Source organism: Meles meles, chromosome X (assembly GCF_922984935.1).
Source record: "Meles meles chromosome X, mMelMel3.1 paternal haplotype, whole genome shotgun sequence".
In the NCBI taxonomy this organism is placed as follows: domain Eukaryota; kingdom Metazoa; phylum Chordata; class Mammalia; order Carnivora; family Mustelidae; genus Meles; species Meles meles.
Genome location: NC_060087.1, coordinates 50,967,568 through 51,039,656, shown reverse-complemented (window position 1 = coordinate 51,039,656; position 72,089 = coordinate 50,967,568).

Below are 72,089 nucleotides of genomic sequence, written 5' to 3'. Positions count from 1 at the left end.
ATTTTTTTTTCTTTTTTCAATTTTTTTTCTTTTTTCTTTTTTCTTCTTCTGCTAAATTTTTTTTAACCTTTTACCCTTTTCTTTTTTAACATTTTTTGACTAGTTCATCTAAATTTATATATTTTTTCTTTCTTTTTTATATTTTTTATTTGTTTTATTTTTTAAATTTTTTTCTTTCTTTTTTTTTTTCTTTTTTTTTCAGAAGCTGTTTTTATCCCCTTTCTCCCCCCCACAATTTGGGGTCTCTTCTGATTTGGTTACAGCGCATTTTTCCGGGGTCTTTGCCACCCTTTTAGTAGTTTATTTGCTCTTTCATATTCTCTTATCTGGACAAAATGACAAGGCGGAAAAAATCACCACAAACAAAAGAACAAGAGACAGTACCGAAGGCTAGGGACCTAATCAACAGAGACATGGGTACTATGTCAGATCAAGAGTTCAGAATGACGATTCTGAACATTCTAGCCGGGCTCGAAAAAGGCATGGAAGATATTAGAGAAACCCTCTCTGGAGATATTAAAGCCCTTTCTGGAGAAATTAAAGAACTAAAATCTAACCAAGTTGAAATCAAAAAAGCTATTAATGAGGTGCAATCAAAAATGGAGGCTCTCACTGCTAGGATCAATGAGGCAGAAGAAAGAATTAGTGATATAGAAGACCAAATGACAGAGAATAAGGAAGCCGAGCAAAAGAGGGACAAACAGCTACTGGACCATGAGGGGAGAATTCGAGAGATAAGTGACACCATAAGACGAAACAACATTAGAATAATTGGGATTCCAGAAGAAGAAGAAACAGAGAGGGGAGCAGAAGGTCTATTGGAGAGAATCATTGGAGAGAATTTCCCTAACATGGCAAAGGGAACAAGCATCAAAATCAAGGAGATGCAAAGAACCCCCCTCAAAGTCAACAAGAATAGGTCCACACCCCGTCACCTAATAGTAAAATTTACAAGTCTTAGTGACAAAGAGAAAATCCTGAAAGAAGCCCGAGAAAAGAAGTCTGTAACATACAATGGTAAAAATATTAGATTGGCGGCAGACTTATCCACAGAGACCTGGCAGGCCAGAAAGAGCTGGCATGATATATTCAGAGCACTCAACGAGAAAAACATGCAGCCAAGAATACTCTATCCAGCTAGGCTATCATTGAAAATAGAAGGAGAGATCAAAAGCTTCCAGGACAAACAAAAACTGAAAGAATTTGCAAACACCAAACCAGCTCTACAGGAAATATTGAAAGGGGTCCTCTAAGCAAAGAGAGAGGCTAAAAGTAGTAGATCAGAAAGGTACAGAGACAATATACAGTAACAGTCACCTTACAGGCTAAAAATGGCACTAAATTCATATCTCTCAATAGTTACCCTGAATGTTAATGGGCTAAATGCCCCAATCAAAAGACACAGGGTATCAGAATGGATAAAAAAACAAAACCCATCAGTATGTTGCCTACAAGAAACTCATTTTAGACGCGAAGACACCTCCAGATTTAAAGTGAGGGGGTGGAAAACAATTTACCATGCTAATGGGCATCAGAAGAAAGCTGGGGTGGCAATCCTTATATCAGATCAATTAGATTTTAAGCCAAAGACTATAATAAGAGATGAGGAAGGACACTATATCCTACTCAAAGGGTCTGTCCAACAAGAAGATCTAACAATTTTAAATATCTATGCCCCTAACGTGGGAGCAGCCAACTATATCAACCAATTAATAACAAAATCAAAGAAACACATCAATAATAATACAATAATAGTAGGGGACTTTAACACTCCCCTCACCGAAATGGACAGATCATCCAAGCAAAAGATCAACAAGGAAATAAAGGCCTTAAATGACACACTGGACCAGATGGACATCACAGATATATTCAGAACATTTCATCCCAAAGCAACAGAATACACATTCTTCTCTAGTGCACATGGAACCTTCTCCAGAATAGATCACATCCTGGGTCACAAATCAGGTCTCAACCGGTATCAAAAGATTAGGATCATTCCCTGCATATTTTCAGACCACAATGCTCTGAAGCTAGAACTCAATCACAAGAGGAAAGCTGGAAAGAACCCAAATACATGGAGACTAAACAGCATCCTTCTAAAGAATGAATGGGTTAACCAGGAAATTAAAGAAGAATTGAAAAAATTCATGGAAACAAATGATAATGCAAACACAACAGTTCAAAATCTGTGGGACACAGCAAAGGCAGTCCTGAGAGGAAAATATATAGCGGTACAAGCCTTTCTCAAGAAACAAGAAAGGTCTCAAGTACACAACCTAACCCTACACGTAAAGGAGCTGGAGAAAGAACAAGAAAGAAACCCTAAACCCAGCAGGAGAAGAGAAATCATAAAGATCAGAGCAGAAATCAATGAAATAGAAACCAAAAAAACAATAGAAAAAATCAATGAAACTAGGAGCTGGTTCTTTGAAAGAATCAATAAGATTGATAAACCCCTGGCCAGACTCATCAAAAAGAAAAGAGAAAGGACCCAAATCAATAAAATCATGAATGAAAGAGGAGAGATCACAATTAACACCAAAGAAATACAGACAATTATAAGAACATACTATGAGCAACTCTACGCCAACAAATTGGCCAATCTGGAAGAAATGGATGCATTCCTAGAGACATATAAACTACCACAACTGAACCAGGAAGAAATAGAAAACCTGAACAGGCCCATAACCAGTAAGGAGATTGAAACAGTCATCAAAAATCTCCAAACAAACAAAAGCCCAGGGCCAGACGGCTTCCCAGGGGAATTCTACCAAACATTTAAAGAAGAACTCATTCCTATTCTCCTGAAACGGTTCCAAAAAATAGAAACGGAAGGAAAACTTCCAAACTCATTTTATGAGGCCAGCATCACCTTGATCCCAAAACCAGACAAGGATCCCACCAAAAAAGAGAACTACAGACCAATATCCTTGATGAACACAGACGCAAAAATTCTCGCCAAAATACTAGCCAATAGGATTCAACAGTACATTAAAAGGATTATTCACCACGATCAAGTGGGATTTATTCCAAGGCTGCAGGGTTGGTTCAACATCCGCAAATCAATCAATGCGATAGAACACATTAATAAAAGAAAGAACAAGAACCATATGATACTCTCAATAGATGCTGAAAAAGCATTTGACAAAGTACAGCATCCCTTCCTGATCAAAACTCTTCAAAGTGTGGGGATAGAGGGCACATACCTCAATATTATCAAAGCAATCTATGAAAAACCCACCGCAAATATCATTCTCAATGGAGAAAAACTGAAAGCTTTTCCATTAAGGTCAGGAACACGGCAAGGATGTCCATTATCACCACTGCTATTCAACATAGTACTAGAAGTCCTAGCCTCAGCAATCAGACAACAAAAAGAAATTAAAGGCATCCAAATTGGTAAAGAAGAAGTCAAACTATCACTCTTCGCAGATGATATGATACTATATGTGGAAAACCCAAAAGACTCCACTCCAAAACTGCTAGAACTTGTACAGGAATTCAGTAAAGTGTCAGGATATAAAATCAATGCACAGAAATCAGTTGCATTTCTGTACACCAACAACAAGACTGAAGAAAGAGAAGTTAAGGAGTCAATCCCATTTACAATTGTACCCAAAACTATAAGATACCTAGGAATAAACCTAACCAAAGAGACTAAGAATCTATACACAGAAAATTATAAAGTACTCATGAAAGAAATTGAGGAAGACACAAAAAAATGGAAAAATGTTCCATGCTCCTGGATTGGAAGAATAAATATTGTGAAAATGTCTATGCTACCTAAAGCAATCTACACATTTAATGCAATCCCTATCAAAATACCATCCATTTTTTTCAAAGAAATGGAACAAATAATCCTAAAATTTATATGGAACCAGAAAAGACCTCGAATAGCCAAAGGAATATTGAAGAACAAAGCCAAAGTTGGTGGCATCACAATTCCGGACTTCAAGCTCTATTACAAAGCTGTCATCATCAAGACAGCATGGTACTGGCACAAAAACAGACACATAGATCAGTGGAACAGAATAGAGAGCCCAGAAATCGACCCTCAACTCTATGGTCAACTCATCTTCGACAAAGCAGGAAAGAATGTCCAATGGAAAAAAGACAGCCTCTTCAATAAATGGTGCTGGGAAAATTGGACAGCCACATGCAGAAAAATGAAATTGGACCACTTCCTTACACCACACACGAAAATAGACTCCAAATGGATGAAGGACCTCAATGTGAGAAAGGAATCCATCCAAATCCTTGAGGAGAATGCAGGCAGCAACCTCTTCGACCTCAGCCGTAGCAACATCTTCCTAGGAACAATGGCAAAGGCAAGGGAAGCAAGGGAAAAAATGAACTATTGGGATTTCATCAAGATCAAAAGCTTTTGCACAGCAAAGGAAACAGTTAACAAAACCCAAAGACAACTGACAGAATGGGAGAAGATATTTGCAAACGACATATCAGATAAAGGGCTAGTATCCAAAATCTATAAGGAACTTAGCAAACTCAACACCCAAAGAACAAACAATCCAATCAAGAAATGGGCAGAGGACATGAACAGACATTTCTGCAAAGAAGACATCCAGATGGCCAACAGACACATGAAAAAGTGCTCCATATCACTCGGCATCACGGAAATACAAATCAAAACCACAATGAGATATCACCTCACACCAGTCAGAATGGCTAAAATTAACAAGTCAGGAAATGACAGATGCTGGCGAGGATGTGGAGAAAGGGGAACCCTCCTCCACTGTTGGTGGGAATGCAAGCTGGTGCAACCACTCTGGAAAACAGCATGGAGGTTCCTCAAAATGTTGAAAATAGAACTACCCTATCACCCAGCAATTGCACTACTGGGTATTTACCCTAAAGATACAAACATAGTGATCCGAAGGGGCACGTGTATCCCAATGTTTATAACAGCAATGTCTACAATAGCCAAACTATGGAAAGAACCTAGATGTCCATCAACAGATGAATGGATAAAGAAGAAGTGGTATATATACACAATGGAATACTACGCAGCCATCAAAAGAAATGAAATCTTGCCATTTGCGACGACGTGGATGGAACTAGAGCGTATCATGCTTAGTGAAATAAGTCAATCGGAGAAAGACAACTATCATATGATCTCCCTGATATGAGGACATGGAGAAGCAACATGGGGGGGTAGGGGGATAGGAGAAGAATAAATGAAACAAGATGGGATTGGGAGGGAGACAAACCATAAATGACTCTTAATCTCACAAAACAAACTGGGGGTTGCTGGGGGGAGGTGGGATTGGGAGAGGGGGAGCGGGCTATGGACATTGGGGAGGGGAGGCGAACCATAAGAGACTATGGACTCTGAAAAACAACCTGAGGGTTTTGAAGGGTCAGGGGTGGGAGGTTGGGGCAACCTGAGGGTTTTGAAGGGTCAGGGGTGGGAGGTTGGGGGAACAGGTGGTGGGTAATGGGGAGGGCACGTTTTGCATGGAGCACTGGGTGTTGTGCAAAAAGAATGAATACTGTTACACTGAAAAAAATAAATAAAATGAAAAAAAAAAAAAGAAAATACAACTCCAAAAAAAAAAAAAAAAAAAACTGGTCAGCTGTAGAGTAGGCCCAAGCTACGTGTGGATATTAGCACCTGAATTGTGGCTATGGTGACAGAAGTGTGAAATTTTAGAAGTCTAATTAAATTTAAATCAGCATACATGACTAGCACCTAATATATTAGACAGTAAATATCTAGAGAAAGAAAACATTATTGTTTTATTGTGCAATCAGGAAAAAATAATTAAAGTGTATAGAATAAGACCAAGGACAACATGGATATGATTTTGAATCGAGAATATCAATAGGAAATATAAATCCACCAGATACAGCATAGTATTTTATAAAATGTTTTATTATCTTTATGTTTTTCTTTAATGGCTTCCAGGACCGTGAAATGGGTTTCTCAAATTTAAGAATGGTTTTGTGTGAATGATTGCCAGTTTTTTCTAGTGGTTTCCTTTGAAACTTAAAACAAATTTTAGATAAGCAGATGTCTGTCTGATATCACTTCACTTATTCTAAACAAAAAATAAAAATATTAAAAAATTCTTAAGCGTCTTCCTCAATTTCTTTCATGAGTACTTTATAATTTTCTGTGTATAGATTCTTAGTCTCTTTGGTTAGGTTTATTCCTAGGTATCTTATAGTTTTGGGTACAATTGTGAATGGGATTGACTCCTTAATTTCTCTTTCTTCAGTCTTGTTGTTGGTGTACAGAAATGCAACTGATTTCTGTGCATTGATTTTATATCCTGACACTTTACTGAATTCCTGTACAAGTTCTAGCAGTTTTGGAGTGGAGTCTTTTGGGTTTTCCACATATAGTATCATATCATCTGTGAAGAGTGATAGTTTGACTTCTTCTTTACCAATTTGGATGCCTTTAATTTCTTTTTGTTGTCTGATTGCTGAGGCTAGGACTTCTAGTACTATGTTGAATAGCAGTGGTGATAATGGACATCCCTGCCGTGTTCCTGACCTTAATGGAAAAGCTTTCAGTTTTTCTCCATTGAGAATGATATTTGCGGTGGGTTTTTCATAGATGGCTTTGATAATATTGAGGTATGTGCCCTCTATCCCTACACTTTGAAGAGTTTTGATCAGGAAGGGATGCTGTACTTTGTCAAATGCTTTTTCAGCATCTATTGAGAGTATCATATGGTTCTTGTTCTTTCTTTTATTAATGTGTTCTATCACATTGATTGATTTGCGGATGTTGAACCAACCCTGCAGCCCTGGAATAAATCCCACTTGATCGTGGTGAATAATCCTTTTAATGTACTGTTGAATCCTATTGGCTAGTATTTTGGCGAGAATTTTTGCGTCTGTGTTCATCAAGGATATTGGTCTGTAGTTCTCTTTTTTGGTGGGATCCTTGTCTGGTTTTGGGATCAAGGTGATGCTGGCCTCATAGAATGAGTTTGGAAGTTTTCCTTCCATTTCTATTTTTTGGAACCGTTTCAGGAGAATAGGAATGAGTTCTTCTTTAAATGTTTGGTAGAATTCCCCTGGGAAGCCGTCTGGCCCTGGGCTTTTGTTTGTTTGGAGATTTTTGATGACTGTTTCAATCTCCTTACTGGTTATGGGCCTGTTCAGGTTTTCTATTTCTTCCTGGTTCAGTTGTGGTAGTTTATATGTCTCTAGGAATGCATCCATTTCTTCCAGATTGTCCAATTTGTTGGCGTAGAGTTGCTCATAGTATGTTCTTATAATTGTCTGTATTTCTTTGGTGTTAGTTGTGATCTCTCCTCTTTCATTCATGATTTTATTGATTTGGGTCCTTTCTCTTTTCTTTTTGATGAGTCTGGCCAGGGGTTTATCAATCCTATTGATTCTTTCAAAGAACCAGCTCCTAGTTTCATTGATTTTTTCTATTGTTTTTTTGGTTTCTATTTCATTGATTTCTGCTCTGATCTTTATGATTTCTCTTCTCCTGCTGGGTTTAGGGTTTCTTTCTTGTTCTTTCTCCAGCTCCTTTACGCGTAGGGTTAGGTTGTGTACTTGAGACCTTTCTTGTTTCTTGAGAAAGGCTTGTACCGCTATATATTTTCCTCTCAGGACTGCCTTTGCTGTGTCCCACAGATTTTGAACTGTTGTGTTTTCATTATCATTTGTTTCCATGAATTTTTTCAATTCTTCTTTAATTTCCTGGTTGACCCATTCATTCTTTAGAAGGATGCTGTTTAGTCTCCATGTATTTGGGTTCTTTCCAGCCTTCCTCTTGTGATTGAGTTCTAGCTTCAGAGCATTGTGGTCTGAAAATATGCAGGGAATAATCCTAATCTTTTGATACCAGTTGAGACCTGATTTGTGACCCAGGATGTGATCTATTCTGGAGAAGGTTCCATGTGCACTAGAGAAGAATGTGTATTCTGTTGCTTTGGGATGAAATGTTCTGAATATATCTGTGATGTCCATCTGGTCCAGTGTGTCATTTAAGGCCTTTATTTCCTTGTTGATCTTTTGCTTGGATGATCTGTCCATTTCGGTGAGGGGAGTGTTAAAGTCCCCTACTATTATTGTATTATTATTGATGTGTTTCTTTGATTTTGTTATTAATTGGTTGATATAGTTGGCTGCTCCCACGTTAGGGGCATAGATATTTAAAATTGTTAGATCTTCTTGTTGGACAGACCCTTTGAGTAGGATATAGTGTCCTTCCTCATCTCTTATTATAGTCTTTGGCTTAAAATCTAATTGATCTGATATAAGGATTGCCACCCCAGCTTTCTTCTGATGCCCATTAGCACGGTAAATTGTTTTCCACCCCCTCACTTTAAATCTGGAGGTGTCTTCGCGTCTAAAATGAGTTTCTTGTAGGCAACATACTGATGGGTTTTGTTTTTTTATTCATTCTGATACCCTGTGTCTTTTGATTGGGGCATTTAGCCCATTAACATTCAGGGTAACTATTGAGAGATATGAAGACACAAAAAAATGGAAAAATGTTCCATGCTCCTGGATTGGAAGAATAAATATTGTGAAAATGTCTATGCTACCTAAAGCAATCTACACATTTAATGCAATCCCTATCAAAATACCATCCATTTTTTTCAAAGAAATGGAACAAATAATCCTAAAATTTATATGGAACCAGAAAAGACCTCGAATAGCCAAAGGAATATTGAAGAACAAAGCCAAAGTTGGTGGCATCACAATTCCGGACTTCAAGCTCTATTACAAAGCTGTCATCATCAAGACAGCATGGTACTGGCACAAAAACAGACACATAGATCAGTGGAACAGAATAGAGAGCCCAGAAATCGACCCTCAACTCTATGGTCAACTCATCTTCGACAAAGCAGGAAAGAATGTCCAATGGAAAAAAGACAGCCTCTTCAATAAATGGTGCTGGGAAAATTGGACAGCCACATGCAGAAAAATGAAATTGGACCACTTCCTTACACCACACACGAAAATAGACTCCAAATGGATGAAGGACCTCAATGTGAGAAAGGAATCCATCAAAATCCTTGAGGAGAACGCAGGCAGCAACCTCTTCGACCTCAGCCGCAGCAACATCTTCCTAGGAACAACGGCAAAGGCAAGGGAAGCAAGGGAAAAAATGAACTATTGGGATTTCATCAAGATCAAAAGCTTTTGCACAGCAAAGGAAACAGTTAACAAAACCAAAAGACAGCTGACAGAATGGGAGAAGATATTTGCAAATGACATATCAGATAAAGGGCTAGTATCCAAAATCTATAAGGAACTTAGCAAACTCAACACCCAAAGAACAAACAATCCAATCAAGAAATGGGCAGAGGACATGAACAGACATTTCTGCAAAGAAGACATCCAGATGGCCAACAGACACATGAAAAAGTGCTCCACGTCACTCGGCATCAGGGAAATACAAATCAAAACCACAATGAGATATCACCTCACACCAGTCAGAATGGCTAAAATTAACAAGTCAGGAAATGACAGATGCTGGAGAGGATGTGGAGAAAGGGGAACCCTCCTCCACTGTTGGTGGGAATGCAAGCTGGTGCAACCACTCTGGAAAACAGCATGGAGGTTCCTCAAAATGTTGAAAATAGAACTACCCTATGACCCAGCAATTGCACTACTGGGTATTTACCCTAAAGATACAAACGTAGTGATCCGAAGGGGCACGTGTACCCGATTGTTTATAGCAGCAATGTCTACAATAGCCAGACTATGGAAAGAACCTAGATGTCCATCAACAGATGAATGGATAAAGAAGAAGTGGTATATATACACAATGGAATACTATGCAGCCATCAAAAGAAATGAAATCTTGCCATTTGCGACGACGTGGATGGAACTAGAGCGTATCATGCTTAGTGAAATAAGTCAATCGGAGAAAGACAACTATCATATGATCTCCCTGATATGAGGACATGGAGAAGCAACATGGGGGGGTAGGGGGATAGGAGAAGAATAAATGAAACAAGATGGGATTTGGAGGGAAACAAACCATAAATGACTCTTAATCTCACAAAACAAACTGGGGGTTGCTGGGGGGAGGTGGGATTGGGAGAGGGGGAGCGGGCTATGGACATTGGGGAGGGGAGGCGAACCATAAGAGACTATGGACTCTGAAAAACAACCTGAGGGTTTTGAAGGGTCAGGGGTGGGAGGTTGGGGGAACAGGTGGTGGGTGATGGGGAGGGCACGTTTTGCATGGAGCACTGGGTGTTGTGTAAAAAGAATGAATACTGTTACGCTGAAAAAATTAATAAAAAGGGAAAAAAAATTCTTAAGCACCACTAAAATTACTGTAGGTTTCTGCATTGTGGAGGTGTAGAAGGAGGAGTGTCCTTGGGAGGTCAACAAATTCTTAGCCTGCCCTTACTTTCATCCTCGTCTTTAAAAAACAAAAAACAGATGAATGGATAAAGAAGATGTGGTATATATACACAATGGAATACTATGCAGCCATCAAAAGAAATGAAATCATGCCATTTGCGACGACGTGGATGGAACTAGAGCGTATCATGCTTAGTGAAATAAGTCAATCGGAGAAAGACAACTATCATATGATCTCCCTGATATGAGGACATGGAGAAGCAACATGGGGGGGTAGGGGGTTGGGGGAAGAGTAAATGAAACAAGATGGGATTGGGAGGGAGACAAACCATAAATGACTCTTAATCTCACAAAACAAACTGGGGGTTGCTGGGGGGAGGTGGGATTGGGAGAGGGGGAGCGGGCTATGGACATTGGGGAGGGGAAGCGAACCATAAGAGACTATGTACTCTGAAAAACAATCTGAGGGTTTTGAAGGGTCAGGGCTGGGAGGTTGGGGCAACCTGAGGGTTTTGAAGGGTCAGGGGTGGGAGGTTGGGGGAACAGGTGGTGGGTAATGGGGAGGGCACGTTTTGCATGGAGCACTGGGTGTTGTGCAAAAAGAATGAATACTGTTACACTGAAAAAATAAATAAAATGAAAAAAAAAACAAAAAACAAAACAAACAACAACAACAACAACAAAAACAAAACAAAAAAAACAGCAGGGGCACCTTGTTGGCTCAGTTGGTTGGGCATCTGCCTCTTGGTTTCAGCTCAGGTCATGACCTGAGATCAAGACTTATGTTGGGTTCCATGTTCACTGGGGAATCTACCTCTTTCTCTCTTTTCCTCTGCACCAGCCTGCTTTTACACCCTCTCTTTCTTTCTCTAAATTAAATAAATAAAAATATTTAAAAATAGCAAAAAAGATCAAAAATAAAGGGGGAAAAAAAAGAAAAATCATGTTTCATGTAACCGGAAAGATATCCTCGTTAGATCTTTGTTCAAATCCAGTTGTATGCTGGTAAATCAGCAATTTTGGTGGAGGGGGGAGACCTCATTTTTAATGTTTGCTCAGTTCCATGTTATAAATCCTCAAACTTTGGCCAATTTCAAGATATGAATAGTTTAACAATCAAATTCCTAAGTATTTAAAAATTATCTGTTCAGACCACTGACAATCATTGAACTAGTTCAGATCTAGTTCAGAAGTACATGTGTGTCTTAGTAGAAGATGTACTTGCCCTTCATGTCAGAGATGTTCCATTGTTTCATTTTCTAGATCTCTGTTTCAGTTCATGTACATATATATTTAAGAAATAGCAAAAAAGAAGATAGAAAATTATATATCATATTTCACATTGTAAATTTTCTCTTCCTGTAGCTTCAGAAGACCAAACTCAAATATTGGGGTGATTTATTGTCTCTATAAATCACTGGGGGAATTGTGCCAAAGACACTCTCTTTGACCAAACTCCAGGCAGGCTTCTCTGGGCTTTCTTTTAAACAAAGTCTTATGTTTGAGCACTGTCTTAGACCTACATAGTCTAGTTGGAGAAATAATCCTGCTAAGTTGGATTACTGAATCTCCCACCCTTGAAATTCAAACATCCTTAATATCTGATCAAATTCCTCATCTTCCACCCTTGACCCATGTACGCCCTGGCCTGCCTTCAGAAATAATTCTACTAAGTCAGCTTAGCAAGAATTATCCCTGTCCTTGATGTTTCCTTTTAGAAATTTCCATCCATTGTTCCCCTCATTCTGCTAATTAGGTGTATGTCTCCAGCTATCTTTGCTGTGTTCAAAGTTGAGTCCTATATTTCTCCTTATTGCAGCACTCTTGGCACTTAGAAAGAGTCCTGAATAAAGTATTTTCTACCATTTTAATAAGTGTCAGTTTTTTTCCCTTAATGGTTATGGTGCTGTAACTTATACAGGATCATGTTCATCACCCCATGTGTGCACCATTGAAGCCTTCATCTTCACCCCTGGTTGGGAACCCATTGATGAATCTGATTCCTCATCCAATGTTCTAGTTAGTGCTCTTTTGAAGTACAATAATTTATGATACCAAAGATTATGAGTCTACTCTCTAGATCTGTGGTACAGTCCTAGTCTTCTTTTTTGAAAGGTACAGCCTGGACTAGAAGTTTTTCCATGTTCTTTGTTGTAAATGAGGATTTACTCTCTAACTTCTGGGCTGGAAATTCTTCCTGGCTTCTTGTTGTGAGTGGGTATTCATTGAATTCTGCACAAGAAGTTTTTATGATAGCTCAGCATGAGGCTTCTCTGTCCTTTCTATTTGATCATGCTTCTCTTATAAGAACTTAGTTAACTGAAACGTCTCTTCTCAAAACCCTAAAGACTATATGTCCCACTAATAGGCACTAATTATTTCCACTTCTTTTCTTGTTGACAGGTTTTTCTAAGGACGATTTGGGACTTCACTGACCACGTTGGGCCTCATACTGACTATTCTAAGACATTCCTATTGCATCCCCTGATTTCTGTTGTTATCACTTGATCAGGTCCATTGAATCTTTTGATATGATTCCCTTCAAAATATTGCCTCTTCCATCTCTGTCCACCCCTGAAAGACTTTTTCATTCCCACGTCAAATGCCCAACTCCCTCACATCTTTAGGTCCTTTGTCCTCCATCAGGGGCTATCAAGGGATTCAGAGACTCCCAAAGCAACTGCATATCAGAAGAAAAAATAATAGGGGCGCCTGGGTGGCTCAGTGGATTAAGCTGCTGCCTTCGGCTCAGGTCATGATCTCAGGGTCCTGGGATCGAGCCCTGCATCAGGCTCTCTGCTCCGCAGGGAGCCTGCTTCCTCCTCTCTCTCTGCCTGCCTCTCTGCCTACTTGTGATCTCTCTCTCTGTCAAATAAGTAAATAAAAAATCTTTAAAAAAAAAAGAAGAAAAAATAATAAAACCTCTCCCATAAATATTGGTTAAAAAAATTAGCCTTTATATTGAAGGTAACTTAAACTTGCCCCATATGACAGAAACACAATCGAAGTAAAAATATAAAAAGGATCAAATATGAGAACTACTATTTTATATAAAGGAGTGTTTTGTATTATAGTGTTCATCTATTTAGTTAATGATTAAAATTGTAAAATGAAGGAAGCTAACAGGTCTTTATTTGCATCTTTTTATATGTTTATGTATACATACAAGTAAGTTAAGTACCTATAATATCTTCCTACCTCAGATGGTATTACCAGGTTAACTCTTAAAATCATGTAGTGAGAGCCTGGGGAGATGGTTCAGTAGGAAGGCCTAAACTTGCCTTGTCCTGTGGATACAATTAGATTACATTCACATCAACATAAATAACTCAGAGAAGGATCTGAAGACTGACAGAACAAACTCCACAACAAAAGGTAGATAAGAGGACAAATACCATATGATTTCGCTCATATATGTAATTCAAGAAACAAAACAGATGAACATAGGGGAAGGGAAGGAAAAATAAAACAAGATGAAAACAGAGAGGGAGTGAGGACATAAGAGAATCTTAACTATAAGAAACAAACTGAGAGTTGCTGGAGGAGAGATGGGTGAGGGGATACGGTAATTGGTTTATGGGCATTAAAGAGGCACGTGATGTAATGAGCATTTGAATTTAAATAAGAACAAATAAAAAGAGGAAAGGAAACAAAAGCAAAAATAAACTTTTGGGACTTCATTAAGATCAAAAGCTTCTGCACAGAAAAGGAAACAGTCAACAAAACAAAGAGGCAACCCACGGAATGAGAGAAGATATTTGCAAATGACAGTATGGACAAAAGGTTGATATCTAGGATCTATAAAAAACTTCTCAAACTCAACACTACACAAAACTGATAATCATGTCAAAATAATGGGCAGAAGATATGAACAGACACTTCTCCAGTGACGACATACAAATGGCTATCAGACACATGAAAAAATGTTCATCATCACTAGCCATCAGGGAGATTCAAATTAAAACCACATTAAGATACCACCTTACATCAGTTAGAATGGCCAAAATTAGCAAGACAGGAAACAACATGTGTTGGAGAGGATGTGGGGAAATGGTAACCCTCTTACACTGTTGGTGGGAATCCAAGTTGGTGCAGCCACTTTGGAGAACAGTGTGGAGATTCCTCAAGAAATTAAAAATAAAGCTTCCCTATGACCCTGCAATTGCACTGCTGGGTATATACTCCAAAGATACAGATGTAGTGAAAAGAAGGGTCATCTGTACCCCAATGTTTATAGCAGCAATGGCCATGGTCGCCAAACTGTGGAAAGAACCAAGATGCCCTTCAATGGACGAATGGATAAGGAAGATGTGGTCCATATACACTATGGAGTATAATGCCTCCATCAGAAAGGATGAATACCCAACTTTTGTAGCAACATGGATGGGACTGGAAGAGATTATGCTGAGTGAAATAAGTCAAGCAGAGAGCGTCAATTATCATATGGTTTCACTTATTTGTGGAGCATAAGAAAGAACATGGAGGACATGGGGAGATGGAGAGGAGAAGGGAGTTGAGGGAAATTGGAAGGGGAGGTGAACCATGAGAGACTGTGGACTCTGAAAAATAACCTGACGATTTTGAAGGGGCGGGGGGTGGGAGGTTGGGGGAACCAGGTGGTGGGTATTGGGGAGGGCACATATTGCATGGAGCACTGAGTGTGGTGCAAAAACAGTGAATACTGTTACGCTGAATAGAAAAATAAATAAATAAATAATAAAAGAGGAGAAATAACAACTAACACCACAGAAATGCAAACAATTATAAGAGTATTATGAAAAATTGAATGACAAAAATTGGACAAACTAAAAGAAATGGATAAATTTCTAAAAACATATAAACTACCAAAACCGAAGCAGAAAGATATAGAAAATTTGAACAGACCAATAAGGAGCAATGAAATCAGATCAGTACAGTAACCAAAAAAACAAAAACAAGAACAAACAAATAAAAAAACTCCCAACAAATAAAAGTGCTGGACTAGTCTGCTAACAGGTGAATTGTACTAAACATTTAAAGAAGAGTTATTACCTATTTATGTGAAACCACAAAATGCCCATATATCCAAAGCAACTTTGAAAAGAAAAGCTGGAGGCGTAATACTATTACAAAGGTTTAATAATCAAATAATTATGGTACTGAGTACTGACACAAAAATACATAAATGGATCAATGGAACAAAATAAAAGACCCACAAATAAACCTACAATTACTTGGTCAATTAATCTTTGACAAAGCAAACAAGACTAACCTGGAGAAAAGACAGTCTCTTCAAGAAATGGTGTTGGATAATTGGACAGCAGCATGTAAAAGAATGAAACTGGACCATTTTCTTACACCATACAGAAAAAATAAATTCAAATGGACTAAAGATCTAAATGTGAGATCTGAAACCATTAAAATCCTACAAGAGAACACAGGCAATGACCACTTGGACATCAGATGTTGCCAACTTCTTCCTAGGTATATCTCATGAGGCAAGGGAAACAAAAAGCAAAAATCAGCTATGGGGACCACATGAAAATAAAAAGCTCCTGCTCAATAAAGGAAATAATCACTATGCAAAACAAACAAACAAAAGAGCCAAAATACTGAATGGGAGAAGATATTAATATAATATAAAGGGTTAATACTTAATACATATGGGGGAAAGTTACAACCCAAAACTCCAAAAAAACAAATAATCTAATTAAAAATGGGCAGGACATATGAACAGATCTTTCTCCAAAGAAAATAACAGATGGCCAATGGGCACATTAAAATATATTCAACACCACACTTTATCAGGAAAATGCAAATCAAAATGACAGTGAGATATCACCTCATACCTGTCCGAATGGCTAAAATTAACAACACAGGAAATAACAGATGGGCAACGATGCAGAGAAAGGGGAAATTTCTTACAGTGTTGGTGAGAATGCAAACGGGTGTAGCCATTTGGGGAAACAGTATGGCGGTTAATCAAAAAATTAAAAATACCACTACCCTATGACCCAGCAATTGCACTACTAGGTATTTACCCAAAATACAAAATTTCTAATTCAAAGGGATATATTCATTGGGATGTTTATAGCAACATTATCTATAATAGCCAAAATATGGAAAGAGCCCAAGTGTCCATCAAGTGATAAATGGATAATGAACATATGGTATGTATTCAATGGAATATTACTCAGACAAAAAAGAATGAAATCTTTCCATTTACAACAAAATGGATGGAGCTAAAGAGTATAATATTAAGTAAAATAAGCTGGTTAAAGAAAGCCAAATACCTTATGATTTCCCTTATATGTGGAGAAACAGAACAAGTGAGCAAAGGAAAAAGAGAGAGAGGCAAGTCAAGAAATAGACCCTGAAATATAGAGAACAACCCAATGGTTACCAGTGGGGAGATGGGTTGGCAATGGGTGAAATAGGTGATGGGAATTTGAGGGTACAGTTATCATGATGAACACTGAGTAACGTATAGAATTATTAACCAGTATATCCTACACCTAAAACTAATATAACACTATATGTTAACTACATGGAATTAAAATAAAAAAAAAACAATAAAAAATATCCTGTAAAGAAGCTCCATTCTGATTGGCTTGGAGATGTAAAGAAGCATTCATATGAGTTAAATATTCCTATAACGTCCAAAAATACCAAAATGAACACAAAATATTTTCCTAAGTTCACATAATTTAGGTATATCTTTAGTAAAATGGGTATAACTTCTGATTTATCAGCATTAAGCATAATTAAATGTACATTTTTTAAAGTTAGTTTACTAGTTAAGCAATATCTAATAGATATTTAAGATTAAAAAATATAGATTCATGTATTGCATGGAACACTGGGTATGATGCACAAACAATGAATTCTGGAACACTGAAGAAATATAAATAAATAAATAAATAAATAAATAAATAACATAAATGGAACAATGGAAAATAGAGATTCAACCTAAAAATGAACGCACTAAATGTAGAAAAAATGAATTATTTCATGCATGTCCAGCATAGTTGTAAAACAAAACAAAACAAAAAAAAAATGTAGGGAACTTTCTTTAGATATTTTGGTTTTCAGTACTTGCTTACCCTGCATGTGCTGCCAAAATAGTTAACAGAAAAATAACTTGAGGTAGCTACATTTATTTATTTATTTATTTTTGGTTCTTTGTTTTTTGGTGGCTACCATTGTTTATTGTTTTTTTTTAATTTTTTTTAAATTTGTTTATTTACAGCATAACAGTGTTCATTGCTTTGGCATCACACCCAGTGCTCCATGCAGTACATGCCCTCCCTATTACCCACCACCTGGTTCCTCAACCTCCCACCCCTCCGCCCCTTCAAAACCCTCTGGTTGTTTTTCAGAGTCCATAGTCTCTCATGGTTCATCTCCACTTCCAGTTTTCCTCAACTCCATCTCCTCTTCATCGCCCCATGTGCTCCATGTTATTTGTTATGCTCCACAAATAAGTGAGACCATATGATACTTGACTCTCACTGATTGACTTATTTCGCTCAGCATAATTTCTTCCAGTCCCGTCCATGTTGCTACAAAAGTTGGGTATTCATCCTTTCTGATGGAGGCATAATACTCCATCGTGTATATGGACCACATCTTCCTTATCCATTCATCCGTTGAAGGGCATCTTGGTTCTTTCCACAGTTTGGCGACCGTAGCCATTGCTTCAATAAACATTGGGGTACAGATGGCCCTTCTTTTCACTACATCTGTATCTTTGGGGTAAATACCCAGCAGTGCAATTGCAGGGTCATAGGGAAGCTCTATTCTTAATTTCTTCAGGAATCTCCACATTGTTCTCCAAAGTGGCTGCACTAACTTGCATTCCCACCAACAGTGTAAGAGGGATCCCCTTTCTCCACATCCTCTCCAACACACGTTGTTTCCTCTCTTGCTAATTTTGGCCGTTCTAACTGGTGTCAGGTGGTATCTCAATGTTGTTTTAATTTGAATCTCCCTGATGGCTAGTGATGATGAACATTTATTCATGTGTCTGATAGCCATTTGTATGTCTTCGTTGGAGAAGTGTCTGTTCGTGTCTTCTGTCCATTATTTGGCGTGATTATCTGTTATGTGTGTGTTGAGTTTGAGAAGTTCTTTATAGATCCTGGATATCAACCTTTTGTCTGTACTGTCATTTGCAAATATCTTCTCCCATTCCGTGGGTTGCCTTTTTGTTTTGTTGACTGTTTTCTTTGCTGTGCAGAAGCTTTTGATCTTGATGAAGTCCCAAAAGTTCATTTTGCTTTTGTTTCCTTGGCCTTTGGAGACATATCTTGAAAGAAGTTGCTGTGGCTGATATCGAAGAGGTTACTGCCTATGTTCTCCTCTAGGATTTTGATAGATTCCTGTCTCACGTTGAGGTCTTTTATCCATTTCGAGTTTATTTTTGTGTACGGTATAAGAGAATGGTCGAGTTTCATTCTTCTACATATCGCTGTCCAGTTTTCCCAGCACCATTTATTGAAGAGACTGTCTTTTTTCCATTGAATATTTTTTCCTGTTTTGTCGAAGATTATTTGACCATAGAGCTGAGGATCCATATCTGGGCTCTCCACTCTATTCCACTGGTCTATGTGTCTGTTTTTATGCCAGTACCACGCTGTTTTGGTGATCACAGCTTTGTAGTAAAGCTTGAAATCGGGTAACGTGATGCCGCCAGTTTTGTTTTTGTTTTTCAACATTTCCTTAGCAATTCGGGGTCTCTTCTGATTCCATACAAATTTTAGGATTATTTGCTCCAGCTGTTTGAAAAATACTGGTGGAATTTTGATCGGAATGGCATTAAAAGTATAGATTGCTCCATGGAATGGTCTTCCATCTTTTTGTGTCTTCTTCAATATCTTTCATGGGTGATCTGTAGTTCCTTGAATATCCTTTACCTCTTTGGTTAGGTTTACTCCCAGGAATCTTATGGTTCTTGGTGATATACTAAATGGAATTGATTCTCTAATTTCCCTTTCTGTATTTTCATTGTTAGTGTATAAGAAAGCCACTGATTTCTGTACATTGACTTTGTACCCCGCCTCGTTACTGAATTGCTATATGAGTTCTCGTAGTTTGGGGATGGAGTATTGTGGGCTTTCCACATAAAGAATCATGTCAGTTGCAAAGAGAGAGAGTTTGATTTCTTCATTGTCAATTTGGATAGCTTTTATTTCTCTTTGTTGTCTGATTGCTGTTGCTAGGACTTCTAATACTATTTTGAACAAGAGTGGTGAAAGTGGGCATCCTTGATGTGTTCCTGATCTCAACGGGAAGGCTGCAAGCTTTATCCGGTTGCGGATGATATATGCTGTGGGTCTTTCATAGATAGATTTTATGAAGTTCAGGTATGTTCCCTCTATCCCTATACTTTGAAGTGTTTTAATCAGGAACAGACGCTGGATTTTGTCAAATGCTTTTTCTGCATTCATTGAGAGGACCATGTGATTCTTCTCTTCTCTTATTGATTTGTTCTATCACATTGATTGGTTTGTGAAACTTGATCCATCCTTGCAACCCAGGGATGAATCCCAACTGGTCATGGTGGATAAACTTTTTAATGTGCTGTTGGATCCTGTTTGCTAGGATCCTGTTGAGAATCTTTGCATTCATATTAATCAGTGATATTGTTCTGAAATTCTACTTTTTGGTAGGGTCTTTGCCTGCTTGGGGGATCAGTGTAATGCTGGCTTCATAAAAAGGGTCTGGAGGTTTTCCTTCTGATTCAATTTTTTGGAACAGCTTCAGGAGAATAGGTGTCATTTCTTCTGTGAAAGTTTGGTAGAATTCCCCAGGGAATCCATCAGGTCCTGGGCTCTTGTTTTTGGGAGTTTTTTTTTTTAATTATTTTTTTCTTCGTTTATTTGTTTATTTACAGCATAACAGTGTTCATTGTATTGGCATCACACCCAGGGCTCCATGCAGTACGTGCCCTCCCTATTACCCACCACCTGGTTCCTCAACCTCCCACGCCCCCCCCGCCCCTTCAAAACCCTCTGGTTGTTTTCAGAGTCCATAGTCTCTCATGGTACATCTCCCCTTCTAGTTTCCCTCAACTCCCTCTCCTCTCCATCTCCCCATGTCCTCCATGTTCTTTGTTATGCTCCACAAATAAGTGAGACCATAAGATACTTGACTCTCTCTGATTGACTTATTTCGCTCAGCAAAATTTCTTCCAGTCCCGTCCATGTTGCTACAAAAGTTGGGTATTCATCCTTTCTGATGGAGGCATAATACTCCATTGTGTACATGTACCACATCTTACTTATCCATTCATCCGTTGAAGGGCATCTTGGTTCTTTCCACAGTTTGGCGACCGTAGCCATTGCTTCAATAAACATTGGGGTACAGATGGCCCTTCTTTTCACTACATCTGTATCTTTGGGGTAATTACCCAGCAGTGCAATGGCAGGGTCATAGGGAAACTCTATTCTTAATTTCTTCAGGAGTCTCCACACTGTTCTCCAAAGTGGCTGCACTAACTTGCATTCCCACCAACAGTGTAAGAGGGTTCCCCTTTCTCCACATCCTCTCCAACACACGTTCTTTCCTGTCTTGCTAATTTTGGCCATTCTAACTGGTGTCAGGTGGTATCTCAATGTGGTTTTAATTTGAATCTCCCTGATGGCTAGTGATGATGAACATTTTTTCATGTGTCTGATAGCCATTTGTATGTCTTCGTCAGAGAAGTGTCTGTTCATATCTTCTGCCCACTTTTTGATATGATTATCTTTTTTGTGTGTGTTGAGTTTGAGGAGTTCTTTATAGATCCTGGATATCAACCTTTTGTCTGTACTGTCATTTGCAATTATCTTCTCCCATTCCGTGGGTTGCCTCTTTGTTTTGTTGACTGTTTCCTTTGCTGTGCAGAAGGTTTTGATCCTGATGAAGTCCCAAAAGTTCATTTTTGCTTTTGTTTCCTTGGCCTTTGGAGACATATCTTGAAAGAAGTTGCTGTGGCTGATATCGAAGAGGTTACTGCCTATGTTCTCCTCTAGGATTTTGATAGATTCCTGTCTCACGTTGAGGTCTTTTATCCATTTCGAGTTTATCTTTCTATATGGTGTAAGAGAATGGTCAAGTTTCATTCTTCTACATATTGCTGTCCAGTTTTCCCAGCACCATTTATTGAAGAGACTGTCTTTTTTCCATTGAATATTTTTTCCTGTTTTTTCGAAGATTATTTGACCATAGAGATAAGGGCCCATATGTGGGCTCTCCACTCTATTCCACTGGTCTATGTGTCTGTTTTTATGCCAGTACCACGCTGTCTTGGTGATCACAGCTTTGTAGTAAAGCTTGAAATCGGGTAACGTGATGCCGCCAGTTTTGTTTTTGTGTTTCAACATTTCCTTAGCAATTCGGGGTCTCTTCTGACTCCATACAAATTTTAGGATTATTTGCTCCAGCTGTTTGAAAAATACTGGTGGAATTTTGATCGGAATGGCATTAAAAGTATAGAATGCTCTAGGCAGTATAGACATTTTAACAATGTTTATTCTTCCAATCCTAGAGCATGGAATGGTCTTCCATCTTTTTGTGTCTTCTTCAAGTTCTTTCATGAGTGTTCTGTAGTTCCTCGAGTACAGGTCCTTTACCACTTTGGTTAGGTTTATTCCCAGGTATCTTACGGTTCTTGGTGCTATAGTAAATGGAATCGTTTCTCTAATTTCCCTTTCTGTATTTTGATTGTTAGTGTATAAGAAAGCCACTGATTTCTGTACATTGACTTTGTATCCTTCCACGTTACTGAATTGCTGTATGAGTTCTAGTAGTTTGGGGGTGGAGTCTTTGGGGTTTTCCATATAAAAAATCATGTCATCTGCGAAGAGAGAAAGTTTGACTTCTTCCTTGCCAATTTGGATACCTTTTATTTCTCTTGATTGCCGTTGCTAGAATTTCTAATACTATGTTGAACAAGAGTGATGAGAGTGGGCATCCTTGTCGTGTTCCTGATCTCAATGGGAAGGCTGCAAGCTTTTTCCCATTAAGGATGATATTTGCTGTGGGTCTTTCATAGATAGATTTTAGGAAGTTCAGGAATGTTCCCTCTATCCCTATACTTTGAAGCGTTTTCATCAGGAACGGATGCTGGATTTTGTCAAATGCTTTTTCTGCATCAATTGAGAGGACCATGTGGTTCTTCTCTCTTCTCTTATAGATTTGTTCTATCACATTGATTGATTTGCGAATGTTGAACCAACCTTGCAACTCAGGGATGAATCCCACCTGGTCATGGTGGATAATACTTTTCATGTGCTGCTGGATCCTGTTTGCTAGGATCTTGTTGAGAATCTTTGCATCCATATTCATCAGTGATATTGTTCTGAAATACTCCTTTTTGGTAGGGTCTTTGCCTGGTTTGGGGATCAGGGTAATGCTGGCTTCATAAAAAGAGTCTGGAAGTTTTCCTTCTGCTTCAATTTTTTGGAAGAGTTTCAGGAGTATTGGTGTTATTTCTTCTTAGATAGTTTGGTAGAATTCCCCAGGGAATCCGTCAGGTCCTGGGCTCTTGTTTTTTGGGAGGTTTTTGATCATTGCTTCAATCTCATTACTAGATATCGATCTATTCAGGTTGTCAATTTCTTCCTGGTTCAATTTTGGGAGTTTGTAGTTTTCCAGGAATGCATTCATTTCATCTAGGTTGCTTAGCTTATTGGCATATAACTGTTGGTAATAATTTCTGATGATTGTTTCTATTTCCTTGGTGTTAGTTGTGATCTCTCTCTTTTCATTCATAATTTTATTAATTTGAGCTTTCTCTCTTTTCTTTTGGATTAGTGTGGCCAATGGTTTATCGATCTTATTGATTCTTTCAAAAAACCAGCTTCTAGTTTCATTGATATGTTCTACTGTATCTCTGGTTTCTACCTCATTGATCTCTGCTCTAATCTTGATTATTTCCCTTCTTGCATGTGGAGTTGGTTTGATTTGTTGTTGATTCTCTACTTCTTTAAAGTGTACAGACAGCTGGTTTATTCTGGATTTTTCAATTTTTTTGAGGGAGGGTTGGATGGCTATGTATTTCCCCCTTAGAGCCACATTTGCTGTATCCCATAGATTTTGGACCGAGGTGTCTTCATTCTCATTGGTTTCCATGAATTGTTTAAGTTCATCTTTGATCTCCTGGTTGATCCAAGCATTCTTAAGCAAGGTGGTCTTTATCTTCCAGGTGTTTGAGTTCCTTCTGAGCTTTTCCTTGTGATTGAGTTCCAGTTTCAAAGCATTGTGATCTGAGAATATGCAGGGAATAAAGTCAGTCTTTTGGTATTGGTTGAGTCCTGCTTTGTGACCCAGTATGTGGTCTATTTTGGAGAAGGTTCCATGTGCACTGGAGAAGAATGAGTATTCTGTTGTTTTAGGGTGGAATGTTCTGTATACGTCGATGAGGTCCATCTGGTCCAATGTTTCATTCAATGCTCTTATTTCTTTATTAGTTTTCTGCTTCGATGATCTGTCTATTTCTGAGGCGTATTAAGATCTCCTACTATTATTGTATTCATATCAATATGACTCTTTATCTTGATTAATAATTTTCTTATGTAATTGGGTGCTCCCATATTGGGGGCATAGATATTCACAATTGTTAGATCATCTTGGCGGATAGTCCCTTTAGGAATGATGTAGTGTCCTTCTGTATCTCTGACTACAGTCTTTAGTTTAAAATCTAATTTATCTGATATGAGAATCGCTACTCCGGCCTTCTTTTGAGGCCCATTGGTATGAAAGATGCTTCTCCATCCCTTCACTTTCAGTCTGGGAGTATCCTTAGGTTCAAAATGGGTCTCTTGTAGACAACATATGGATGGGTCCTGTCGTTTTATCCAATCTGCAACCCTGGGTCGTTTTATGGGCGCATTTAGGCCATTCACATTGAGAGTGATTATTGAGAGATAGGTTTTTATTGACATCATGTTGCCTTTAAAGTCTTTCTGTCTGTAGATTGTTTCTATATTTCTGTTCAATGATATTCTTAGGATTTTTTCTCTTTTATAGGACCCCCCCTTAATATTTCCTGCAGTGTCGGCTTAGTCGTTGCATAGTGTTTTAAGCCTTGCTGGTCTTGGAAACTCTTTATCTCTCCATCCATTTTAAATGTCAGTCATGCTGAATAGAGTATTCTTGGTTGCATGTTCTTTTCATTTAGTACTCTGAATATATTTTGTCAGTCCTTCCTGGCTTGCCAGGTCTCTGTGGAAAGGTCTGACTTTATTCTAATGGGCTTTCCTCTGTATGTAAGGAGCTTCTTTGTCCTAATTGCTTTTGAGAGGGTCTGTCTTGAAACATAATTCCTCATTTTAACTATAAGATGTCACGGGGACTTTCGAGAATCTAGAATCTTGGGGGGAAATCTCTCTACCTCTAGTACATGAACATTGTTTCCATTCGTGAGATTGGGAAAATTTTCATAGGCAACTTCTTCCACTATTTCTTCTAGACTTCTTTCTTTTTCCTCCCCTTGAAGGATTCTGATAATTCTGACGTTGGAACATTTCATGGCATCCTTTATTTCCCTGATTCTGTTTTTGTGGCTTCTGAGCTATTTGTTCCAGGCTTCCTCCTGATCCCTTCTCTCTATGTGTTTGTCCTCCAGATCACTAATTCTATCTTCTGTCTCAGTTACCCTAGCTTTTAGAGTATTTAGATTAGATTGGAACTCATTGAGAGCATTTTGAACATCATCCCTGGTGGTTTCAGTTCTGCCCTAACGTTGTGAACATCATCCCTGGTGGCTTTCATTTCTGCCCTAATCAAGTCCGTTTGGTCTTCCATGGCTTTCTCCAACCTAGCTATTGCCTGGGTAATTGTTAGCCTGAATTCCCTTTCCCACATATTGTCTATGTCGAAAGCCATTACCTCTGTTGCAGAAGGCCCATCTTCTGTATTTTTCTTCTGTTGGGTGTTCCTCCTCCTAGTCATTTTGGTAAGAGATGACTGAACAGATGCAGCTGGATTTATCGATTGTGGTGCAGTCAAGGTGCACTCTGGAACACTTCTGAGCAAACAGGGTTCCCCACCCAAATGAGAGAAAAAAGAAAAGAAAAAGAAATAGAGAAGAATAAAGAAAGAAAAAGGAAAAGAAAAAAGGAAAAAAAGAGAGAGACAGGAAAAAAAGGGAAGATAAAAGAGAAGGCTCAGCCCAAATGGGCCCCAAGGTAAGATTTATGAAGTATACAGACAAAAAGAGGCAATCAAAAAGACTGTTAAAATTATATGACAAGAGAAAAAAATATACATATATAAGCAAAAAAAGGAAAGAACTTCATCACAGAGAACCCCAAGTATAAGATTCATATACTATCAGGACAAACACAAATTCACAGAAACATTGGCAGAAGGAAAAATTGGGAGAGTGGTAATAAATTCTCATTGTGGGCAAGGAAGTTTATTTTGCTTCTTCCTGGATGTATCTTGATGTTTTTGTTAAGGGACTCAACTTTCCTAAGTTACAGGGGGATTAAAAACTGGTTTGCCTATAGGGGTAGCATTGATTGGTAAAGGGATTACCTTGAAGCTTAACTCTATATGTATATTAGAAAATAAAAATGAAAAAAGAATAAACTAGACTAAACTAAGTTAAAATTAAAAAAATTAAAAAAATAGAAAAGCAAAAGAAAAACACGGGTGTATCTATCAAAAAGTTTGGGTTAGAAGGTTATTAAGGAATTTGATGTCAGGACATCTCAATGTGATGGTAAATAGGTTAAAAAATTATCTGTATGTATTTAAAAAAAAAAGAACCAGAATAGTGGTAAATAGTTAAAAATAAAAGTTGTATTTATGAAGTAGGTGTGGTTGTTCTTTTGTAGTCTTCTTTTTTTTTTTTTAATTTCTTCCTGGTGTTTTCTGGGGGAGGGGCCTCCCACGTGGGTTTTCAGACAATGATGTTCCCTGAGTTAGTTCCTCCTGCTCCCCTCATGTGGGTGGGCTCTGAGGAAACTGTTTTTTTCAGGCTTTTGTTCTCTGGGGGTTTTTATGTTCTTTCATCTGTTTTCTCTTGCCTTGACAGCTTTTGATGGTTTTTGGAGGTTTAAAGGAGAGCATACTGCACCAAGAACTCCCTCTCAGAGACAAGCCTCAGAATGCTCTGCAGAGCTGCTGGCAGAGTCAGTTCTGAGTCAAGGTCCCTGGGAATGCAGGAGCTCCTCATTGTACCCAATACCAGGGCAGCAGCGGCTTTCTCGGCAGCTCCAGACCGCCAGAAGTGTTCCAAGCATAGATCATACACTGAGATTTTCCTGCTGTCCCAGGCTTTGAATGTCTGTTTTTTCTGGATGTCAGAGCTCCCGGCAAGCACCTGTGCACACCTCTCCCAGGGGCGGGTGTGGGACGCACACGTTTCAGGAATGCTGTCTGGCCAGGCTCCCAGCCCCTGGCGGGAGCCAGACCCCATGCGTTCTTGGGCGCTTTGGCAGCTCAGGCGCGCTGTCGGCTCAGGGACCAAGACCTGATTTCTCCGCTGCACTCTCTCTGGCTCAGCACCAGGGGAGGCTGTCCTGGGTCTGGGGACTTAGGCCCCTGTCCCTAACTTCACCAATTCCCACAATTTCCCCCCATGATCCTTTGCTCTTTTTTTTTTTTTTTTGAGTGCTTTCAACCAGACTCCAAGTTAATGCTGGTCCCCAGATGCAGGGCACTCTTGTATAGGGGTATTACTTTCCAATGTGTCACCTCTGGTGGCTCCCTCCCCCTTTTGTGTATCTTCCGATATCAGTCCGAAGTTCCCACTCTGCTTTACCTGCCCACTGGCGTCTTCTGCTCCTGTAGAGAGCCAGACGTGTATAATTCTGCTCTCAGGTTGATTTCATGGGTGATCGGAGTTCTTTGGTAGGTAATCAGCTCACTTTAGGGTACAGGTTGAAACGGTGCCTCCTCCTACTTCCTGCCATCTTGACGCTACATAGATAGATCTTATTAAGAGGAGGAATGTTCCCTCTATCCCTATACTTTGAAGAGTTTTAATCAGGAACGGATGTTGTACCCTGTCAAAGGTATTTTCTGCATGAATTTCGAGGACCATGTGGTTCTTTTCTATTCTTTTATTGATTTGTTCTATCACATTGATTGTTTTTTGAATGTGGAACCAGCTTTGCATCCCAGGGATAAATCTTACCCAGCATGGTGTATAATCTTTTTAATGTGCTGTTGGATCCTATGTGTTAGGATACTGTTGAGAATCTTGACATCCATATTCATCAAAGATATTGGTCTGAAATTCTCCTTTTTGGTGGGGTCTTTGCCTTGTTTGGGGATCAGGGTAATGCTGGCTTCACAAAAAAAGTCTGGAAGTTTGCCTTCTGCTTCAATTTTTTGAAAGAACTCCAGGATAATAGGTACTATTGCTTCTTTGAAAGTTTGGTACAATTCCCCAGGGAATCCATCATGTCCTGGGCTCCTGTTGTTTGGGAGATTTTTCATCACTACTTCAATTCGTTACTAGATACTGGTCTATTCAGGTTGTCAATTTCTTCCTGATTTAGTTTTGGAAGTTATTAGTTTTCCAGGAATGTATCCATTTTATCTAGGTTGCTTAACATACTGGCATATAACTGTTGATAATTTTTTCTGATGATTGTTTCTATTTCTTTGATGTTAGTTGTGGTCTCTCCTTTTTCCGTCATGATTTTATTAGTTTGGGTCTTCTCTCTTTTCTTTTGGATGAGTTTTGCCAGTGGTTTGCCAATCTTATTGACTGCAAAGGGCCTTTAAAAAGTAAACTGTTGGATATGGAGACAAGATGGTGGGGAAGTAGGAGGAGGCGCATTTCAACTGGTACTCTAAACTGAGCTGATTACCTACCAAAGAACTCCGATCACCCATGAAATCAGCCTGAGATCAGAATTATACACATCTAGATCTCTACAGGGGTAGAAGACGCCAGTGGGGAGATAAAGCAGAGTGGGAATGTCGGACTGATATCAGAAGATAAACAAAAGGTGGAGGGAGCCACCAGAGGTGACACATTGGAAAGTAATACCCCTATACAATAGTGCCCTGTTTCTGGGGACCAGCACTAACTTGGAGTCTGGTTGAAAGCACTCAAAAAGAGCAAAGGATCATGGGGGGGAATGGTGGGAATTGGGGCAGTTAGGGACAGGGGCTTAAGTCCCTGGACCTAGGAGAGCCTCCCATGGCACTGAGCCAGAGAGAGTGCGGCAGAGAAACAAGATTTTGGTGCCTGAGCCACGAGCGCGCCCGAGAACGCATGGGGTCTGGCTCACGTGAGGGGCTGGGACCCTCGCCAGAAGGCAGAACACTGCGCCATTCTATCAGAGCCCGAGGTGCTCTCGCCCCACACCCTCCCATGGGAGAGGTCTGCACAGGTGCCAGCATGGTGCTCTCGGACCTGGAAAGACCAGGCACTCCCAGACTGGGCCAGCGGGAAAATCTCAATGTGCTATTGCTGCTTGGAACAACTCTGGCAGACTGGAGTTGCCCAGACATCTGCCGCTGCTGTGGTTTTGGGTACAAGCAGAAGATCTTACATCCCCAGGGACCGTGACTTGGAACCTGCTCTGCCAGCAGCTCTGTAGCACCCACAGGGGAGCAGACTGAGGCTTCTTTCTGAGAGGGAGGTCTGGGTGCAGTTTGCTTTCCCCTAAACCTTCAAAAACAATCAAAAGCTGTCAAGGCGAGAGAAAAAACAAAAACAAAAACAAAAACTGGACAAACAAACATAAAAACCTTCAGAGAACAAAAGCCTGAAAAACCGGTTTCCTCAGAGCCCACCCTCTTGAGGGGGGCAGGAGGACTTAACTCAGGGAACATCATTGACTGAACACCCATGTGGCAGACTCCCCCCCCCCCCCCCGCCTCAGAATACCAACCAGGAAAGAAAAAAAAAAAAAGACGACAAGAAAAGAACCACCACTACTTCATAGATACAACTTTTATTTCTAACTCGTTCCCACTATTCTGGTTCACTTTTTTTATATAGATAATTTTTCAACCTATTTACCATCATAGTGAGATGTACAGAACATCAAATTCAATAATAACTTTTTAATCTGAACTTTTGATACATACACCCATGGTTTTCTTTTGTTTTTCTATTTTTCTAATTTTTTAAAAATTTTAGTTTAGTTTAGTCTAGTTTATTCTTTTTTATTTTTATTTTGTAATATTCATATAGAGTTAAACTTCAAGGTAACCCCCTTTCCGCAACCAATGCTACCCCTATAGGTAAACCAATTTTTAATCCCCCTTTATCTTAGGGAAGTTGAGTCCTTCAACAAAGATATGAAGATACATCCAGGAGGAATAAAAATAACCTTCCTCACTGACACGGAGAATTTATAACCACTCTCCTATCTTTTTCCTCTACCAGTGTTTCTGTGTATTTGTCTTTGTCCTGATAGTATATAAATCTTACACTTGGGGTTATTTTGATGAGGTTCTTCCTTTTCTTGCATATATATATATATATATAGTCTCCTGTCATATACATTATCAGTCTTTTTGTTTGTCTCTTTATTATTGTATATTTCATAAATCTTACCTTGGGGACCATTTGGGCTCAGCCTTCTCTTTTATCTTCCCTTTATTCCTGTTTCTCTCTCTCTCTTTTTATTTTTCTTTTCTTTTTTATCTTGTTTGCATGGGGAATCCTGATTGCTCAGAAGCATTCCACGGTGCACCTTGCATGTACCACAGTCGATATATCCAGCTACATCCGTTCAGTCATCTCTCACCAAAATGTCTAGGAGGAGGAATGCCCAACAGAAGAAAAATACAGAAGATGGGCCTTCTGCAACAGAGCTAATGGCTTTCGACATAGACAATATGTCGGAAAGGGAATTGAGGCTAACAATTATCCAGGCAATAGCTAGGTTGGAGAAAACCATGGATAACCAAACTGAATTGATTAGGGCAGAATTGAACACCACCAGAGATGATGTTCACAACGTTGGGGCAGAACTGAAACCACCAGGGATGATGTTCAAAATGCTCTCAATGAGTTCCAATCTAATCTAAATACTCTAAAAGCTAGGGTAACTGAGACAGAAGATAGAATTAGTGATCTGGAGGACAAACAGATAGAGAGAAAGGATCAGGAGGAAGCCTGGAACGAACAGCTCAGAAGCCACGAAAACAGAATCAGGGAAATAAATGATACCACCAAATGTTCCAATGTCAGAATTATTGGAATCCCTGAAGGGGAGGAGAAAGAAGGATGTCTAGAAGATATACTGGAACAAGATGTCCATGAAAATTTTCCCAATCTCACTAATGGAAACAACGTTCATTTACTAGAGGCAGAATGGTGCCCCCCCCCCAAGATTATAGATTCTCGAAAGCCCTCGACACACCTAATAGTAAGAACGAAGAATTATAATTGTAGGCAGAACCACTTGAAAGGAGCCAGGACAAAGAGCTCCTTATGTACAGAGGAAAGTCCATCAGAATAATGTCAGACCTGTCCACAGAGAGCTGACAAGCCAGAAATGGCTGGCAAGATATATACAGGGCACTAAATGAGAAGAACTTGCAGCCAAGAATACTCTATCCAGCAAGACTGACATTCAAAATGGATGGAGAGATAAAGAGTTTCCAAGACTGGCAAGGCTTAAAAGACTATGCAATCACCAAGCTGCCACTGCAGGAAATATTAAGGGGGTTTCTATAAAAGAGAAAAAAATCCTAAAAATATCATCAAACAGAAATATAGAGACAATCTTCAGAAAGAAAGTATTCAAAGATAAAACGATGTCAATAAAAACATATCTCTCAATAATCACTCTCAATGTGAATGGCCTAAATGCATCCATTAAATGACACAGGGTTGCAGATTGGATAAAACGACAGGACCCACCCATACGTTGTCTACAAGAGACCCATTTTGAACCTAAAGATACACCCAGATTGAAAGTGAAGGGATGGGGAAGCATCTTTCATGCCAATGGGCCTCAAAAGAAGGCCAGGGTAGCAATTCTCATATCAAATAAGTTAGATTTGAAACCAAAGACTGTAGTCAGAGATACAGAAGGACACTACATAATTCTTTTTTAATTAATTAATTTATTTATTTGTTTATTTATAGATAACAGTGTTCATTGTTTTGGCATCACACCCAGTGCTCCATGCAGTACCTGCCAGAAGGACACTACATAATTCTTAAAGGGGCTATCCACCAATATGATATAAAAATGTTAAAAATCTAAGCCCCCAATACGGGTACAGTGAATTACATAATTAAACTATTAATCAAGAAAAAGAGTCATATTGATATGAATCCATTAATAGTAGGAGATCTCAACACATATCTCTCAGTAATAGACAGATCATCCAAACAGGAACTCAATAAAGAAATAAGAGCATTGAAAGAAACATTGGACCAGATGGACCTCATAGATATATACAGAACATTCCACCCTAAAACAACAGAATACTCATTCCTCTCAAGTGCACATGGAACCTTCTCCAGAATAGACCACATACTGGGTCACAAAGCAGGACTCAACTGATACCAAAAGACTGACATTATCCCCTGCATATTCTCAGATCACAGTGCTTTGAAATTAGAGCTCAATCACAAGGAAAAGTTTGGAAGGAACTCAAACACCTGGAAGCTAAAGAGCACCTTGCTTAAGAATGCTTGGATGAACCAGCAGATCTAAGAAGAACTTACACAATTCATGGAAATCAATGAGAATGAAGACACTTCAGTCCAAAACCTATGGGATAAGGCAAAGAAGTTCCTAAGGTGGAAAGACATAGCCATCCAAGCATCCCTCAAAATCAAACCAACTCCACACGGAAGAAGGGAAATAATCAAGATTAGGGCAGAGATCAATGAGGTAGAAACCAGAGATACAGTAGAACGTATCAATGAAACTAGAAGCTGTTTTTTTGAAAGAATCAATAAAATTGATAAACCATTGGCCACACTAATCCAAAATAAAGGATAGAAAGCCCAAATTAATAAAATTATAAATGAACAGAGAGAGATCACAATTAACACCAAGGAAATTGAAACAATCATCAGAAGTTATTATCAACAGTTATATGCCAATAAGCTAAGCAACAGAGATGAAATGGATGCACTCCTGGAAAACTATAAACTCCCAAAATTGAACCAGGAAGAAAATGACAACCTGAATAGACCAATATCTAGTAAATAGTTTGAAGCAGTGATCAATAACCTCCCAAAAAACAAGAGCTCAGGAACTGACGGATTCCCTACGGAAGTCTACCAAACTTTCAAAGAAGAACTAACACCTATTCCCCTGAACCTGTTTCAAAAAATTGAAGCAGAAGGAACCTTCCAGACTCTTTTGACGAAGCCAGCATTACCCTGATCCCCAAACCAGGCAAAGACCCTACCAAAAAGGAGAATTTCAGAACAATATCACTGATGAATATGGAGGCTAAGATTCTCAACAAGATCCTAGCAAACAGGATCCAACAGTACATTGAAGAGATTATCTACCATGACCAGGTGGGATTCATCCCTGGGTTACAAGGATGGTTCAACAATCGCAAATCAATCAACGTGATAGAACAAATCAATAAGAGAAGAGAAAAGAACCACATGGTCCTCTCAATGGATGCTGAAAAAGCATTGGACAAGTTACAGCATCCGTTCCTGATTAAAACGCTCCAAACTATAGGGATAAAGGGAACATTCCTGAACTTCATAAAATCTTTCTATGAAAGACCCACAGCAAATATCATCCTCAATGGGATAAAGCTTGCAGCTGTCCCCTGTCCAGTTGAGATCAGGAACACGACAAGGATGTCCACTCTCACCACACTTGTTCAACATAGTATTAGAAGTCCTAGCAACATCAACCAGACAACAAAGAGAAATGAAAAGTATCCTAATTGGCAATGAAGAAGTCAAATTCTCTCTCTTTGCAAATGACATGCTTCTTTATATGGAAAGACCCAAATACTCCACCCCCAAACTACTAGAACTCATACAGCAATTCAGTAACGTGGCAGGATACAAAGTCAATGTACAGAAATCTATGGCTTTCTTATACACTAACAACGATAATACAGAAAGGGAAATTAGAGAATCGATTCCATTTACTATAGCACCAAGAACCATAAGATACCTGGGAAAAATCATAACCAAAGAGGTAAAGGATCTGTACTCCAAGAACTACAGAACACTCATGAAAGATATTGAAGAAGACACAAAAAGATGGAAGACCATTCCATGCTCTTGGATTGGAAGAATAAACATTGTTAAAATGTCTATACTGCCTAGAGCAATCTGTACTTTTAATGCCATTCTGATCAAAATTCCACTGGTATTTTTTTTTTATTTATTTGACAGATAGAGATCACAAGTAGGGAGAGAGGCAGGCAGAGAGAGAGAGAGGGGGAAGCAGGCTCCCTGCCAAGCAGAGAGCCCGATACGGGGCTCGATCCCTGGACCCTGGGATCATGACCTGAGCTGAAGGCAGAGGCTTTAACCCACTGAGCCACCCAGGTGCCCCACCACTGGTATTTTTCAAAGAGATGGAGCAAATAATCCTAAAATTTGTATGGAATCAGAAGAGACCCCGAATTGCTAAGGAAATTCTGCAAAAGGACAAATCAAACTGGCAGCATCACATTACCTGATTTCAAGTTTTACTACAAAGCTGTGATCACCAAAACAGCATGGTAGTCGCATAAAAACAGACAAACATTGACCAGTGGAACAGAGTAGAGATCCCAGATATGGACCCTCAACTCTATGGTCAATGAATCTTCGACAAATCAGGAAAAATATATACAATGAAAAAAAGAAAGACTTCAATAAATGGTGCTGGGAAAACTGGACAGCTATATGTAGACGAATGAAACTTGACCATTCTCTTACACCGTACACAAAGATCAATTCGAAATGGATAAAAGACCTCAACTGAGACAGGAATGCATCAGAATCCTAGATTAGAACATAGGCAGTAACCTCTTCGATATCAGCCACAGCAACTTCTTTCAAGATATGTATCCAAAGGCAAAGGAAACAAAAGCGAAAATGAACTTTTGGGACTTCATCAAGATCAAAAGTTTCTGCACAGCAAAGGAAACAGTCAAGCAAACAAAGAGACAACCCACAGAATGGGAGGATATATTCACAAATGACAATACAGACCAAGGACTGATATCCTGGATCTATAAAGAACTCCTCAAACTCAACACGCACAAAACAGATAATAATGTAAAAAATTGGCAGAAGACATGAACAGACATTTCTCCAATGAAGACATACAAATGGCTAACAGACACATGAAAAAAATGTTCATCATCACTAGCCATTAGGAAGATTCAAATAAAAGCCACATTGAGATGCCACCTTACACCAGTTAGAATGGCCAAAATTAGGAAGACAGGAAGCAACGTGTGTTGACGATGTGGACAAAAGGGAACCCTCTTACACTGTTGGTGGGAATCCAAGTTGGTGCAGCCACTTTGTAGAACAGTGTGGAGATTCCTGAAGAAATTAAAAATAGAGCTTCCCTATGACCCTGCAATTGCACTGCTGGGTATTTACCCCAAAGATACAGATGTAGTGAAAAGAAGAGCCATCTGTACCCCAATGTTTATAGCAGCAATGGCCACGGTTGCCAAACTGTGAAAAGAACCAAGATGCCCTTCAATGGACGAATGGATAAGGAAGATTTGGTACATTTACACTATGGACTGTAATGCCTCCATCAGAAAGGATGAATACCCGACTTTTGTAGCAACATGGACGGGACTGGAAGAGATTATGCTGAGCGAAATAAGTCAAGCAGAGAAAGTCAAGTATCCTATGGTTTCAGTTATTTGTGGAGCATAACGAAGAACATGGAGGACATGGGGAGATGGAGAGGAGAAGGGAGTTGAGAGAAATTGGAAGGGGAGATGAACCATGATAGACTATGGACTCTGAAAAACAACCTGAGGGTTTTGAAGGGGCAGAAGGTGGGAGGTTGGGGAACCAGTTGGTGGGTAATATGGAGGGCATGTATTGCATGGCGCACTGGGTGTGGTGCAAAAACAATGAATACTGTTATGCTGAAAATAAACAAATAAAAAAATCACCCCTGTTAAAAAATGAAAATAAAATGAAAATAAAAGACATACAAATGGCTATCAGACACATGAAAAATGTTCATCATCACTAGCCATCAGGGAGTTTCAAATTAAAACCACATTGAGATACCACCTGACACCAGTTAGAATGGCCAAAATTAGCAAGACAGGAAACAACATGTTTTGGAGAAGATGTGGAGAAAGGGGAACCCTCTTACACTGTTGGTGGGAATGCAAGTTGTTGCAGCCACTTTGGAGAACAGTGTGGAGATTCCTGAAGAAATTAAGAATAGAGCTTCACTATGACCCTGCAATTGCACTGCTGGGTATTTACCCCAAAGATACAGATGTAGTGAAAAGAAGGGCCATCTGTACCCCAATGTTTATAGCAGCAATGGCCATGGTCGCCAAACTGTGGAAAGAACCAAGATGCCCTTCAACGGATGAATGGATAAGGAAGATGTGGTCCATATACACAATGGAGTATAATGCCTCCATCTGAAAGGATGAATACCCAACTTTTGTAGCAACATGGATGGGACTGGAAGAGATTATGCTGTGTGAAATAAATCAAGCAGAGAGAGTCAAGTATCATATGGTTTCGCTTATATGTGGAGCATAAGAAAGAACATGGAGGACATGGGGAGATGGAGAGGAGAAGGGAGTTGAGGGAAATTGGAAGGGGAGGCGAACCATGAGAGACTGTGGACTCTGAAAAACAACCTGAGGTTCTTGAAAGGGCGGGTGGTGAGAGGTTGGGGGAACAAGGTGGTGGGTATTAGGGATGGCACATATTGCATGGAGCACTGGGTGTGGTACAAAAACAATGAATACTGTTATGCTGAAATGAAATAAAAAAGAAATGTAAAAAACTAAAAAATTAAAAAATTAAAACAACCTGAGGGTTTTGAAGGGTCAGGGGTGGGAGGTTGGGGCAACCTGAGGGTTTTGAAGGGTCAGGGGTGGGAGGTTGGGGGAACAGGTGGTGGGTAATGGAGAGGGCACGTTTTGCATGGAGCACTGGGTGTTGTGCAAAAAGAATGAATACTGTTACGCTGAAAAAATAAATAAAATGAGAAAAAAAAAATAAAAAAAAAGTAAACTGTCCTAGATTATTTCCTATAAAACTTACTCACTTGATTATGTATGTATTTATGTATGTATATATGTATTTCCATAGCCCACCCAAATACTGGAGTGGCAGAGGGAGAAGGCAGATGGAGAAGGAGAATGAGATTCTCAAGTAGACCACATTGAGAATAGAGCCTGACATAAGACTCAATCTCATGACACTAGAGTTATTACATGATCTGAAATCAAATGTCTGACTTTCAATTGAATGACTGTTCCATGAACCCCAAGTTTACTCACATGATAAATTATTAATAACTCAGAGACATTTTATATAGTATCATGTATTACTGATATTTCATAAAATCCACATCCTTTCATTGTTAGTGTATAAGAAAGCAACTGATTTCTGTACATTTACTTTGTTTCCTGCCACACTACTGAATTGCTGTATAAGTGATGTACAGAAATCAGTTGCTTTCTTATACAGTAACAATGAAAATATAGAAAGGGAAATTAGAGAATCAACTCCATTTACTATAGCACCAAGAAGCACAAGATACCTGGGAATAAACCTAACCAGAGAGGTAAGAGTTCTGTACTTGAGGAGCTATAGAACATTCATGAAATAATTGAAGAAGACACAAAAAAATGGAAAAGCATTCCATGCTCATGGACTGGAAGAATAAACATTGTTAAAATGTCTATACTTCCTAGAGCAGTCTTTACTTTTAATGCCATCCTGATCAAAATTCCACTGGCAATTTTCAAAGTGTTGGACAAAAGAATCCTAAGATTTATATGGAATCAGAAGAGACCCTGAATTGCTAAGGAAATATTGAAAAAGAAAAACAAAACTGGGGGATCACTTTGCCTGATTTCCAGCTTTACTACAAAACTGTGATCACCAATGCAGCATGGTATGGACACAAAAACAGATACTTATATCAGTGGAACAGAGTAGAGAGCCCAGATATGGACATGCTACTTATGGTCAAATAATCTTTGACAAAACAGGAAAAAATATCCAGTGGAAAATATACAGTCTCTTCAGTAAATGATCCTGGGAAAATTGGACAGCTATGTATAGAAGAATGAAACTTGACCATTCTCTTACACCATACACAAAGGTAAAATTGAAATGGATAAAGGACCTCAATGTGAGACAGGAATCTGTCAAACTCCTAGAGGAGAACATAGGCAGTAACTTCTTCGATATCAACCCCAGCAACTTCTTTCAAAACATGTCTCCAAAGGCAAAGGAAACAAAAGCAAAAATGAACTTTTGGGACTTCATCAAGATCAAAATTTCTGCACAGTAAAGGAGATAGTCATCAAAACAAAGAGGGAACCCACGGAATAGGAGCAGATATTCGCAAATGATACTACAGATAATGGGATGATATCAAAGATCCATAAAGAATTCCTCAAACTCAGCACTCAAAAAACAGTTAATTACGTCAAAAAATGGCAGAAAACATGACCAGACACTTCTCCAGAGGAGGCATTCAAATTGCTAACTGGCACATGAGAAAATGTTCATCATTAGCCATTAGGGTGACTCAAATTCAATCCACATTGAGATACAACCTGACACCAGTTAGAATGGTCAAAATTAAGACAGGTAATAAATGTTGGAGAGGATGTGGAGAAAAGTGAACCCTCTAATACTGCTGGGAATGAAAGTTGGTGCAGCCACTTTGGACAACAGTGTGGAGGTTCCTCAAAAATTTAAAAATAGATGGGGTGCCTGCATAGTCAGTGGATTAAGCCTCTCCCTTTGGCTCAGGGCATGATCTCAGGGTCCTGAGATCGAGTCCTGTATCTGGTTCTCTGATCAGCAGGGAGCCTGCTTCCCCCTCTCTCTGCCTGCCTCTCTGCCTACTTGTGATCTCTCTTTCTGTCAAAAACATAAATAAAATCTTTTTTTTAAAGATTTTATTTATTTATTTGACAGAGAGAGATCACAAGTAGGCAGAGAGGCAGGCAGAGAGAGAGGAGGAAGCAGGCTCCCTGCAGAGCAGAGAGCCCGATGCGGGGCTCGATCCCAGGACCCTGAGATCATGACCTGAGCCGAAGGCAGCGGCCTAATCCACTGAGCCACCCAGGCGCCCCCATAAATAAAATCTTTTAAAAAATAAATATAGTGTTACCCTATGACCCTGTAATTGCACTACTGAGTATTTACCCTGAAGATACAGATGTAGTGAAAAGAAGGGCCATCTATTCCCCAGTATTCATAGCCGCAATGGCCACAACTGCCAAACTGTGGAAAGAGCTCAGATGCCCTTCAACCAAGGAATGGATAAAGATGTGGTCCATATATACAATGGAATATTATGCAGCCCTCAGAAAGGATGAATACCCAACTTTTGTATGAACATGGTAGGACTGGAGGAGATTATCCTGAGTGAAACAAGTCAAGCAGAGACAGTCAATTATCATATGGTTTCACTTACATGTAGAGCATAAGAACTAACATGGTGGGTATTAGGACAAGAAAAGGAAAAGTGAGTTGGGGGAAACTCACCATGAAAGACTGTGGACTCTGAGGAACAAACTGAGAATTTTGGAAGGGAGGGAGTGTGGGGATGGGTGAGCTTGGTGGTGTGTATTAAGGAGGGTATGTATTGCATAGAGCACTGTGTGTGTGGATAAACAATAAGGCTTAGATACTAAATAAATAAAATTAAATTTAAAAAATTAAATAAATATAAATATATATATATATATATATATATATATATATATATATATATGAGGACTTCAAGATGGTGGAGGAATAGGAGACTTTAGTTTTGTCTGGTCCCAGAAATTCAGCTAGATAGCTATCAAATCATTCTGAGCACTTGTGAAGTCAACCAGAGTTCTAAGAAAAGAATAGCTGAAACTCTAAATAGAAAAACAATTTCTGCAAGTTAGGAGGTGTGGAGAAGTGAATCTGAGGAAATATATGGGGAGATAAACTGCAGTGGGAGGGAACCAATGTCAGCTAGCACCAGAAAATGATATAGCAGTAGAGCACAATATCAGAACTGACTCTTGTTTTAATATGACTCTGCAGAAATCCCTTATTTGCTATGCTGTTGCTGTGTTAGCCTTGTGTTCAGCTTGTCCATATCTACACCAGCCTTTATTTTCTTCATTACTTCCTTGTGAGAAACTATTTAGACTTGATTATGTTATGCTGTTGAAACAAAATAACTCCAAAATCTCTGGATGGGAGATAGATATATCAATTTTTTTCTTACTTACTTGAAGCCTAATGTGATTAGAGAACACAAATCTGCTCCATGTGGCCACTTAAGGATTCAGGATCTCTGGACTTCTTACTTCTTAAAGGGAGAGGATGGTACCACCATCTCAGCATGTGTTAAAATGTAAAGGTATTATGCTGAGTGAACTACGTCAAGAAGAGAGTGTCAGTTATCACATGGTTTCATTATTTGTGGAGCATAAGGAATAACATAGAGGACATGGGGAAATGGAGAGGAGAAATGAGTTGGGGGAAATTGGAGTGGGAGATGGACCATGAGAGACTGTGGACTCTGAGAAACAGAGGGTTTTGGAGGGGAGGAGGGTGGGAAGTTGGGTGAGCCAGGTGGTGGGTATTATGGAGGGCACATATTGCATGGAGCACTGTGTGTGGAGCATAGACAATGAATTTTGGAACACCAAAAATTTTTTTAAAATAAATAAAAATTTAAAAAAATTAAAAATGGAAAGGTACACCAGCTTTTAATCATTGCTACCTAGAAATAACACATAACATTTTTGCTCATATGTGATTAACCAAGATTTGTAACAGGACCCCCAAATTAGTTACAAGAAAGCCTGTAAAATATAGGAAATCCTATGGATTATTTAATGATTGCTAATGTTGCTTTTACTAGAGTAGATTTTAGAGCATGAGCTTTGAAGAATTTGAAACATGACCCTGCTGGTTACTTCCAGAGTCTTTAAGGAGAGGGCACAATAAATAGTGTCCTTCTTCCCTGCTGAGCTCTGAGTGTGTGTTTATATGTGTACACACACACACACACACACACACACACACACACACATATGTATATGTGTGTGTATGATGGGTTAGATAGGAGATGGAGATTAAAGAGTGTATTTTTGTGATGAGCACCAGTTGTATGGAGGTGTTGAATTATTATATTTTATACCTGAAAATAATATAGCAATGTATGTTATCTAACTGGACTTTAAATAAAAACTTAAGAAAAAATGATGTAAGAAAATACTGCAAAAAAATAAAAGTCTGTTCTGATCCGTTCCTGAACAGCACTCAGGTGGCAAGGCAGGACAGAATCCTTGGTGGGACCATGTGGTCTCAGGAACCCTGGGATCACATGAAGACTGGGGGTGCCTGAGTGCAGCAGAGTTCCCAAGCATTGGAGTGGGGAAGCTGTTACCATATGCCCAGGATTGGGGTCTCAGCTCAGTTTTGCCATAAATCAAGAACCACAGCTCTGCCTTCTGAGCAGGGGCCCAGCAGTTGGCAGAACCATGGCCAGGTCCCCTTCTCTCTTCCCCCAGGAGGAGCAGCATGGGTGTGTGCCTCAGGAATTTACAGGGCTTAGAGACTCTAGGCAGCGTTGTGTGCCTGACAAATGCTTAGTCACAGGCAGGGTGATCATGGAGTGGAGCAGAAACCAGAGAGACAGGAGTGATTGAATTTTTTGTTTGTTTGTTTGTTTGTTTTTGGTTTGTTTGTTTGTTTTCCCCCAAGAGCACACTGAGGAGGGGGGCCCTGAGCTCTCAGCTCCTGGGTTGGAGAATGGAAAGCCACCATTTTCATTCTCATCCTCTAAAGCAGCAAGAAAGGTCTTCAGTGATCAAAAGCCAAATATAGACCCATCTGGAGCAGCTTACATAGCGGACCCTGGCAAAAGTGGTGCAATTCAGCCCAGGGCAAAGACACCTGACAATCAGTGCAACAGGTCCCTCTCCTAGAAAATCATCAAGAACAACTGGCCAAAACCAAGTTTACCGATACACAGAATTGCAAAATTCCAGTGCTAGGGGAAAATAGTATATAAAATTCATGTTTTTTCCCATGATTCTTTAGACTTTCAATATTAATTTTTTTCTTTATCTTTCATTTCCAACCAATTTCTTATTTTATCAAATTCTTTTTTAATTTAAATTTTTACACTTACATACTATAATTTCATTGTGTATATGTATATATATGTATATATATACACATCACACACACACACACACATTTATCTATCTAGGCTATATATATACCCCTTTCTTTGGGGCATAAATATTTTCATTTGTTAGATTTTCTTGTTGGCTAACCCTTTAATGATTATATAGTGTCATTTCTCATCTCTTATTACAGCTTTTTGTTTAAAAACTGAATTTTCTGATCTAAGGATTGCTACCCCAACTTTCTTTTGAGGTCCATTAGCATGATAAATGGTTTTCCACCCCCTCACTTTCAATCTGAAGGTGTCTTTGGCTCTAAAATGAGTCTCTTGTATACAGAATATACATATATATATATATATATATATATATGATTAGATGATATATATCATCTAATCTTTTAATCCTCCTTCCCCCAGGAGGAGCAGCATAGGTGCATGCCTCAGGAGTTTGCAGGGCTTGGAGATTCTAATCTTTTAATTTCATCTCATCTTTAGATGAGATATATACATATATATCACCTAAAATGAGTCTCATGTACACAGTATCTCTCTCTCTATATATAGATAGATGATAGATAGATAGATAGATAGATATAGATATGATATAGATAGATATAGATATAGTCTTCTAACAGACCAAAATACACCCAGAATCTAGTGTACTGCACTGGTCTCTTCACCTATCTGATCATATTCTTTCTTTTCTTTCCTACTCGCTTTCTTTCTTTTCTTTTCCTTTCCTTTCAATTCTTTTCTTCTTTTTTTGTTAAAGTCTTACTTAGTTTTCACTTTACGTTTATATTTATCCTTTCAATGTATTTATTTTTTTATTTTTTATTTTTTTATTTGTATTATTTTTTAATTAATTTATTTATTTTTTAACATAACAGTATTTATTGTTTTTGCAAAATACCCAGTGCTCCATGCAATACGTGCCCTCCCTATGACCCACTACCTGGTTCCCCAACCTCCCACTCCCCGCCCCTTCAAAACCCTCAGGTTCTTTTTAAGAGTCCATAGTCTCTCATGGTTCACCTCTCCTTCCAATTTCCCTCAACTTCCTTCTCCTCTCCATCTCCCCATGTCCTCCATGTTCTTTGTTATTTTCCACAAATAAGTGAAACCATATGATAATTCACTCTCTCTGCTTGACTTATTTCACTCAGCATAATCTCTTCCAGTCCCGTCCGTGTTGCTACAAAAGTTGGGTATTCATCCTTTCTGATGGAGGCATAATACTCCATCGTGTATATGTACCACATCTTCCTTATCCATTCGCCCGTTGAAGGGCATCTTGGTTCTTTCCACAGTTTGGCGACCATGGCCATTGCTGCTATAAACATTGGGGTACAGATGGCTCTTCTTTTCACTACATCTGTATCTTTGGGGTAAATACCTAGCAACGCAATTGCAGGGTCATAGGGAAGCTCTATTTTTAATTTCTTGAGGAATCTCCACACTGTTCTCGAAAGTAGCTGCACCAACTTGCATTCCCACCAACAGTGTAAGAGGGTTCCCCTTTCTCCACATCCTCAACACACGTTGTTTCCTGTCTTGCTAATTTTGGCCATTCTAACTGGTGTCAGGTGGTATCTCAATGTGGTTTTAATTTGAATCTCCCTGATGGCTAGTGATGATGAGCATTTTTTCATGTGTCTGATTGCCATTTGTATGTCTTCATTGGAGAAGTGTCTGCTCATATCTTCTGCCCATTTTTTGATATGATTATCTGTTTTGTGTGTGTCTTTCCATGCTCTTGGATAGGAAGAATAAACATTGTTAAAATGTCTATACTGCCTAGAGCAATCTGTACTTTTAATGCCATTCTGATCAAAATTCCACTGGTATTTTTCAAAGAGCTGGAGCAAATAATCCTAAAATTTGTATGGAATCAGAAGAGATCCTGAATTGCTAAGGAAATGTTGAAAAACAAAAGCAAAACTGGCGGCATCACGTTACCCGATTTCAAGCTTTACTACAAAGCTGTGATCACCAAGACAGCATGGTACTGGCATAAAAACAGACACATAGACCAATGGAACAGAGTGGAGGTCCCAGATATGGACCCTCAAATCTATGATCAAATAATCTTCGACAAAACAGGAAAAAATATACAATGGAAAAAAGAGAGTCTCTTCAATAAATCGTGCTGGGAAAACTGGACAGCTATATGTAGAAGAATGAAACTCGACCATTCTCTTACACTGTACACAAAGATAAACTCGAAACGGATAAAAGACCTCAATGTCAAAAACAATGAATATTGTTTTGCTGAAAAAATTAATTAATTAATTTTAAAAAAGACCTCAACGTGAGACAGGAATCCATCAGAATCCTAGAGGAGAACATAGGCAGTAACCTCTTCGATATCAGCCACAGCAACTTCTTTCAAGATATGTCTCCAAAGGCAAAGGAAACAAAAGTGAAAATGAACTCTTGGGACTTCATCAAGATCAAAAGCTTCTGCACAGCAAAGGAAACAGTCAACCAAACAAAGAGACAACTCACAGAATGGGAGAAGATATTTGCAAATGGCAGTACAGACAAAAGGTTGATATCCAGGATCTACAAAGAACTCCTCAAACTCAATGTATTTAATTTTATGTTTTTCTTTCTTTACAATTTTGAAATGTAGTGTCTTGTAACAAACAGACCAAAATACCCTATGGATATTGTGTATTGCTCTGTTCTGTTCACCTGACTGTAAATATTCCTTCGTTATTTTGTCCTTTAATGTTCATTTTTACAGTTAAATTCTATCTTTTCAATGTATTTAATTTTATTTTTGTACATATATATTTCTCTTTCTTTATAATTTTGGGATCTAGTTTTCTAACAAACAGACAAAAATATACACAGGACACAGTGTATCACTCTGTTCTGTTCATCATCTGATTATATGTTCTTTTTTCAATTTTTTAAAGCTTTTGGTCGAATCTGATTTATTTATTGTACATTTATCTAGGGTCATTGTTACCATTTTAGCATTTTGTTCTCTTGTTAACCTCTTCTCTGGACAGAATGATAGAATGGAAAAACTCACACAAAAGAAAAGAAAGAAAAAGAAAAGAAAGAATAAAGAACAAGAGGCAGTACAATGAACAGATCATCTAAGAAGATCAACGAGCAAACAAGGGCTTTGAATGCCGACCTGGACCAGAAAGACTAGACAGGTATGTTCAGAGAATTCCATCCTAAAGGAAAAGAATACAAATATTCTTCCTAAGTGCATATGGAAGACCCTCCAGAATAGAACATGTACTGGGTCACAAGTCAGGTCTCACCCAGTACAAGAAGATGGGAATCATTCCAGATCACAAAGCTTTGAAAGTGGAAATCAATCACAAGAAGAAATTTGGAAAGAACTCAAATACATGGAGGCTAAAGAGCATCCTACTGAAGAATGGATGGGTCAACAAGGAAATTAAAGAATATATATTAAAGAAATTCATGGAAACAAACGAAAATGAAACCACAAGTGTTCAAAACCTTTGGGATGCAGCAAAGGTGGACCTAAGGAAGTACATAGGAATATAAGACCTTCTCAAGGAACAAGAAAGGTCTGAAATACACAACTTAACTTTACACCTAAAGAAGATTGAGAAAAACAGCAAGTAAAGCCTAAAGCTAACATAGGAGAATTAATAAAGAGTAGAGGAGACATTAATGAAATAAAAACCAAAAGAATGGTAGAACAGATCAATGAAACTAGGAACTGGTTCCTTGAGTGAGTAAATAAGATTAAAATGTCCCTGGACAGACAAGAAAGAAAGAAAGGAAGGAAGGAAGGAAGGAAGGAAGGAAGGAAGGACCCAAATTAATAATGATGATTGAAAGATGAGAGATCACAACCAACACTGAAGTAATAATTATAAGAACAAATGATGAGCAACTGTATACCAACAAATTAGACAATATGGAAGAAATGGAGGCATTCCTAGAGGTGTATAAACTACGAAAGCTGAAACAGAAAGAGATAGAGAACCAAAGCAGACCCATAAACTGCAAGGAAATTGAAGCAGTAATCAATGATCTCCCAATAAACCAGAGTCCAGCCCTGGATAGATGACAAGGGAAATTATACTAAATATTTCAACAAGACTTAATATCTATTCTTTTGAAGCAGTTTCAAAAAAAAAAAAAAAAGAAGATGGAAAACTTTCAAACTCTTTTTATGAGGCCAGCATTACTTGATCCCAAAACCAGACAAAGACTCCAACAAAGAGAAGAATTACAGACCAATATCCCTGATGAACATAGATGCCAAACTACTCAACAAGATCCTAGGCAATAGGATCCACCAGTATATTAGAAGAATTATTCACCATGACTAAGTGAGATGTAATCCTGTGCTGCAAGTGTGGTTCAGCACTTGAAAAATCAATCAACAGTGTATAGGAGAAAGGACAAAAACCTTATGATCCCCTCAGTTGATAAAGAAAAAACATTTGACAGTGAACCATTCTTTCATGATTAAAACTCCCCACAGTGTAAGGATACAGGGAACATATCATAAATGTCAATGTCAATAAATGTCATAAAAGCCACCAACAAAAAGCCTAAAGTGAATATCATTCTCAGTGGGGAAAAACTGAGAACTTTTCCCATAAGGTCAGGAAAATGGCAGGGTTGTCCACTGCCATCACTTTTATTCAAAGCAGTACTAGAAGTCCTAGCTTCAGCAATCAAACAACAACAACAAAATTAAAGGCACCCAAATTGGCAAACAAGAAGTCAAACTCTCACTCTTAGTAGATGTTGTGATATTCTATGTGGAAAACCCCAAAACACTCAACCTAAAAATGGCTAGAACTCATAATACTTCAGCAATGTGGCAGGATATAAAATCAATGCAGGGAAATCACTTGCAATTCTCTACACTAACAATGAGATAGCAGAAAGAGAAATTAAGAAGTTGATTCCATTTACCATGGCATGAAAAATCATAAGATACCAAGGAATAAACCTAACCAAAGAGGCAAAGAATCTGTACCCAGAAAACTATAGAACATTCATGAAAAAAAAAAAAAAGGGAGACACAAAGAAATGGAAAAACTTTCCATGCTCTTAGATTAAAAGAATAAATATTGTTAAAATATCATGCTACCTAGAGCGATCTATACATTCAATTCAATCTCCATCAAAGTATGATCAACTTTTTTCACAAAGCTGGAAGAAATAATCCTAAAATTTGTATGGAACCAGAAAAAAAAAAAACATAAATAGCCGAGGGAATGTTGTAAAAGAAAAACAAAGCTGTGGCATCACAATCCCGGACTTCAAGCTCTATTACAAAGCTGTAATAATCAAAACGGTATTGACACAAAACCGGATACACAGATCAATGGAACAGAACAGAGAACCCAAAAATGGATCGTCAACTCTATGGTCTGCTAATCTTTGACAAAACAGGAAAGAATAGCCAATGGAAAAAATGACAGCCTCTTCAACAAATGGTTTTTGATAATTGGACAACCACATGTAGAAGAATGAAACTGGACCATTTCCTTATATCATACACAAAAAGAAACTCCAAATGATAGATGAAAGACCTAAATGTGAGACAGGAATCTATCAGAACCCTAGAGGAGAACACAGCCAACAACTCTTTGACTTTGGCCACAGCAAATTCTTGCTAAACACATCTCCAAATGCAAGGGAAACAAAAGTAAAAATGAGCTGTTCAGATGTCATCATTATTAAAAAAAAAAAAAACACACTTCTACACAGCAAAGGAAGCAGTCAACAAAACCAAAAGACAACAGAAAGAATGGGAGAAGATATTTGGAAATGTTTTATCAGATAAAGGGCTAGCATCCAAAATCTATAAAGAACTTAACAAACTCAACACCCAAATACAAATAATTCACTCAAGAAATGGAATGAAGTCATGAACAGACATTTCTTCAAAGAAGGCATACAAACAGTCACCCAGACACATGAAAAAATGTTCAAAATCACTTGGCATCAAGGAAATACAAATCAAAACCACAATGAGATACCACCTCACACCAGTGGGAATGACTAACATTAAGAAGACAGTAAAAAACGAATGTTGGTGAGGATGTGGAGAAAGGGGAACCTTTTTACACTGTTGGTGGAAGGAAATCCAAGCTGGTGCAGCCACTCTGGAAAACGGTACTGAGATTCCTCCAAAATTTGAAAATAGAGCTACCATATGACCCAGAAATTGCACGACTAAGAATTAACCCCCAAAAGACACATGGGTGGCTCAGCGGGTTGAGGCTCTGCATTCAGCTCAGGTCCTGATCTCAGGGTTCTATGATCAAGCCCTGCATCAGGCACTCTGCTCAGCGGGGAGCCTGTTTCCCCACCCCCATGCGGCCTGTCTCGCTGCCTACTTGTGATATCTCTCTCTCTATCTCTCTCTCTCTGTCAAATAAATAAAATCTTAAAAAAAAATTTACCCTAAAGATACAAATGTGGGGATCAAAGGGGCACCTGAACCCCAATGTTTATAACAGCAATTTCCACCCTAGGCAGCTATAAAAAAGTGAAATCTTGTACTCGAGGAACTACAGAACACTCATGAAAGAAATTGAAGAAGACACAAAAAGATGGAAGACCGTTCCATGCTCTTGGATTGGAAGAATAAACATTGTTAAAATGTCTATACTGCCTAGAGCAATCTATACTTTTAATGCCATTCCGATCAAAATCCCACCAATATTTTTCAAAGAGCTGGAGCAAATAATCCTAAAATTTGTATGGAGTCAGAAGAGACCCCGAATTGCTAAGGAAATGTTGAAACACAAAAACAAAACAGGCGGCATCACATTACCCGATTTCAAGCTTTACTACAAAGCTGTGATCACCAAGACAGCATGGTACTGGCATAAAAACAGACACATAGACCAGTGGAACAGAGTGGAGAGCCCAGATATGGACCCTCAACTCTATGGTCAAATAATCTTTGACAAAACAGGAAAAAATATTTAATGGAAAAAAGACAGTCTCTTCAATAAATGGTGCTGGGAAAACTGGACAGCGATACGTAGAAGAATGAAACTCGACCATTCTCTTACACCGTTCACAAAGATAAACTCGAAATGGATAAAAGACCTCAACGTGAGACAGGAATCTATCAGAATCCTAGAGGAGAACGTAGGCAGTAACCTCTTCGATATCCGCCACAGCAACTTCTTTCAAGATAAGTCTCCAAAGGCCAAGGAAACAAAAGCAAAAATGAACTTTTGGGACTTCATCAAGATCAAAAGCTTCTGCACAGCAAAGGAAACAGTCAACAAAACAAAGAGGAAACCCACGGAATGGGAGAAGATATTTGTAAATGACAGTACAGACAAAAGGTTGATATCCAGGATCTACAAAGAACTTCTCAAACTCAACACACACAAAACAGATAATCATATCAAAAAATGGGCAGAAGATATGAACAGACACTTCTCCAACGAAGACATACAAATGGCTATCAGACACATGAAAAAATGTTCATCATCACTAGCCATCAGGGAGATTCAAATTAAAACAACATTGAGATACCACCTAACACCAGTTAGAATGGCCAAAATTAGCAAGACAGGAAACAACGTGTGCTGGAGAGGATGTGGAGAAAGGGGAACCCTCTTACACTGTTGGTGGGAATGCAAGTTAGTGCAGCCACTTTGGAGAACAGTGTGGAGATTCCTGAAGAAATTAAAAATAGAGCTTCCCTATGACCCTGCAATTGCACTGCTGGGTATTTACCCCAAAGATACAGATGTAGTGAAAAGAAGGGCCATTTGTACCCCAATGTTTATTGCAGCAATGGCTACGGTCGCCAAACTGTGGAAAGAACCAAGATGCCCTTCAACGGATGAATGGATAAGGAAGATGTGGTCCATATACACAATGGAGTATTATGCCTCCATCAGAAAGGACGAATACCCAACTTTTGTAGCAACATGGACAGGACTGTAAGAAATTATGCTGAGCAAAATAAGTCAAGCAGAGAGAGTCAAGTATCATATGGTCTCACTTATTTGTGGAGCATAACAAATAACATGGAGGACATGGGGAGATGGAGAGGAGAGGGAGTTGAGGGAAACTGGAAGGGGAGATGAACCATGAGAGACTATGGACTCTGAAAAACAACCAGAGGGTTATGAAGGGGCGGCGGGAGGGGGTGGGGTGGGGTGGGAGGTTGAGGAACCAGATGGTGGGTAATAGGGAGGGCACGTACTGCATGGAGCACTGGGTGTGATGCCAAAACAATGAACACTGTTATGCTGTAAATAAGCAAATAAAAATAAATAAATTAATTAAAAAAAAGTGAAATCTTGCTATTTACAGTGATGTGAATGAAATTAGAGGGTATTGTGCTAAGCAAAATAAGTCAGAGGAAGAAAATTATCATATGATTTCACTTATATGTGGAATTTAAGAAAGGAAACAGAGGACCATAAGGGAAGAGAGGGAAAAATAAAAGAAGAGGAAACCAGAGAGGTAGACAAACCTTAAGAGACTTTTCATCATTGGAAACAGACTGAAGGTTGCTGGTGGGACAGTTAGTGGGGAAAAGAGGTAACTGGGTAATGGTCTTAAGGTGGGAGCAAGATGTAATGAGTACTGGGTATTTTATAAGTCTGGTGAATTCCTGACTTCTACCTCTGAAACTAATAATACACTTTTGTTAATTAATTGAATTTAAATTGAAGAGTTAATTTTTTAAAGATTTTATTTATTTATTTGACAAAGATCACAAGTAGGCAGAGAAGTAGGCAGGGGCGGGGGACCAGGCTCCCCGCCAAGCAGAGAGCCTGACGCGAGGCTCAATCCCAGGACCCCGAGATCATGACCTGAGCTGAAGGCAGAGGCTTTAACCACTGAGCCAGGCGCCCCAAAGAAGTAATTTTAAAAAAGTAAATTCTCTGATTATTTGTAACCGTGAGTATACTCACTTAAGTATACTTCAAATAAATGTTTATTTGACTGCTATTCTCTAATTAGAAAGTGAGAAAAAACACACAAAAAAGTAGTCAGAATTGACCATAAGACTATAGAAAGGATTAGTAGTTTCATAAATATTAACTCCAAGTTTAGAACAAAGTAAAGATTTGTTCCAGATTTAATTATAGGTGTGTGGTTTTTAATCTGAGTATGAGTTTTGGATGTCTAGATCATAAATCTCACCAAATATTTAATAAGCAACTCAATTGAAAGAAATCAAGTTTCTTTTTGTGACAATGTGCATTACAGAACTATTAATTAAATTATAGGTGACAGGAACTTGGGTATATTTGCCAACACCTCAGAGGACAGAGTACAATTACAAGTAACTTCAACAAAGTACCTTTAAAAAGTAGCATTAACTATCCTGGGAAGTCAAGGTAAAAGGAAAAGCAGTGGTTTTTGTTTTGTTTTGTTTTGCTTTTTCTTTCCTGTGTATGCAAGCCAAGAGTAAGAAAAGAACCTCTTTCCAAACTGCATCTTCACTCAAAAAAATGGTGGCATAATTTCATCATATAGAAGCATTCACACATGCTAAAACTTTTTCAGCGAATATTGGAGGGGTGCATATTAAATCCTGCCTCCAAAGTTTTCCCCCAATACTGCTCAATTTCTAGCAAATTCTGGCTGAGTTCTTTTCCAAAACTGAATTAACTAAAGATCATTTTAGATATCAACATGGCAAGACAGACAACTTCTCTAACTTGTTTAGGCAATAAATGTATGTTCCTATAACAATTCTTTATTTACTTTATCATGTTATTTTCATAAGATCCATGTATCTCAGAATCATGGAGCCAGGAGAGGAAGGGGTAGGGTAACATATATTGCTACACTTAGATATTTCTGCTTTGTCTACTCTTGGCCTTAATGTTGTCAGTAGGTTTTACCCAAGAACAATTAAGAAACATTCTCCTTTAAGACAGCATTATTCTCCACTTAGAGCATTCAGTATCATTATTAATCTAAAAAGTTTATTTCACAAATGATGTCATGCTGGCGTGTCAGTATCTTATCAACAATACTTTCTTTCCATAATTGGTGATGCTACCCAGAAGGGAGGTTCAAATTTTACTTTATATTCCCCTGAACTTCCCTAATTATTTGATTCCTTTCCAAGTCCTTTTTAAGCTGCATATGTGTCCATTTTGTGTCAGTAAATAAATTATAACTATTTAACTAATAAACTATAAGTATCACTGTAAATAACTTTTTTCGTCCAGTAACCACCACCCCTAAGTTTCAGATTCCCAAAAAAGAGCTGGAGAATTATAGCAGGGTACACAGACCCAAATACTGGAACAGTAAATGGAGAACAAGGGGAATGCTTCTAATCTCTGGGCCATCTGTTTCCCAAACTGAGAGAATGAGGCTCCAACAGCTGGAGTCCATCAGTCACACACCACTGCAATTAGGACACAAGGCTCTGTTAAAACGATTGTCATATTTTAATTGACACAGAGTCAAAACTTACATTGTATCACTTCAGGAAAGAAATGGGGGTCAGGGCAGCAGTGAGCCAATCATTTTTATGAAGTGCTTAAGCTAATAAATTCAAATATCTTGCAATATTTATATTTTGTTCACATGTAAGCATTCCTAACACCTGCAGGTATTGGATAATCTCAATTTTTTTCTAATCAATTGACATTCCATATGTAAAATTTAATACTTACAAATACACAATTACATACAACTTTAGAATATTTTATTAACAATTATGATTATCAGAACTTGTTTTACAAAGATTTTATTTATTTATTTGACCCGGGGGTGGTAGTAAGCAAGCACAAATGGGAAGCAGCAGGAAGGGGGAAGCAGGCTCCCCATTGAGCTAGGGACTCCATCCCAGGGCCCTGGGATCATGACCAGAGCCAAAGCCAGCACTTAATTGACTGAGCCGCCCTGATGCTCCAATTACCAAGACTTCTAAAATGACCTCAAGAAATTAATCACCTGGGGAAACAGAACTAATGTTTTTTGACAGAAACAGATTGCTCCTTTAAGAGATTAAGACAGTAGACAATATGTTTCCTGTGAAATACCAGAAGAGTATTTTCTGACTTCTCTGGATATACCTTAAGTAGTTGAAAACATGCCTATTTCTATGAATCTACCAATAAAATTGTAATTTTATTAAACCTTTTGAGCCTGAGACATTGGGTAATTTAAGACTGTGCCATGAAAATTCTAAAGGGAGAGCTGAAGCTTCTGAGAGTAAAGTAAGCTAAACACAGGAGGATCCAATTGGCTTACTAAACTCAGAACACATTTAGCATTTCCTCCAGCTGTCCCGGAGAGACAAATCAGGGCAGGAAAAAAGTCAGAAGTCTACTTTTGAAACATTCATGTCTTATAACGTCAGAGTGATATTTGTCTACATTAAGAAAACAAATTTACATTTCTCTGCCTTTTTGGGGGGTAAGTTATTGGTTTCAGGGGTAGAACCACCCCTGTAGCACAGGAATAAATCCCACTTCATAGTGGTGAATAATCCTTTTAATGTACTGTTGGCTCTTATTAGCTATCATCTTGAAGAGAATTATTGCATCCACATTCATCAGGGATATTGATTTGTAATTTTCCTTTTTGGTGGGGTCTTTGCTTTTGAGATCAAGGTAAAGTTGGCCTCACAGTATGAGTTTTCCTTTCATTTCCATGCTTCTAAGCAATAAAACCTCACTAATTTGGAGTCTAGTTTGAAATCAAGTGGAAAATAATTTCACTTCAATTGGAATTTACTTTTTCAATCCTGTAATAGTATACAGATGTATTAATCAGTGTTCTGAAAACACAACAAGTAGGATAGATAGATATAGATGATATGGAGATAGAGATAGAGATAGAAATAGATACGTAGATAGAGATGATAGATAGATAGATAGATAGATAGATAGATAGATAGATAATAGATAGATAGATGGAAAGTATGTATTATGAGGTTATTATTATGTGCTGTTACAGAGGCAGAAAAGTCTCACCATCTGCCAACAACAAGCTGGAGAGCCAAGAAAGGGGAATGTGTAGTTCCAGTCTATATCCAATGGCCTGAGAACCAGGGGATCTGATAGTATAAATCCCAGTACAAGGGCAGGACAAGGCAATTTCCCAGCTCATACAGTCAGGTGGGCAAGAAGGGAATGAACCCAACCTCCCTTAACATTTTACTCTCTTCAGACCCTCCGTGAATTAGATGATGCTCACCCACATTGAGGAGGACAATGTACTAATCCACCAATTGAAATCTCATCTTGAAACACCCTTACAGATATAGCCATTTGTAATGTTAAATCTGGGTACCCCATGGTCCAGTCATATTGACACATAAAATTAACCATCCTAACAGAAAACTACATAAAATCCAATGCTTTAAGCTCTAGGTATTCCTTCACAGTGTGACCTTGCAAGTCATTTGGCTTCCCTACTCATCAGTTTTCTCATCCATAAAATTAGTGGAACGGACTGGGTAATTATTATGAGACCTTGATTTTCTAATAATCTACAACTCTAAACTCTAAGGCCAGTTTTTTCCTAGACCAAAACACAGGAAACCTAGAAGACCTTCTGGTCATCCCATGTTTGTTGAGTAAGCCAAACTTCAATCAAGAAATGGGCAGAAGACATGAAGAGACATTTCTCCAAAGAAGACATACAATGGCTAACACTAAAATTTTTAAAAAAAATGCTCAAAATCTCTCAACATCAGGGAAATACAAATCTAACCACAATGAGATACCACCTCACACCAGTCAGAATTGCAATATTGCACTACTGGGTATTTACCCCAAAGATACAGATGTAGTGAAAAGAAGAGCCATCTGTACCCCAATGTTTATAGCAGCAATGGCCACGGTCGCCAAACTGTGGAAAGAACCAAGATGCCCTTCAACGGACGAATGGATAAGGAATATGTGGTATTATGCCTCCATCAGAAAGGATGAATACCCAACTTTTGTAGCAACATGGATGGGACTGGAAGAGATTATGCTGAGTAAAATAAGTCAAGCAGAGAGGGTCAATTATCATATGGTTTCACTTATTTGTGGAGCATAATAAATGACGTGGAGGACATGGGGAGATGGAGATAAGGGAGTTGAGGGAAATTGGAAGGGGAGTTGAACCATGAGAGACTATGGACCATGAAAAACAATCTGAGGGTTTTGAAGGGGCGGGGGGGGTGGGAGGTCGGGGGAGCCAGGTGGTGGGTGTTATGGAGGGCACATATTGCATGGAGCACTGGGTGTGGTGCATAAACAATAAATTCTGTTACACTGAAAAGAAATAAATTTTAAAAAAATGAAAAACTCAGAAGACAACAGATGTTGGTGAGGATGCCCAGAAAGGGAAACCCTCTTACACTGTTGGTGGGAATGCAAATTGATGCAGCCACTCTGGAAAATAGTATGGAGGTTCTCAAAAAGTTAAATATACAACTACACTATGACCTGGCAATGGCACTACTAGGTATTTATCCAAAGGGTACAAGCTTAGTGATTCAAATGGGTGCATAGCATAACTATCAAGAGCCAAATTATAGAAAGAGCCCGGATGTCCATCAACAGATGAATGGATGAAAATGTGGTATGTATACATGATGGAATATTACACAGCCATCAAAAAGAATGAAATTTTGCCATTTGCAATGACCTGAAAGAACTAACGGTATTATGCTAAGCAAAATAAGTCAGTCAGAGGAAGACAAATACCATATGATCCCACTCATATGTGGATTTTAAGAAACAAAACACATGAACATAGAGTAGGGTAAGGAAAAACAAAAGATAAAAACAGAGAGAGATGTGGTGCCTAGGTGGCTCAGTCACTGGACAACTGCCTTTGGCTCATGTTCCTGGTATCAAGCCTTGCATAAGACTCCCTGCTTGGAAGGAAGCCTGCTTCTCCATTTTCCTCTCCCCCTTCTCGTGTCCTCTCTCTCACTGTGTGTCTTTCTGTCAAATAAATTAATTAAAAAGAGAGAGAGAGGCCAACCATAAGAGACTCTTAACTATAGGAAATAAACAAAAGGTTGCTGGAGTGAAGGTGGGTGGGGGGATGGGGTAATTGGGTGATAGACATTAAGGCCACTTGATGTAATAAGCACTGGGTGTTATATGTAACTGATGAATCACTAAGTTCTACTCCTGAAACAAGTAATACACTATATGTTAACTAACTTGAATTTAAATTTTAAAAAAAGTTAATAAAGAGAAACATGGTTAAAAGAAAAAAAAAGTTCAATCTAAGCGCACCTAGGTAGCTCAGTTGGTTAAGCAACTCCCTTTGTCCCAAGTCATGATCTCAGGGTCCTGGGATGAGCCCCTCATTGGGCTTCCTGCTCAGTGGGAAGTCTCCTCTCTCTTTCCCTGCCCCTCTGCCCTGCTCATGTGCTCTCTCTCTCTCAAATACACAAACAATATCTTTTTTTTAAAGCTCAATATAATTAAGAATCTAATAATTTAAGACACATTAACTTGAAAATTGTTTGAATTCAAGTACTTGGGGCAGGAATACCTCTAACCTTTAATACCTGACACAACTGAGAAATAATAATTAAAATTTCCTTTATGAAACCAAATAGTTCTTGTACTAAGACTCACAACATGCATGTAAACGACAGCTACATCATAAAAAAATGGATTTCATCTCTTTTATCAATGTCAACTAATTAATTGTAGCTTCCTGAAATTTAGTATTAAGAAGAAATTTCAAGGCCTTACTTTGACTCTATGCAAAGAGATGTTATAATCATTGGCACTGTCTGCCATGGACAAGAGAGAGTCTACAGTAGCAAATGTGTTCTATTATCCTCACATAGAACTTAATTCCCACATAATTCTAAAAAAAAATAATTATTTAATTTGTTAGCCTATAGCAGAATAGACAGCAATTTACAAAATAGGGAAAAGGGCTGGTAAAATTGGTCCACTACTAACTAAATGTTAGCAACTAACAGTAAAAATATAAACATAAAAATGACTGTTGTCATAGATCAGAATTATAATATTGTGACAAATTAGGACATTTTATATATATTATATAAGGTGCACTAGTCCTTCTAACCACAGCAAGCCAGATCTGAAAATGTCATTCTATTATGTTCACTTTGGTAATCGATATGTACCTGGTGGCCCTGAGTTATCATGAAAGGGTAGAACAGTGCTCACTGTATTTTGATAAATAAAATTCAAATTCCTGGGCTTTGTATATCAGGCCTAATTCACTTCCATCTCCAGTTACCTAAAACTGAGCCTCTACCTATACAGATGTGTTTTTGTCCTTAACATCTGGAATTCTTTCAGCTCAGGGCATTTTATAAAGTTTTATCTGCCTGTAATACCTTCCCTCATTTGAGTGACTAAATCTTAGCAGCTCTTCATGACTTGACTCCAAGGTTTAATACCTCTAAGGTGAATTTCTTGGCACCATCCCACCATCTCATCACACTCCACAACACCACATGTGATATTGTACCTCTTACTTTCTGCCACCTTGGTAACAAGTTCATATCTCAGTCATAGCACCCATAACAATATACTGTCATCACTAGTTGTCTGACCTTGCTCTCTGAATTAGATTTTGAGCTTGTTCAGATCAAGGTACTGATATAATTCAACTCTTATCAGTAACTAAGCAGCCCACAAATGCTGTACTTATTAAGTGAATCAAAATTTAAATAGTCCACAAGTTTATGGATTTTCAAAATTTTGTGGTATTTACACATTTGCCATATACAAGACTGTCACTATTTAAATTCATTGATCTGTTAAGGTTGGCTCCAACAAAGCTTTTACTAGGAAATATTTTGCTAAGTTTGCTCTGGTCATCTGAGGCTGTTAAAATCCTTGTATTTAAAAGCATTCTAAAATGAATTCTTTGTCCTAATCTGAACACTCCACAATTGTTTGAAGTTGATGAATTACAGTATAAAAGCACAATGTGAAAATAATTTTTCCATTCTTTCATTCATTCAAAAACCACTTAATGAGTATCTAACATGTGTCAGGCACCATGATAGACCCTAGAGATATAGTACTAAGATGGCCACACCTTTTGCCCTCATAAAGATTACAAGCTAAACCCCCACAAAATCCAAATACAGTGACAGAAGTAGCTTGAATTCAAAGAGCTCATTGCTTTCAATGGGCTTTGAAAATTACAAATATAAGACTAATTCTCCTGTGAAATATCATTTATAGATGAGAGTTTATAGATGAGACAATTGAAGCTCTGAAATGTGTAACTTTCTCAAGGTCACTTCTCTGAAGGGTTGTGGAGCAAGGATTCTAAACCAAGGAGAATATGATTTCAAAGACTATTCATTTTTCTGAACCTCATAGTCCATTCATGATTACATGGGGGAAAAAAACTGATCCATATATATGCACATAAGGATATTTTTATACTCTGACAAGTTTCTTGGAACTAACTGGTTTTACCTTCACTACTTTGTACCTCAAAATTAGAAATCATTCATTTGGCAATGATACTTATTTTCTAAGGCATATAGCTTTTCACACAATTTCTATGAATAAATACCTAACAAGTGGTTCAATGATAATATTATCTCCAGTTTCTTGTATTGTCTTTAAACACAACATGAGACTCCATAATCAGTTGATTAATACTCTTATGTCTTCCTGGTTTTCTTTTCCTTTTATGAAATAAGCTATTTCTTCATGTAAACAACATTAAGAGTGTAACAGAATGTAAGTTATGCCTTTCATGTCCAAATCTGGTATCTAATTATATTTAACTGACAAATATTTTCTAAATTTTCTGACCCTTAGCTCCACTTTGACTCTTCTTGAAAAAGTATAATTAAATATTCCTTATTTTCATAAAGTTCCACATACTACACTTAAAGATCAATATTTAATTTATATATCTTATATATAGTTTTGAACACATGTTTCTTTATTTAACTATGTCTGGCTAGATTCATTAGCATATTTTGTGGTCTGTACTGGAGACGTTGATTTTTACTAGCTATAACAAGTAACCCATTTATTTTGCTTCCATATCCACTGCTCTTTTTAAAGGTAATTCTGGGTTCATTAAAAAAAAAAAAAGTGACATGGAGCTGTTATTTGTGCAAGGTTGCCAACACAATGTACTCTGTGTTTTTTCCTTGCCCCCCTCTCCCCATAAGATTAGTGACCAGGTTTGGGCACTAGGTCTAAAAGCACACAGTGAGGAAACTGCCAATGACCAATTTATATTTCAGATAAAGGGATATTTGGCTTCCTTTATCCTACAGACAATATGTGCAGATATCAGATACTATAATGAAACAAGACATCCCACCATAAAGTTACCTTCTTGAATAAATATACTAGCCACATAACAGTGTCTCTAACAATCTGCAGATACCAAAACACACAAGAGAACTTATTGCAGCTTAGAGATATTTTAGACTCATATCATATATGCATTCAAATGGAGAATGTGCCTCAGCTTTTTTTTTATCACTTTGTTTTTTATTTCTTTTCAGCATAACAGTATTCATTGTTTTTGCAACACACCCACTGCTCCATGCAATACGTGCACTCCCTATTACCCACCACCTGGTTCCCCAACCTCCCACCCCATCCCCGCCCCTTCAAAACCCTCAGGAGGTTTTTCAGAGTCCATTGTCTCTCATGGTTAATCTTCCCTTCCAATTTCCCTCAACTCTCTTCTCCTCTCCATCTCCCCATGTCCTCCATGTTCTTTGTTATGCTCCACAAATAAGTGAAACCATATGGTAATTGACTCTCTCTGCTTGACTTATTTCACTCAGCATAATCTCTTCCAGTCCCGTCCATGTTGCTGTGGGTCTTTCATAGATAGACTTTATGAAGTTCAGGAAAGTTCCCTCTATCCCTATACTCTGAAGCGTTTTAAAAAGAAAAAGATGCTGGATTTTTTCAAATGCTTTTTCAGCATCAATTGAGAGGACCATGTGGTTCTTCTCTCTTCTATTATTGATTTGTTGTATCACATTGATTGATTTGCGAATGTTGAACCAACCTTGTAACCCATGGATGAATCCTATATGGTCATGGTGGATAATCTTTTTAATGTGCTGCTGGATCCTGTTTGCTAGGATCTTATTGAGAATCTTAGCACCCATATTCATCAGGGATATTGGTCTGAAATTCTCCTTTTTGGTAGGGTCTTTGCCTGGTTTGGGGATCAGGGTAATGCTAGCTTCATAAAAAGAGTCTGGAAGTTGTCCTTCTGCTTCAATTTTTTGAAATAGCTTCAGGAGAATTGGTGTTATTTCTTCTTTGAAAGTTTGGTAGAATTCCCCAGGGAATCCGTCAGGTCCTGGGCTCTAGTTTTTTGGGAGGTTTTTGATCAATGCTTCAATCTCGTTACTTGATATCAGTCTATTCAGGTTGTCAAATTCTTCCTGGTTCTATTTTGGGAGTTTATAGTTTTCCAGGAATGCACCCATTTCATCTAGGTTGCTTAGCTTATTGGCACATAACTGTTGGTAATAATTTCTGATGATTGTTTCTATTTCCTTGGTGTTAGTTTTGATCTCTCCCTTTTCATTCATAATTTTATTAATTTGGGTTTTGTCTCTTTTCTTTTGGATTAGTGTGGCCAATGGTTTATCGATCTTATTGATTCTTTCAAAAAACCAGGTTCTAGGCTCGCCTGGGTGGCTCAGTGGGTTAAGCCTCTGCCTTCAGCTCGGGTCATGATCCCAGGGTCCTGGGATCAAGCCCCGCATCGGGCTCTCTGCTTGGCAAGGAGCCTGTTTCCCCCTCACCTCTCTCTGCCTGTCTCTTTTCCTACTTGTGATCTCTGTCAAATAAATAAATAAAAATCTTAAAAAAAAACAGGTTCAAGTTTCATTGATACTTTCTACTGAATCTCTGGTTTCTACCTCATTAATCTCTGATCTAATATTCGTTATTTCCCTTCTTATGTGTTGAGTTAGTTTGATTTGTTTTTGGTTCTCCTGTTCTTTAAGGTGTAGAGAGAGCTGGTGCATTCTGGATTTTTTCAATTTTTTTGAGGTAGGCTTGGGTGGTTATGTATTTCCCCCTTAGAACCGCCTTTGCTGTATCCCATAGGTTTTGGCCTGAAGTGTCTTCATTCTCATTGGTTTCCATGAATTGTTTAAGTTCTTCTTTGATCTCCTGGTTGAACCAAGCATTCTTAAGCAAGGTGCTCTTTAGCTTCTAGGTGTTTGAGTTCCTTCCAAACTTTTCCTTGTGAGTGAGCTCCACTTTCAAAGCGTTGTGATCTGAGAATATGCAGGGAATAATGTCAGTCTTTTGGTATCGGTTGAGTCCTGCTCTGTGACCCAGTATGTGGTCTATTCTGGAGAAGGTTCCATGTGCACTGGAGAAGAATGAGTATTCTGTTGTTTTAGGGTGGAATTTTCTGTATATCTCTATGAGGTCCCTCTGGTCCAATGTGTCATTCAATGCTCTTATTTCTTTATTGATTTTCTGCTTGGATGATCTATCTATTACTGAGAGAGACGCGTTAAGATCTCCTACTATTAATGTATTCATATCAATATGACTCTTTATCTTGATTAATAGTTTTCTTATGTAATTGGCTGCTCCTATATTGGGGGTGTTGATATTTACAATTGTTAGATCATCTTGGTGGATAGTCCCTTTAAGAATGATGTAGTGTCTGGGGGCGCCTGGGTGGCTCAGTGGGTTAAGCTGCTGCCTTCGGCTCAGGTCATGATCTCAAGGTCCTGGGATCGAGTCCCGCATCGGGCTCTCTGCTCAGCAGTGAGCCTGCTTCCCTCTCTCTCTCGGCCTGCCTCTCTGTCTACTCGTAATCTTTCTCTGTCAAATAAATAAATAAAAATCTTTAATAAAAAAAAGAATGATGTAGTGTCCTCCTGTATCTCTGACTACAGTCTTTAGTTTAAAATCTAATTTATCTGATATGAGAATCACTACCCCAGCCTTCTTTTGAGGCCCATTGGCACGAAAGGTGCTTCTCCATCGCTTCACTTTCAGTCTGGTTGTACCCTTAGGTTTGAATGGGTCTGTTGTAGACAACATATGGATGGGTCCTGTCGTTTTATCCAATCTGCAATGCTGTATTGTTTTATGGGTGCATTTAGGCCATTCACATTGAGAGTGATTATTGATAGATTCATTTTTATTGACATCGTGTTATCTTTGAAGTCTTTCTGTCTGGAGGTTGTCTCTATATTTCTGTTCAATGATATTCTTAGTATATTTCCTCTTTTATAGAACCCCCCTTAATATTTCCTGCAGTATCGGCTTGGTGGTTGCATAGTCTTTTAAGCATTGCTGGTCTTGGAAACTCTTTATCTCTCCATTCATTTTGAATGTCAATCTTTTGGATAAAGTGTTCGTGGCTGCATTTTCTTCTCATTTAGTACTCTGAATATATTTTGCCAGCCCTTCCTGGCTTACCAGGTCTCTGTGGACAGGTCTGACGTTATTCTACTGGGCTTTACTCTGTATGTAAGGAGCTTCTTTGTCCTAGCTGCTTTCAAGAGGATCTGCCTACAATTGTAATTCTTCATTCTAACTATCAGGTGTTGCAAGGACTTTTGAGAATCTAAAATCTTGGGGGGAAACCATTCTGCATCTAGTAAATTATCGCTGGTTCCATTCATGGGATTGGAATATTTTCATAGACAACTTGTTCCAGTATATCTTCTAGACTTCTTTCTTTCTCCTCCCCTTCAGGGATTCCAATAATTCTGATGTTGGAACGTTTCATGGCATCATTTATTTCCCTGATTCCGTTTTCATGGATTTTGAGCTGTTTGTTGCAGGCTTCCTCCTGATTGTTTCTCTCAATCCGTTTGTCCTCCAGATCACTAATTCTATCTTCTGTTTCAGTTACCCTAGATTTTAGAGAATTTAGATTAGATTGGAACACATTTAGAGCATTTTGAACATCATCTCTGGTGGTTTCAGTTCTGCCCTAACATTGTGAACATCATCCCTGGTGGCTTTCAGTTCTGCCCTAATCAATTCCATTTGGTCATCCATGGCTTACTCCAACACAGCTATTGCCTGGATAATTGTTAGCCTGAATTGCTTTTCCAACATATTGTCTATGCCGATAGTCATTAGCTCTGTTGCAGAAGGCCCATCCTCTGTATTTTTCTTCTGTTGGCATTCCTCCTCCTAGTCATATTGGTGAGAGATGACTGAACCGATGTAGCTGGATATATCGACTGTGGTGCAGTCAAGGTGCACCCTGGAATGCTTCTGTGCAATAAGGATTCCCCACCCAAATGAGAGAAAAAAGAAAAATAAATTAGAGAGAGAGAGAGAGAGAGAGAGAGAGAAAGGGAAGATGAAAGAGAAGGCTCAACCCAAATGGGCCCCAAGGTAATATTTATGAAGTATACAAACAAGAACAGACAAACAAAAAGAATGATAAAAGTATATGACAAGAGAAAAAAATATATATATAATAGCAAGAAAAGGAAGAACCTCGTCAGAAAGAACCCCAAGTATAATATTTATATACTATCAGGACAAACACAAATACACAGAAGCACTGCCAGAAGGAAAAGATGGGAGAGTGGTTATAAATTCTCAGTGTGGACAATGAAGGTTATTTTGATTCTTCCTGGATGTATCTTGATGTCTTTGTTAAAGGTCTCAACTTTCCTAAGATAAAGGGGGATTAAAAATTGGTTTACCTTTGGGGGGTAGCACTGATTGGGTAAAGGGGATTACCTTGATGTTTAATTCTATATGTTTATTAGAAAATAAAAATTAAAAAAGAATAAACTAGACTAAACTAAACTAAAATTTAAAAAAATTTTAAAAAATAGAAATGAAAAGGAAAACACAGGTGTATGTATCAAAAAGTTCAGGTTAGAAGGGTATTAAGGAATTTGATGTACTGAACATCTCACTGTGATGGTAAATAGGTTAAAAATTGTCTATATGTATAAAAAAAATGAACCAGAATTGTGGTAAGGAGTTAAAAATAAAAGTTGTATTTATGAAGTAGTGGTGCTTGTTCTCTTGTTGTATTTTTTTTTTCCTTCCTTCCTGGTTGGTTTTCTGGGGGAGGGGCCTGCCACGTGGGTTTTCAGTCAATGATGTTCCCTGAGTTAAGTCCTCCGCCCCCCTCAAGGGGGTTGTCTCTGAGGAAACCGTTTTTTTCAGGCTTTTGTTCTCTGGAGGTTTTTATGTTTGTTCATCTGTTTTCTCTCGCCTTAACAGCTTTTGATGGTTTTTGGAGGTTTAGAGGAGAGCAAACTGCACTCAGACCTCCCTCTCAGAGAGAAGCCTCAGAATGCTCTGTAGAGCTTCTGGCAGAGTAGGTTCTGAGTCACGGTCCCTGGGGATGAAGGATCTCCTCCTTGTACCCCAAACCATGGCAGCTGTGGCTGTCTTGGCAGGTCCAGACTGCCAGAGAGATTCCAAGCAGCAATTGCACACTGAGATTTTCCCGCTGGCCCAGGCTAGGAGTGCTGGTTTTTCCAGTTCCCAGAGCTCCCGGCTAGTGCCTGTGAGCACCTCTCCCAGGGGAGGGTGTGGGGTGGGCACATCTCAGGCTCTGATTCCTTGGCACGTGACTAAGAGTGCTAGGCTAAGGCCTGCCCACACCTCAGGGAGGTGTGTGGGGCGCACGTGTCTCAGGAACACCGTCTGGCAAGGCTCCCAGCCCCTCACGGGAGCCAGACCCCACGTGTTCTCAGGCGGGCTGGTGGCTCAGGTGCGCTGGCAGCTCAGGGACCAAGACCTGGTTTCTCCTCTGCACTCTCTCTGGCTCAGTGCCAGGGGAGGCTGTCCTGGGTCTGGAGGCTTAAGCCCCTGTCCCCAACCACCGTGATTCCCACAATTTCCCCCCATGAGTGCTTTCAACCAGACTCCAAGTTAATGCTGGTCCCCAGATACCGGGCACTCTCTTATTGGGGTATTACTTCCCAATCAGTCACCTCTGGTGGCTCCCTCCCCTTTTTGTTTATCTTCCAATATCAGTCCAATGTTCCCACTCCGCTTTACCTGCCCACTGGCATCTTCTGCTCCTGTAGAGACCCAGACGTGTATAATTCTGCTCTCAGGGTGATTCCATGGGTTATCGGAGTTCTTCGGTAGGTAATCAGCTCACTTTAAGGTACAGGTTGAAATGGCGCCTCCTCCTACTTCCCCGCTATCTTGACTCCCTTTTGTGCCTCAGCTTTTGATGATTATCATCAGAAACACCAGACTGTAAATTGGTACTTACTGGCTTTAACATCATGTACTCTAATCTTTGCACATTCCTGGGGGAATGCCCATATAAACTGGTTTCTGTTCATGCTCCAAACACCAGCATGTTGCAGTGGTTATTTATCATTCTCAGGTATATCATTCCATTGAGAATGTCTTGCAAAGCTACAATGTATGCAGTTATATTTGAGCTGTGAATAAATTAATGAGAATTCATACTGGGTACAAAGAAGTTTCACAGACATACACTTGACCAATACACTCATTAAAAGATGTGCAACATTGCTAATCAGGGAAATGCAAATCAAAACCACAATCCTTATCAAAATCTCTATATTTTTTCATAGAAATAGAAAAACACAACCTAAAATTCATACAGAATCTCGTGTGACTCTGCATAGCAAAAGCAATCTTTTAAAAATAACAAAACTATAGGGCTCACTAATTTCAAAATTTATTATAGAGATACAGCATTCAATAGTGTGCCATTGGCATAAAGGTAAACATATGTACCAATGGAATAGAATAAAGTGATCACATATAAACCATTACATATATAGTCAAATGATTTTTCACAAAGATTCCAAAATATTAAATAGAGAAAAGATAGGGTTTTCAATGACTGTTGCTGGAAAAACAAGCAAAATAATGGAGTTGAGCCCTTATCCAACACCTCATTAGTTACCTACAAAAATGACATGGAGGATATTAGGAGAAGGAAAGGAAAAGTGAATTGGGAAAAACAGGGTGGGAGTGGAGGGGAGACAATCCATGAGAGACTGTGGATTCTAAGAAACAAGCTGAGGGTTTTGTAGGAGAGAGGGGTGGGGGAATGGGTGAGCCTGGTGGTGGGTATTAAGGAGGGCACAAACTGAATGGAGTACTGGGTGTGGTGCATAAAAAATGAATCTTGGAACACTGAAAAAAAAATTTAATTTTAAAAAACAATTAACTCAAAATGGATAAAGGACCTAAGTGTAAGAACTAATCAATAAAATTCTTAGACGAAAAGGTGGGATTAAAAAACTTTATGATTTTAGATCAGAGCAGAAATCAATGAAATAGAAACCAAAAAAAAAAAAAAAACACAATAGAACAAATCAATGAAACTAGGATCTGGTTCTTTGAAAGAATTAATGGGACTGATAAACCCCTGGCCAGACTTATCAAAAAGAAAAGAGAAAGGACCCAAACAAATAAACTCATGAATGAAAGAGGAGAGATCACAACCAACCCCAAAGAAATACAAACAATGATAAGAACATATTATGAGCAAATCTATGGCAACAAATTTGACAATCTGAAAGAAATGGATGCATTCCTAGAGACATATAAACTACCGCAACTGAACCAGGAAGAAATAGAAAACCTGAACAGACCCATAACCAGTAAGAAGATTGAAACAGTCATCAAAAATCTCCAAACAAACAAAAGCCCAGGGCCAGACGGCTTCCCAGGGGAATTCTACCAAACATTTAAAGAAGAATTAATACCTATTCTTCTGAAATTGTTCCAAAAAATAGAAATGGAAGGAAAACCTCCAAACTCATTTTATTAGGCCAGCATCACCTTGATCCCAAAAGCAGAAAAAGATCCCATCAAAAAAGGGAACTACAGACAAATATCCTTGATGAACACAGATGTGAAAATTCTCACCAAAATACTAGCAGATAGGACTCAACAGTACATTAAAAGGATTATTCACCACCACCAAGTAGGATTTATTCCAGGGCTGCAAGTTTGGTTCAACATCTGAAAATCAGTCAATGTGATACAATACATTAATAAAAGAAAGAACAAGAACCATATGATACTCTCAATAGATGCTGAAAAAGCATTTGACAAAGTACAGCATCCCTTCCTGATCAAAACTCTTCAAAGTGTAGGGAGAGAGGGCATATACCTCAATATTATAAAAGCCATCTATGAAAAACCCACCGCAAACATCATTCTCAATGGAGAAAAACTGAAAGCTTTTCCGCTAAGGTCAGGAACACGGCAGGGATGTCCATTATCACCACTGCTATTCAACATAGTACTAGAAGTCCTAACTTCAGCAATCAGACAACAAAAAGAAATTAAAGGCATCCAAATTGGCAAAGAAGAAGTCAAACTATTACTTTTTGCAGATGATATTATACTATATGTGGAAAACCCAAAAGACTCCACTCCAAAACTGCTAGAACTTGTACAGTAATTCAGTAAAGTGTCAGGATATAAAACCAATGCACAGAAATCAGTTGCATTTCTCTACACCAACAACAATACAGAAGAAAGAGTAATTAAGGAGTCAATCCCATTTGCAGTTGCACCCAAAACAATAAGATACCTAGAAATAAACCTAACCAAAGAGGCAAAGAATCTATACTCAGAAAACTATAAAGTACTCATGAAAGAAATTGAGGAAGACACAAGGAAATGGAAAAATGTTCCATGGTCCTGGATTGGAAGAATAAATATTGTGAAAATGTCTATGCTAACTAAAGTGATCTACACATTTAATGCAATCCCTATCAAAATACCATCCATTTTTTTCAAAGAAATAGAACAAATAATCCTAAAATTTACATGGAACCAGAAAAGACCTAGAATAGCCAAAGGAATATTGAAAAAGAAAGCCAAAGTTGGTAGTATCACAATTCCGGACTTCAAGCTCTATTACAAAGCTATCATCATCAAGACAGTATGGTACTGGCACAAAAACAGACACATAGATCAATGGAACAGAATATAGAGCCTAGAAATAGACCCTCAACTCTATGGTCAACTAATCTTTGACAAAGCAGGAAAGAATTTCTAATGGAAAAAAGACAGTCTGTTCACAAATGGTGTTGGGAAAATTGGACAGCCACATGCGGAAAAATGAAATTGGACCATTTCCTTACACCACACATGAAAATAGACTCAAAATGGATGAAGGACCTCAATGTGAGAAAGGAATCCATCCAAATCCTTGAGGAGAACACAGGCAGCAACCTCTTCGACCTCAGCCACAGCAGCTTCTTCCTGGGAACATCGCCAATGGCTAGGGAAGCAAGGGCAAAAATTAAATATTGGGATTTCACCAAGATCAAAAGCTTTTGCACAGCAAAGAAACAGTTAAAAAAAGCAAAAGACAACTGACAGAATGGGAGAAGATATTTTCAAACGACATATCAGATAAAGGGCTAGTATCCAATATCTATAAAAAGCTTAGCAAACTCAACACCCAAAGAACAAATAAGCCAGTCAAGAAATGGGCAGAGGACATGAGCAGAGATTTCTGCAAAGAAGACATCCAGATGGGGGCACCTGGGTGCCTCAGTTGGTTAAAGTCTCTGCCTTCGGCTCGGGTCATGATCTCAGGGTACTGGGATCAAGTCCCACGTTGGGCTCTCTGCTTGGCGGGGAGCCTGTTTCCTTTCCTCTCTCTCTGCCTGCCTCTCTGCCTACTTGTGATCTCTGTCTGTCAAATAAATAATAAAAATCTTTAATAAAAAAAAGACATCCAGATGGCCAACAGATACATGAAAAAGTGCTCCACATCACTTGGCATCAGGGAAATACAAATCAAAACCACAATGAAATACCACCTCACATCAGTAAGAATGGCTAAAATTAACATGTCAGGAAATGACAGATGCTGGTGAAGATGCAGAGAAAGGGGAACCCTCCTATATTGTTGGTGAGAATGCAAGCTGGGGCAACCACTCTGGAAAACAGCATGGAGGTTCCTCAAAATGTTGAAAATAGAACTACCCTATGACCCAGGAATTGCACTACTAGGTATTTACCCTAAAGATACAAACGTAGTGATCCGAAGGGGCACATGCACCCGAATGTTTATAGCAGCAATGTCTGCAATAGCCAAACTATGGAAAGAACCTAGATGTCCATCAACAGATGAATGGATAAAGAAGAAGTGGTATATGTACACAATGGAATACTATGCAGCCATCAAATGAAATGAAATTTCGCCATTTGCGATGATGTGGGTGGTACGAGAGGGTATTATGCTTAGTGAAATAAGTCAATCAGAGAAAGACAACTGTCATATGATCTCCCTGATATGAGGATGTGGAGATGCAATGTGGGGGGCTTGGGGGGTAGGAAAAGAATAAATGAAACAAGATGGGATTGGGAGGGAGACATACCATAAGTGACTCTTAATTTCACAATCAATCTGAGGGTTGCTGGGGGGAGGGCGGCTGGGAGAGGGGTGTGGGGTTATGGACATTGGGGAGGGTTTGTGCTATGGTGAGTGCTGTGAAGTGTGTAAACCTGGCGATTCACAGACCTGTACCCCTGGGGATAAAAATACAGCATATGTTTATAAAAAATTAAAAAAAATAATTAAAAAAACCTTTATGATTTTGAAATTAGGAGTAAATTTTGGGATACAAGTCCTAAGGGACAGAGAACAAAAGAAAAATTGGAAAATTATGCAACAAAAAATGCTATACAGACTAAAAGGTAATCAACAGAATGGGAGAAAATACTAGCAAACCATATATCTGATAAGGGATTAAAATCCAGAATATTAAGAGAAAACCTAGTACTTAACAATAACAAAAACAACCTGATTACAAAATGAACAAGGAATTTGAATAGATGTTTTCCAAATAAGATATATGAATGGCCAATTATCACATAAAAAGATGTTCAATATTACTAACAATTATAAAGGTGAGAATCAAGACTACTATGTGATATCACCTCACACCCATTAGAGTGGATACAATGAAAAAAGAAGAAAAAAAAAAAAACAGGAAACAAGAATTGGCAAGGTTATGAAAATCTTCGAATTACTGTGCACTGCCAGGTTTGGCCAGCAAACGCTGAGGTGACGAAAGAAAAGATTACTCCAGACACCTTTGTAGGAGAAAGGAGGGGACCTGGGGACCAGACACCAGTGGCAAAAGGTCTTGAGCCAGACCCTACCTCCACCTTTTTTGTAAATGTTACTAATACCACGAGGAAATAGAAACAAGAAGGAAAATGAAGCTGCAATAATCAAGACAGTGGCATAGGTAGTATTGTGTGAGTAAAACAAGCTGTGCTCTTGATGGGTTTGCAGATAGGTAGTGTGTGGAGTGAGTGACCTCCAGAGATAAGTGTTTCTTCTAGGTCAAGCACTAACTCCGTCAATGAGTACATTGAGCCCCAAGGAGGATCCAGCTGCTTTCAGTCCTGAAACTCTAAAGGAGGCCCAGTTTTCTGGACACTCTTTTTTGCTTCTCCAATTAGTCTAACCCAGAGAGGCATATGTTTATTAAATCTTATCTATCCAGGCATTATGAATTCCCAAAGTGCATACTTAGTGGGAATGTAAAATGTACAGCCTGTATGGAAACAGTATGATGGTTTCTCAAAAAATTAAAAATGCAGTTGCCACGTGATAGTGAATGTCCACCACTGTATATACACAAAAGCAAAAGTCGGGTTTTGAAAAAATATGTGCACATTCATGTTCGTAGCAGTATTATTTACAATAGATCAAACATGTAAGCAAATCAAATGTCAATCAACAGAAATATGGATAAGCAGATGTGGTATATATACACAATGGAGAATTGTTCAGGCTTAAAAGAAAAGAAGGAAATGCTGCAATTAGCCAAAAAATTTTTGAAATTTGAGGACATTATACTGAGTGAAATATGCCAATCACAAAAGACAAGTACAAGTATATATGATTTTATATAATTAAGGTACTTAGAGTAGTCAAAATCATATAGAGACAAAGCAAACTGTTGGTTACAAGGAGCTTGGTGGAAGGGAGAATATAGCTATAGTTAGTGGATACAGACTTGCAGTTTTACAACATGAAAAAAAAGTTGAGGTTACTGGGGTATATGGTGATGTAGGTCACACATCAATATGAATGTAGTTAATATCACTGATCTATACACTTAAAATGGGTTAAATGGCAAATTTTGTGTTACATGTATTTTATTACAATTAAAATTGTAAAAAATTGTAGCAAATAAGAAAAATATATATATATGAAACAAGATAATGTCTTTCTAATAAAATTGAGGTACTTTTTTTGGGGGGGGAGTACTGCTTTTTAACAATAGACCTTGACCTAAAGGAAACACTTAAGGAAGATTAATATTGAAATAATATGTGCTAAACCTAAATACGAAAATATATGAAATCAGACAAATCACAGATAAATATACAGACATAAACATATTAAACAATGTTGTAAATGTGTTATGAAAATTCACTTTTACCCTAAATAAAAGTTAATACATAAACATTTAGTGAATAAATACAAGCTAAAGAATCACACTCTAACTACAAAAACACAGAGTGAAGAGAAAAGTAAATACAATATTTTAACTTAATTTTATACACATTCGAATGATTAACATATATTGTATTACTAGTTTCAGAGGTAGAGTTCAATGATTCATCAATTGTGTATAACACCAAATGCTCATTACATCACATGCCCTCTTTAATGCCTATCACCCAGTTACCCCACTCCCCACCCATCTCCCCTCTAGCAAACCTAGTTTGTTTCCTATATGGTTAAAATCTCTTATGATTTATCTCTGCTTCTGATTTTGTCTCATTTTACTTTTCCTTCCCTTCCTCTATAGTTCTCTCTTTTGTTAAATTCCACAAACAGTGAAACAATATAATTGTCTTTCTGTAATTGACATATTTTGCTTAGTATAATACCCACTAGTTCCATCCACATCATTGCTAATGGCAAGATGTCTTTTTTTTGGATGGCTGAGGATTATTCCATTATATCTAGATATATATATCTAGATATATATATCTATACATCTGTATCTATATATATTATATATCTATATCTATATATAGATATATATACATCTATAGATATATAGATATTTTCTTTTTTAAATTTATTATTTTTTCAGTGTTCCACGATTCATTTTTCATGCACCACATCCAGTACTCCATGCAATACATGCCCTCCTTATGCCACATTTTCTTTATCCGTTCATCTTTCCACAGTTTGCCTATTGTAGGCATTGCTGCACATACAGGTACCCCATTAGATCACTACATTTGTATTTTTGGGGTAAATACCTAATAGAGAAGATGCTGAGCCATAGGGTACCTCTATTTTTAAATTTTGAGGAGATTCTATACCATTTTCAAGAGTGGCTGTTCCAGGCTGCGTTCACAACAACAATGGGTTCCCCTTCCTCGATTTCCTCACCAAAATCTGTTGTTTCCTAACAACAAATTTAATTTTAGCCATTCTGACTGATGTGAAGTGGTATCTTATTGTGCTTTTGATTTGTATTTCCCTAATGCTGAGTGATGTGGAACATTTTTTTCATGTTTCTGCTAGCCATGTGCATGTATTCTTTGGAGAAGTATGTGTTCAAGTCTTCTGTCCATTTCTTGA